The sequence below is a fragment of the Vulpes lagopus genome, chromosome X (genome assembly GCF_018345385.1).
Source record: "Vulpes lagopus strain Blue_001 chromosome X, ASM1834538v1, whole genome shotgun sequence".
Taxonomy (NCBI): Eukaryota; Metazoa; Chordata; class Mammalia; order Carnivora; family Canidae; genus Vulpes; species Vulpes lagopus.
The window spans coordinates 111,800,454-111,872,542 of record NC_054848.1 but is presented as its reverse complement, the minus strand read 5'-3'; positions in this window follow the sequence as shown (position 1 = coordinate 111,872,542).

The window sequence follows — 72,089 nt, the reverse complement described above, 5'->3', positions numbered from 1 at the left end:
CAACAGCTGAGCTACACAGGTGCCCTGCTTGCTTGTTTTAAAGAGAGCTTTTTGGTTCTTTCTTTCTTTCTTTCTTTCTTTCTTTCTTTCTTTCTTTCTTTCTCTTTCTTTCTTTCTTTCTTTTCTTTCTTTCTTTCTTTCTTTCTTTCTTTCCTTCTTTCCTTTCTTTCAACTTTTGAGAATGCCTGTTGCTCCTATATTTATTTGAATGATATCTTTTTTTGATATAATATTCTTGAGTCTCATCATCTTTCCCTTGGAAACTTAGAGGTATGGTTTTATGATCTTTGGACTTTAAAATTGTGTTGGAAAACAGAGTAGGCAATCAGATGTATTCATTTCATAGGCTATTTGCTTTTCTGGCCGGGATACCTACAAAATTATTATTTTTTAATTGTAGAAATTCAGTTAAGTGACCTAGGATACCTCTTCATGCATCTCGTATAAAAATTTTATACAACAGTCTCTGTATTTCAGCCTACAGATAAGAAATTATATTTTTTATATGTTTACTTGTCTGTTGTCTGTTTCCTTTAGGAGAAGGTAAGCTTTATGAGTCCAGGAGCCTTTGACCTGCTAGCTATCACTATGGTTCCCCAGCCTCTAGAAAAGGGCTTGGCATATTGTAGGTACTTGATAGTTATTGAATGAATATTGTTGAATGAATGATTTTTCTTATTTCAGATAACTTCTCTTGAAATATATTTTCCTGGTAATTTTCAGTCCCAGTTTGCTGTTCACTTATAGGAACACAGGCTATGGCTTAAGTATCTGTAGGCTATTGTTTTCTGGTTTCATTTTCTAAAGGTTTTTTTCATCTAGAGTATATTTGGAATAAGGAATGGTGTAGAGACCCACATTTGCATTTTTACAAACAGCTAACCAATCGATCCAGAGCAATCTATTTCATAATCATTCTTTCCCCACTAAGGTTCAAAACCATCCTTAAATACAAGCAAACTTTACATGGATTTGGGTCAGTTTCTGAGCTTTCCATTTTATTCTGTGAAATTGAAGATTTTCTTCCATACAGAACTCTTTGAAATATATTTCTGTGTAATTTGTACATATCGTCTCTGTGCTCCGTATCTATTGGTTCCTTTCTTACCATGCTGATCACTTTTTTTTTGTCATTTGCATTCATTGACATTACCTCAAGTCTTTGATCTATGATAGTGGTGTCATTTCAACTATGCCTATTCTGATCTTCCAATATTGGAGCTGTTCTCTTACTGGATTCAGGTTCTTACGAAATTGATCTAAGTTAATTTTTTTAAGATTTTTATTTTTATTTTATTTATTTATTCATGAGAGACACAGAACGAAATTGATCTAAAATGCAAAATACTTGGGAGAAATTTTCTTCCCTTCCTAGACTGTTTTTGTGTAGACTGAAAGCTTTGGTTTCCACATGCTAGCTCCACCTTTTTATTTAACTGTAGTTTCTTTATTTGGCAAACAGTTTTTAAATGTATGGCTTAAGGTTGTAGACATTCTTTATTTATTGGTAGTGTTTTTCCTTAAGTATTTGTAATTATTACTTTCTTTTCAATTTTATTTATTTATTGGAGAGAGAGAGTGTGAGCAAGAGAAAGCCCTTGCATGTTGGGGGTGGGGGCAGAGTAGGAGGGAGAAAGGGACTCCAGGTTGAGTAAGGAGCCCAAGGTGGGGCTCAGTCCCAGGACCCTGGGATCATGGCCTAAGCCAAAGGCAGATGCTTTAACCAACTGAGCCATGCAGGCACTCCTAATCATCACTTTTTATTAGTTTGTTTCAAAGACTATCTATTCCTGAGAGACAAAGAGAGAGAGGCAAAGATGCAGGAAGAGGGAGGAGTAGGCTCCCTGCAGGGAGCCCGATGTGGGACTCGATCCAAGGACCCTGGGACCACGGCCTGAGCCAAAGGCAGACATACACTCAACCACTGAGCCACCCAGTTGCCCCTATTAGTTTGTTTCTTAATGGAGGATGAAAGTTTCATGATGCAGTATCATTTAACCAGTGTTACCTGGAAGTCCTCTACTACCTTTCCCAGAAACATTTCAAAATGCCATAGATAACTGCACCTTTTGAAAGTAAAACAAAATGCTTGTTTATTTTCTATTTGAATTATTTAATTGAAATGTATTAGTGGACATCATTGGGCTCCGCAATGATTGACAAAAATCTTTCTAAAAATCTTAGCAACTGTGTTGGGAGGCAGGTGGGGGGATGGATGAAATAGGGGGATGATGAGCACTGAGTAATATATAGAAGCGTTAAATCACTATATTGTACACTCAAAACTACTGTAGCCTGTATGTTATCTACACTGGAATTAAAATAAAAAACTGAATAAAAAAATCCTAGCAACTATGTTAAAATTTAATACAGGGAATTTTTGACCTGAGTAGAAATACACTGGCATCATTATTCACAGAGACTTAAAACAATTGATTCAATAGAGAAGAAATGGTTAATTACTATTGGACTGTCATGACTAGTTAAAATATTTTGCGGGAGAGGGGTTAATATTTTATTCTAACCTCCAGCTTTCTCCTAGGCCATATTTACCAAACTGATAAAATAAAATGGTTGGGAAATGAAAAGGAATACACAATTCAGAACAGCCAAAATAGATAAATTTACTTAAAATAGCTCAATAAATAAAAGTATGTTTTATTGCTCTAGTACATTTGTTTAATTTTGTTCCTTTTTATTAATTTCTGATGTGAGACATCACGAGTGACCATTATACTTCTCAATTGTTCGAAACATCAAATAAAAATCCAGAGTCATGTCCAACTTTCACTGCTTTTTGGAAAATGATATTGAACCACTTACACATATATGAAGGGAGTATAGAGGGATGCAAATTCTAACTTAAGTGTGGTCAACGTTAAGACATTTTAACACTCTCTAAATGTTTCTTCCTGAAATACAGGAGCATTGTGTGTGTGTGTGTGTTTATTCTAGCACTGGCTTCTTGACTACTTTCTCTCTTAGGTTGTAGCTACACCAGGAACAATGCACAATCGTGTCTGAGAAATGGCCAATATAAATTCAGGACATTTGAGAGCTAGCGAGGTCTTTAGAAACCAACTAAGCCTATTCACCCTGTTATAAATGATAAAATTGAGGCCAAAGGTGGGAAAAGTGGTAGGTAGCTCAACTACGGCACTGTGCAAGATCCAGAATCAGAATCAAGACCTTCTGATTTCCCAGATTTTGCATTCTTTCCCCTGTGCTTCACCACCTCCTGACTTTGATTAGTATTCTTCTTGTTTGTTTGTGTCTTTATTTGAACTAAATTATAAAATGTTTTCTGAAGTTGAATTAGCCAGACAAGGATTTTGACATCATGAGGACGGAGCCATTATTTAGCAAATACTTAGCATCAATGAGGTTTGTTTATAGCATTTCCTCTCCATCCCCCTTGGTCCTTTTGCTCTGTGTGGTCCTTCCCTACTGATTTTTATTCTTTTGGAGACAACAAAGACTTGCTTTCAGCAAGCTTTTTAATAGCACCAATAAAGTTTTACTGGTGACAGTTCCCAGGGCATTTGCTTTTTAACAGATGCCAGGCGTTTGCTTCACTCTCACAGAGAAGGTTTCTCGGTGGCATCTTAACACTCATTCTCACATCCACCAACCCCTACAACATCCAGGGCAGTATCTGTACTTCCCATCAAAGGCAACAACCGAGTACTCATTAGTCCCTCCACCTGTCGGCGAACATCAATTGTGTGCTTGCCCTGTACCATGCGCAGAGCCAGTTACTAGTGACAGGAGGAGAACTAAGGTCTAATGTCTGTCCTCAACCCATTCACTGTCTAGGTCTCCAACAACAAAAATATTGTTCACAGTAAAAATAAATAAATGGAAACAGCGCTTCATCTGGAAAAGTGTTTCATCTCCTGATTTTGAAACAAACGTAACACTGGGCCCTTTATTTAGTTCTCCAGGATCAAAAGTGTTACTTGACAATATAATTGCTCTGTAGATTGAAGAGCAATATTTTACACCATGACCTCATTAAAACTACAGTGGTTTCTATAAATAAAAGACCTTGGATGATCAGTATGAGAACTGACATTGGCATCATTCATTTTTTAACAAAAAGCAATTGTTGCTACAGTTGTGTCTGCTGAACAGAAATATTGATGTGCTCATTTCCCTTTTGGGGGGAGGTGTGCAGAAAGGGATACACCAACTACACCATCCTAGCTGTTTTTCATAATGGATACCTGTGGTTAGGGAAATAATTTAAGAGGAACTGAAGTGTCAACTAGATGTTCTTCTCTCATCAAGATATTATCCAGTACATTATTTCTCAGTGCCAGGAGGGTAAACATAAAGGATCACATTTTCAAATAGCTTAGCTAATGTTAAGACACATCAATTTTCATGTGTGAAATGAGCACAGTAATTGTTTGGGTGTCTGACAAAAGATGCATGAAAATATAGATACGCGTTTGTGGTATGGATTTAAGATGGATGTTAGAAAACTTAGCACCATCTTCCACATTTCCATTAACCATCTGAAAAATGTGTGGACTTATATCCCCGTTTTATAAGACACCAGCACTAAGACAGAGTTAAGATTTTTATATATTAGCTTGTAAATGTATATAGGATTTTCACGTTGTTACAGAATTCCTTCCCAAATTGATGAAGAACATTAAAGCATAGCCATATTGATGGATATGTAGGTACAAGTAGGTGACTATATGCAGATAGTGAAAAGTTCAGAAATGACGAGCTACGAGCAGCAGTAGGGGGCATGGGGATGGGCACACTAGAGGGGAAAAGTCTTGGAATTGACACACAGTTTGGCTTCTAATATCTGAAGGGGTGATTAAGACAACAAGCAGTATACTGATTCTACATAGATCCTGAGGGCAGAACAGGTCAAAAAGGTAGTTGTTATAGAGATCAGAGCACAGTTTGATAAAAGGAAGGGTCAAAGAAGTTTCTACCAATTAGAGGTGTCTGAAAATGGAATAGGCTGCCTTATAAAGCAATCTCTCTCCCATATCAGAAGTGATCAAGCCAAAAGACAGATTAGCTAATCATCAGGCATGTGGTATAATGCGTTGATTTTTTTTGAAATTTTTAAAATTATTAATCAGTGTTATATGTCCATTACGCTTCATTAAAAGTAAAATAAACTTGGTGAACTAAAAAATATATTAATATATTGTGTGGTTGCTTACTATACCGGCTGTAATTTTTTGTTATGGAAATAAATGTCTTTGCAAGAGTCACTGAGTGAGTATTACAAATTTTCGTTGCAAATAAACAAATTTTAAGCAATTAAATAAGGAAAGGGAAACGTGAGGGGAGCAGTGTAATATTAAGGTGCCTTAGTCATTTACTTTTCTGGATCAGGACCCTCTGGTGTAGCACAGTTCAAATCCTTCACCCTCAGCAGCAAGTCTAGGTATGGTTTATAATCACCTTTCTGATTCTTCAAAAGAGAAAGGCAAATAGGAACAGCTCTAATCTGCTACAGAAGGATCCAGAACAATTTCATGGAAACCAATAGCAAAATGCAAGGGGGGAGGACTTAGAAAGGACTTAGTCTACATGATAGAGACAGCCATTGCATGAGTCACAGCTTGTTTATGTCCTCACTTAATAGACCACACCAAATTCAAATTTCCTCTATACAAATTTGAGTAGCAGTGGATAATCTGATTGGCCCAGCTTGGTGCAATGGCTCTTCCTGGCCTGAACAGCAATGGCTGGAGGTTGGGCTCTTATGATACAGATCCAGTGGAAGAGGGCTGATCCCACTGGATCAAGTGCCTTTCGGAAAGGAGATGATGGGGACACCTGGGTGGCTCAGCAGTTGAGCCTCTGCCTTTGACTCAGGGCTTGATCCCGGGATCCGGGGATCAAGTCCCGTGTTGGGCTCTCTGCATGGAGCCTGCTTCTCCTCCCTCTTCCTGTGTCTCTGCCTCTCTCTGTCTCTCATGAATAAATAAATAAAATCTTAAAAAAAATAAAAGGAGATGATGGTTTGTTGGTTAGGAAGACACGTTGAACCTTGCATACCACGTGTGTTCTCAAGTGAATTCCATATATTAGCAACACACAACACATGGATATTTTTCTTCTTAAGTATCTTAAAATGTGATAAAAATGGCATTTATTTCATATCTATTTTCAAACACTGAAAGTTATTTGAAAATGATCAACAATACTTAAGCGTGGTAATTGATTACCTTAGAAATGTTTTATTTTATTTATTTTATATATATATAAAAGTTCGATATATATATATATATTTTATCAGAGTTTGCCAACATATAGTATAACACTCAGTGCTCATCTCATCAAGTGCCCCCCTCAGTGCCTGTCACCCAGTCACCCCATCCCCCCGCCCACCACCCTTCCACTACCTCTTGTTCGTTTCCCAGAGTTAGGAGTCGCTCATGTTTTGTCATCCTCTCTGATTTTTCCCACTCATTTTCTGTCCTTTCCCTTATAATCCCTTTCACTATTTTTTTTATATTCCCCGTATGAATGAGACCATGTACTGTTTGTCCTTCTCCGATTAACTTACTTCACTCAGCATAATACCCTCCAGTTCCATCCACGTTGAAGCAAATGGTGGGTATTTGTCATTTCTTTCTTTCTTTTTTTATTGGAGTTCAATTTGCCAACATATAGCATAACACCCAGTGCTCATCCCATCAAGTGCCCACCTCAGTGCCCGTCACCCAGTCATCCCCACCCCCCGCCCACATCCCCTTCCACCACCCCTTGTTTGTTTCCCAGAGTTAGGAGTCTCTCATGTTCTGTCTCCCTCTCTGATATTTCCCACTCATTTTTTCTCCTTTCCCCTTCATTCCCTTTCACTATTTTTTATATTCCCCCAATGAATGAGACCATACACGGTTTGTCCTTCTCCGATTGACTTAACTGCACTCAGCATAATACCCTCCAGTTCCATCCACGTTGAAGCAAATGGTGGGTATTTGTCATTTCTAATGGCTGAGGAATATTCCACTGTATACATAGACCACAGCTTCTTTATCCATTCATCTTTCCATGGACACCGAGGCTCCTTCCACAGTGTTGACTATTGTGGACATTGTTGGAAGAATTTGGAAGTGTGTAAAGCAAAGTGACAAGCTTGATTCCTATCAACGGGGACAGGACTGGGCTATTATTGATCTTTCTACATACTGTATTTCCCCCTAATATGGAAGGAAACAAGACTGTACTGTCCTTTATGCTAAGGCCATTTTATAACCATTTTAAAAATACCTTTGGAATTGGTACATTAAGAGCCATGAAGCAATGGATATGAAATCTTAGAGAGTAACAAGATTTGGTTTTCAACATGTATTAGAATTCTGGCATATGTATAGTAATGGAAGCTACGCTTCCCAGTTTAAAATCCATTCCAGAAATCATACCTAATATTTCATAGCCACCATACTTTTCTACTAATGCTAAAGGGACAACAACACTGGATTTTCTTATACATCTTCTTCCCCATATTTGGCACTAAATGGTTGAGTATTTTCCAAAGTAGAACTAATACGCAAAGCACAACAACCTAGAAATTTGGTAGAGATTGCAAAGACCACTTGCAAATGTCAGAAACGTTTGCAATAAAAGCTGTGTCTGGGTCACTGCTGCATGAGAATAAGAAATCACAATGGCTTGCCATTTACCAGACTGAGCTTCGGTTGCAATGTGCCCCATCTTCCGGGGCCCTGGACACTGCTGCAACCTGTCATCCCAGGTTCTGTGCTGCTGTGCTGGGTCTCACCTGTCTTGGGGCATGAGTCCCAAGGGCAATCCCTAGAGACTCAGACTCTGGCTCTGCGGGTGATCTGCACATGCCCATACTTTAGAATTGGGGCCAAAACCACAACAGTGCACCAGTGCCCCAGACCCCAGGCCCCAGGTGCTGAAGTAGTTCCATGTTCTCCTGAGCTCAAGACCTTGGCCCTCCTGTCACTTGGAGTACCTGTGCCCTGAACAGTGGCACCACTGCAACACAGGCACATCAGTGCCAAGGATCCTGGCACCACGGTGGCTGCGTGCATACCAGTGCGCCAATGCAACAAAATGGAAAGGCAGCCAATGGAGTGGGAGGATATTTTTGCAAGTCATCTATCTGATATGGGGTTTATAACCAAGATATACAAGGAACTCATACAACTCAATAGCAAAAAACAAAATTATAAAGTGGACAAGGGAAGAGTATAGACATTTTCTCAAGGAAGATCTACGAACGGCCAATAAGTACATGAAAAGGTGCTCAACATCACTTAGCATCAGGGAAATGTAAACCAATACCATAAGAGGCAACACCTCACATTTGTTAAGATGGCTATCTTTAAGAAGACAAGAGATAATAAATGTTGGCAAGGGTGCACAGAAAAGGAAACCCTTGCATGCTAGTGCTGAGCATGGAAGTTGGTACGGCCGCTATGGAAACCGGTATGGAAGTTCCTCACAGGAAGGGAAACATCTGTCCTGGCTCTGGCATCTTACTGGGGCTACAACAAAGCAGCAAATAGAATTTGTTCCTAGGGAATACCCATGCATCTCAATGAATGTGATTTGTTGTCCCATTAAATCATTAAAGATTCATATATTACTGAAAAAAAAGTTCCTCACAAAATTAAAAGTAGAACTACCATATGATCCAGCAATCCCACTTCTGGGTATATATACCAAGGAAATGAAATCAGGATCTCAAGGACATATCCATATCCTCAAGTTCATTGCAGCATTATTCACAATTGCCAAGATACAGAAACAACCTTAAGTGTCCACGCATGGATAAATGGGTAAAGAAATTGTAAAATATATACATTCATAGTGTGTGTGTGTATATTTATATATAAAACTATATACTGTATACAATGTATATATATTATATATAATGCATATGTGTATATATGTCATTTATAATGCATATATAATATGTATTGTAATACATACACTATATATAATGTATAATGCATATCTAATATATATTTTATATATACAGTAAAATATAATATTTAATAAAATATGTATTATTTATATATGTATATATATGCAAATATATTATTTATATATGTACATATATATGTGTGTGTGTGTGTATATATATATATATATATATATACCAGACACAGAAAGAGAAATATTACATAATATCTCTTATATGTAGAATCTAAGGAAGTCAAACTTAGTGGAATGATGGCTGCCAGTGTCTGTGGAGTGGAGAAAATGGGGAGATGCTAATCATAGGGTACACACTTTTAGTTAGAAGGGGAATAAGTTCTGGATATCTAATATACAACATGGTAACTATAGCTAACAATAATGCATTGTATACTTGAAATTTGCTAAGAGAGTAGATCTTAAGTGTTCTCATCACACACACACAATATGGTAATTATGTAACGTGATGGATATGTTAATTACCTTACTTGTGGTAATCATTACACAGGCATATTTATATTAAAACATCACATTGTAAAAAAATAAATAAAACATCACATTGTCTACTTTAAATGCACATAAGGTTTTTTTAAGATATTGCAGTAAATTTTTTTTTAATATGGAGAATCCAGATGCCCATTGACAGATGAATGGATAAAAAAGATGTGATATATATATAGATATATAGATAGATAGATAGATATAGAAAGATATACATATATATACTAAATTTATATATCACATCTTCTTTATCCATGATATATATGGATATATTATATATATATACATGATATATATAATTATATGTTAACATATATATCATTATATATATATAATGGAATATTACTCAGCCTTCAAAAAGTTGAAATCTTGCCATTTGCAACGATGTGGATGGAACCAGAAGGTATTATGCTAAGTGAAATATATCAGTCAGAGAAGGACAAATACCATATGATCTCACCCATATGTGGAATTTAAGAAACAAAACAGATGAACATAGGGGAAGGGAAAAAAAAGATGAAAATAGACAGGGAGACAAACCATAAGAGATGCTGAACTCCAGGAAACATACTGAGGGTTGCTGGAGGTGAGGAGGTGAGGGGATGGGGTACCTGGGTGATGGGCATTAAGGAGGGCACATGATGTAATGAACAGTGGGTATTATATGCAACTGATGAGTCACTAAATTCTACCCCTGAAACTAATGATAAACTGTGTTAACTAAATTTAATTTAATTAAAAAATTAAAATTTAAAAACAAATTTTAAAGCTGCCTTTGTGGTCAAGTTCCCAAGAAGCAGTCTGAGGTGAGTATTCTTATCTAAGTGATTTATTGAAGGGTGAAATGCTTTCAGAAGAAGGGACGTGAAGGAAGCAAAATAATGGAACTGAGGAACCTTTAGCCAGAACATAGTCTCGGCTGGAGACCGGCCCCATCTGACACCTTGGAGAAGCTCTCCCACAAGGCAGAGATGTTAGATATATCAGAAACAGAAAACTACCCAATTTCAATTTTTAAAAGTATTTTAAATGAATTGAAAAATCTTTTATCAAGATGACACGGTTTCTCCTGACTCCATCACACTCACACCACCCAGTCAACCTATAAACAGCTCGAGGAGAATGTGGACGATGTAAAACATGCTTTGCTATTACTCAGACAACATCTGGAAGAGCCCTCTGGAGGTATTTTTTAAGTTAACCTCTTACCAACTAGAGCTATTTACATATATCTGCAATCTACTCTCAGACATTAAGTGTGAGCAGACACTGCTGGATGAAAACTCGAATACAATTACTTTCACTATACCCTCGAATCAATTAACTGCCTGTAAAGACAAATCCACCTAGTATAGTTTCAGTAGATAAAAGAAGAGAATAAAAAGAGAAAATCATTACGAAAAAGAAAGGAAAATACACTAATATTCACTGAGCACCAACTCCACCTGTCCCAGGTGTTAACTTAAGTCCTTTGCATATCTCATTCCATTCAAACCTTGCAGGAATCCTTTGAGGGAGATACTGCCATCATCTTAATTTTGCAGGTGTATAAACTGACTCTCAGCGAGAATAGATAATTGTAGAAGCTTACAAGCAGCAGAGCCCACAATTGTATCCAGATGTGTCTCATTCCAAAGATTTTGCCCTTTCCACTAAACCCCCAGCTCTTAAAGACAGCTCCCAAACCAACAGCAACAGCATCATTGGAACCTGAAGAATCAGAAACGTGGGATATGGGGACCAGGAATCATTATTAATTATTCATTAAGTAATGACTGAGCGCCTACTCCCTGCCGAACACTCCTTCTCCTCCCCACTCTTGCTCTCTCTTGCTGTCTCTGTCGCTATCTCAAATTAATAGGTAAAATATTTTATTTTTTTCTCCCTTTTAAAAAATTATAAGTAAAATCTTTTAAAGAGAGATTCTACTTATTAATTTGAGGGAGAGAGAGAGAGAGAGAACTAACAGGGGGAGCAGGAGAAGAAGGCTCCCCGCTAAGCTGGGAGTCAGAAGCAGGACTCGATCCCAGGACCCTAGGATCATGACCTGAACTGAAGGCAGATGCATAACCCACTGAGCACCCAGGTACCCCAAATAAATAAAATCTTTATAAAAAAGGGAAAATGGCAAGGTCTCTGTCCTCATGAAGCTTACATTTTGCAGCTGCAATATTTGCAAGGTGTGCATATATACTTATGTGTGTGTAAACCTCTATGCACAAATATGTGTAATTCATCTCCTAAGGAGAGCACTGCACCATTCTCAAGATTCCGAAAGCGTATTCACATCAATCAACTCATTAACTATTCACAATAACTCTGCAAATTAGATTGGATATTGTTATCATCACCTTAATGGCGAGAAAAGGCGCTTAGATCATAATAGTACCTTCTTTTGTGCACTTCCTGTATGCATCAGGCACTGTGCTTAGCACTTGGTAAGTGTTAACTAATTTGTTCCTCACAACAACTTCATGAAATAGCTGCAGTTGTCATCTTCATTTTAAAGTGCCGAATTTCTCCCTGAGATGGAGAGAGGTTAAGTAACTAACCCAAGATCACACAGCTGGGGAGTAGATGGGCCAGGCTCAGGGCCCAGGCCTTTCTAATTGATGAGGCTATGCCACCATGATAAACTCTCCCTGGAGGAGTTAATTGCTTGTTCAGGATTAAAATCTGTGTATGTATTTACCTATACCTAATCTTAAATGAGAAAGAATTTAATCCAGTTTGGAAGGAAACACAAAATACAACAAGAAAGCATATATTAGAAGCATGAAGGAAAGAATCTAGATATCTAGAATAAGAGTATAAAGTGGGTTAAGGATCATAATAAGTGCATGTCATCATGGATTTTATTTTTGCCTTATGTGGGTCATCACTTTTACTCTAAGAACTCTATAAGTCTTTGTAAAAAAAAAAAAAAAAAAAAAAAAAAGAGAAAATCTGGCCAGTGTTAAAATTCACAGTACCCAGATCAATTGTTCAGAGCTACAACTGTAGTTGGCACTGAGATCAGAAAAGAATTTCTCTCAAGAGTCTTCTCATAGATGATACTTTGCAAGGTAATGAACATCCTCACAACAGAGGAAACCAGAGTTTCAAAGAGCTGTTTCTCTGGTGTCCCTCTTAGAAAATGAAATCCCCAAAAGGGAATTTCAGTGAAAACAGTTCTGTGGAGGGCTCTGACAAAATGAGCAGGTCATTAGCTCTTTGGTGGTTTAATTTAATTATGGTAACTGCTTTAGTATATCTTGAACAATATCTAACCCTCAAAAGGATTGTCAAGTAATGCTCTTCTCAGCTCATTTTCTGGTGTGTATTGGGCAGCAATGATTTTAAGATTATATTCCTTGACATGTGTTCTGAATGCAGCGCTTAAAAATTGCTAGTTAATTACCTCATTTGCGGAAACCAATAGCTGAGCACACAATTGATATCCTGGGAGGCTTATCAGTTTCCTAATAAATACTCAATCCTAAATGGATATTTCCCCTGACTCGGGAAAAATAGATATTTATGACAGTGTTTCTTTATACAACTCTTTTGAAAGGTGTTTCCTATATGAGAACACTCTTCCTTAGCACCTCCGGGTAAGGTGTCATCAGATGCTACCACCAAAGGTGGGGTTCAAGTTTCCCCAAACATTTAGCTCCTCCATGAAGTATATGGAATAGGGAACCATTTTGAAAGAATTCAGAACATGTCACCCCCAATGATGCGACTTTGACAATATCAATATGCGATATTGATTATCTTGAGTTAAAGGCACTTGAAAAATAGCAGATGCAAATAGGACACTCTGGCCATTCCTTCTTTTTCTTAAAAGTGGGAGATGAGGGATCCCTGGGTGGCGCAGCGGTTTGGCGCCTGCCTTTGGCCCAGGGCGCGATCCTGGAGACCCGGGATCGAATCCCACGTCGGGCTGCTGGTGCATGGAGCCCGCTTCTCCCTCTGCCTGTGTCTCTGCCTCTCTCTCTCTCTGTGACTATTATAAATAAATAAATAAATAAAAATTGAAAAAAAAAGTGGGAGATGAAACTCCCATGTGAAAGATATCCTCCTGGGACGCCTGGGTGGCTCAGCAGTTGAGCGTCTGCCTTCCGCCCAGGGCGTGATCCCGGAGTGCTGAGATCGAGTCCCGCATCGGGCTCCCTGCATGGAGCCTGCTTCTCCCTCTGCCTGTGTCTCTGTCTCTGTCTCTCTCTCTCTCTCTCTCTCTCTCTGTGTGTGTGTGTGTGTGTGTCTCATGAATGAATAAATAAAATCTTAAAAAAAAGAAAGATGTCCTCCTGATACCAGAAGGAAGGTAACATTTTTATCACCAAGCATCAGAAGTTGAGGTAGAGAGAAATTTGTAAATACACCTTGTTAAACTAATCCCTTTCTTCCTGGTCACTGTTCTACCAAATTAATTACCCTAGCCCGAGCCCCTCTGCCTCATGATGTTTTCACAATTTACTCTCTCTGTCCAACTCAGCACGTAAACATTCAATCCCAACTGGTTCTTTAGGCCTTCATTGTTTTCTGGTGAAGACTCCCATGTACATGTAAAAAAAAAATACTTAAAACTTGTGTGTTTTTTCTCCTGTTTGTCTTTAATTCTTAGGGCCAGCTGGAGATCCTAAGAGAATAATAGAAGTTTTTCCTCTCTACAATTTAAAGACCTTAAAAACGAACCCTTATGTCCAAACATGTCATTTGTACCTTAGCAAGGAACATTTATAAATGTTAAGACAAGCTTGCAATGGTTCAAGATCACAGACTTATTTTTTAAAAAGATTTTTATCTATTTATTCATGAGAGACACACAGAGAGAGAGGCAGAGACACAGACAGAGGGAAAAGCAGGCTCCCCACAGGGAGCCCGATGTGGGACTCCATCCCAGGATTCTGGGATCATGACCTGAGCCAAAGGCAGACACTCAACTGCTGAGCCACCCAGGCATACCAAGATTACAGAGTTATTAACATACAGAGCCAAGACTTGAATCCTGTTCTTCTGGTTCAAGAGTTAATGCACTTTCTATTACATTACTACTGATTTGCTTGTATAACCAAGTCCAAGAGAATGAATGTGAATGCATAGCATATGAAAATTCCAGCCTTCCTGGGGAATTCAATGAGAAAAAGTTGCTGGTACTATTTATTGAATTCTCACTACATAACAAAATATATTTCAAGCAATTTGCATTATTTGCTTCATTTTAATCTTACAACTTTGAAAAGTAGGTGTTATTGTTTTCCCCATTCTACAGATAAGAAACCTGGGCAGCAGGCTGGTGAAGTGACTCGCCCAGGTCAAGTAGTAAGAAACAAAATTCAGAAGCTGATCTCAGGGGCACCTGGGTGGCTCAGTGGTTGAGCGTCTGCCTTCAGCTCAGGGCATGATCCCAGAGTCCTGGGATCGAGTTCTGCCTCGGGCTTCCTGTGGGGTGCCTACTTCTCTCTCTCTGCCTCTCTCTCTCTGTGTCTCTCAGGAATAAATAAATTCTTTAGGAAAAAAAAAAAGCTGATCTCCAAACCTATGTCTTCAAACACAACGCTACAGAATTTTCTTGAGTAAAGATTCCACATAAAGCATTTAGCTAAACAATTCACAGATCAAGCATAATGACTGAAAGTCTAAGATGTGGGAAACTCTAACACCATAAGACATACAGGCATTTAACTGAGGAGCCTTTGCTACACTTTCCTCCTCTGAACTAATTATTCATGCAATGTGTTCATTTTAGCTGGTCGCTAAAAACACAATTCAAACTGCTCTCATAGGCAATGTGTACACAGAACATTCTGAAGGAATTTGAATTTCTTGAGGAAGATATTTTATCCTCTTGAGAGGCAGCCAATTTAACTTGAAAAGAGATTATGGAGCTTTCCCTGCACCTGTCCCCAAGGTTACTCACCCTTCGTAGTTAACAGAAATTCCATAGTTTGCAGAATACATATTCACATGTAAGCATTTTAGGCTAAGACCAGAATGCTTTCTTTATGAATTACCCCTTTAATTTTACATTTTTATTGACACAAAATCAATCAATCAATCAATCTCCAAGTAGAACATAGACGTTAGGGGTATGAGGTGTGGAGTTCTGCTGCTTGAGTTTGAATTCCATTCCCATCACTTCTAAGATCTGAGGTCTTGGACAAGTCATCCTTAACATCTCTGAGCTCCAGTTTCCTTATCTGTGAAATGAGGACACAAATAGCACTTCATGAAGTTCTTAGGCAGATTAAAAGAGAAAGTGTTTGTAAGACAGCACAGGTTCTAGTATGTAGTAAATGCCCATTTATTCATTCAAAAATATTTGCTGATTCCTTACTATGTCCTGGACATTGTTCTGGGCATTTGGAGTACACACCTAAAGCACGCAGTTGAAAAATCCTTGCTCCTACAGAGCTTACATTCTAGTGAGCAGTAAATGTTCATTATCAGCATCGTCCTTGTGGTTGTCATCATCATGATCACCATCATGAAAATCATCAACGGGTATCCAAAAATTGTTTAGGGGTTTTATAGTGTGTAAAGATACAGATGCCCTTGAAGGCAGCATTACTAGGTGGCTCATTAGGCTCAGTGGAACAATTCAGGTCATGACTAATCAACTCTCAATTTCACATCAGGGTCTTACTGTATTAAAGGCTGTTATACTAATTTTTCAAGCTCCAAGGATTATATAGTGGGTAGATCTGTGTGCAATCATAATGCTGGGGAAGAAAAGAGTTAAAAGGTAGCTGCTTCCCAGGATCCTGAGCCACAGCTGCAATTGCTAGGGCAGAGTAACCCTTTGACCCTCCTTTTCTCTGGAGAAAGAAAACCAGGAAATAAAATATGAAAATCTTTGTTTTGAATTTCCAAATGGACCCCTCGGAAGCACAATTTCCATAGAAGACAGAGGTCCCTCCAGAAGGCAGATAAACCACCTCTTCTCTTTCCATTTAGAGGAGAGAGGGCCATTTCTATTTATCAGTAAGAGTCCTGCTGGTGATATACAGACTGTGCAGATGTAAAGACAAGTAACGAGATCAAAGAAACCAGAAAGTAATGCCATTAATGGGATCCGTTATCAGTCATTTGTGTGTTTGGGAAAGGTCCTCCTGTTCTCACATCTGGATGATTCTTTTTTTTTTTTCAAGATTTATTTATTTATTTAAGAGAGAGAGAAAGGGTGGGGGCAGAGGGAGAGGCGGAGAGAAACTCAAGCAGACTCTTTGCTGAGTACGGAGCCCAATGTGGGGCTGAGATCTTGACCTGAGCCAAAACCAAGAGTCGGTTGTTTAACTGACTGCATTTTTTTTTTAAAGCATCTGGATGATTCTAACACACCACGAAAAGAGGAGACCATATAGGATTCTATAAGCTAACCCAGGGCCGAAGCAAAGAGAATGATACCCTTGACAACTTGAGTGGCTATAGGCACAGTAATGACAAAGTGACCCTACCCTAGGCAGGAGAGCCCAAACCAGGTCCTACTGAGAAAGACTGGATATTTGAGCGAGCTCTGTATCTGCATGATACAGATGCAAGGAATCTTTGTCTGTGTAACCCGAGTCTCCCCAAAACATTACATCTAAGCTGGAAACTGAACGATGACTAAAAAGTAGTCACTTCGAGGAGGCGTGGTGACAGGGAAGTCAGAGTATTCCCTGAATAGAGACTGGATATAGGAAAGACACAGGGAGGTGTCCTGGAGGAGCTCATTGTTTGGAGTGTCCAAAAGCGAGGCAGAAGCCAGACAGCAGCGTATTTTATTACTCTGAGATCGAAGGCATCTATATGAGACTGAAATTCATAGCTATCCCATAAGTTCTCACCCCATTTATAACTAAATATCAATCAATTATACTTAATTATTATAACTATAACGCATAACATGATCGACTTTATAATGATATAATCTGTTACTTAATTAGATAATACATAAAATAATATGATAGTTCTACCCTATATTATAGCATAGAACATATATTTATAACATATAATAATTAATTATTATTAATTAATATAATTAATTATATAATTAATTGTAAGTAATTATTTATTAAGCATGTATTCAGTGCCTGTTCCTTGTCAAGCACTGTTCTAAGTGCTGAGTGTACTCTCTTGAACAGGTCAGGCAAGATCCCTGCTCACATTTAGGGAGAAGGAAGCAGACAATAGGCAGGTAAAAAAAAAAAAAGGAATTTTAAATTCCACGTAATAAAACACATTGTAAAATAAAACCTGAACATACTCTAGAGGTGAACTGTGGAGCGAGGGAATGAGAAGGGAGGCACGTCGGATAGGGTGTTTAGGCCTTTCTCTAGCGGTGACATTTGAGATGAGAAGTGAATGACAAGGGCACACACAGAGGAGCGTTTCAAGCGAATAAACTGAGACTTGAAGGCCATGGGGTACCAACGAAGTGAACGTGTTCAAGGAACATTAAGGAGGGCGATGTGAATGGAATGTGATGAGGGAAGAGAAAGGTTGTAGGAGACGACGTCCGAGAGGTAAGTACAGGTTAGATCATGCAGATACTGGGAAGTAAGGAGAAGGCGTGTAATTTTCATTTTAAAATAAATAGAAAGCCAAGGTCACCTTTGCTCTTTCTCAAATTCCTAGTAGAGGGTTCAAGGAAATGTCAAGGGATACGTTTGGCGTGTGCCTGTCAATGAGCTCTCTTGGCTACCATACATCAGCTGCCATTTGCTCTTGTCCTTTCCTGCTCCAGCTGCTATGGTGTCCCCGACACTGACATGGCCACAGTAATACCACCGTGTCACAAACACAAGGCTACCCTGAGGCTACAAAATTGAAGAGAGAGCACTAAAGGCTGATGTCCTATTTGCACTGCAAATGGAGGTTGACCTGGTTCTGACTCCCTCAGCTGTATTTGTTCTGTGCTCCGAAGTCACCCCAAATGAGGAAGGTGCCCTAACTTGTCCTTACAGGTGCTGCACTCTTGGCTTTAGGTATTATTGTCTAGCACATGTGCAGGCTAGGAAACAGCCCAGGTTTATGTTCTTCACACCCTACATAGACCTGAGGAATACATTTTTCATATTACTATTTTTATCTTTATCACATTGTGATGATTTTCACATGGCAGGACTCAGGTTTGAGAGCTAGGCTTGAGGACAATCTGAGTGATAGACATTATGGTGTTCTTAGAATCTTCCCTTCATTTCCTCCTTTCCCCTCCCACACTGACATAGGCGAGCGTTCAGAAAGTCTAGCTCAGCCCAGAAGAGTTCTCTTCTGAGAGGCTACACAGTCTTAAGTAAATAGACTCTTGGTGGACGTGGTCCTATTGGTCCTCTAGACGGGCTAAAGCTGCCAAGGGTGGAACTCTGTGGTCATGGGTGATCCTGATGAGATACATCTCACTAGAATGGTGGATACGGAAGCCTGTTGGAGTGTGCTGAGAGACAATGGGAGGTAAGGAAGTAAAGACAAACTTGAGGCAACTCTTTCTAGAAATTTTGCTGCGAAGAGGAGCAGAGAAATGGTGATGATGCTAGAGTAGGACAAGTAGTAATACTATCCCATATTATATATGTAGAAGTGAGGCGTGGAGGTACCTTACCGATGTCAGAGAGTTAGTAAGCCATAGCCATGGGACTCAAATCTGAGTCCTTCTGGATCTCAAGTCTCCTGTTCTTTCCACAACACCAGGATGCAATATGTGCCTAAAAATTTCAGTCCAAAATACTGGTCTTAAAACATATAAAGCTGTTTTAATTCTGCAAGAACATTACCTTTTCTTTTTTTTTTCTTTTTTTAAAATAAATTTATTTTTACTGGTGTTCAACTTGCCAACATATAGAATAACACCCAGTGCTCATCCCATCAAGTGCCCCCCTCAGTGCCCATCACCCAGTCACCCCCACCCCCCACCCACCTCCCTTTCCACCACCCCTAGTTCATTTCCCAGAGTTAGGAGTCTCTCAGAACATTTCCTTTTCCATAGTTCTCCAGGAAGGTAACTCAGATTGTCAGCTGGTTTCATCATTAATCAAGGCTTGGTTTCTCTAATAAACAGAACTGAGAAAACAGCCCAGATACACAGGAAATAACTCCTCGGGTGTGCTGAATTTGAAAGAGCTGCACTGCATTTGGTTTATCAACAAAATCTCAACGAAATCTTTCTGTTGACTTAAAAACAGTAGGGGAGTGGAACTTACATTTTTATCTCTTGTTTGATTTAATTCATCTATCATACTAGGACTTTTAGATCCATTTGTATAGTCTTGGTGGAAAACCATGCATGATAAATGACCCTTAACAGATTCATTTTCTGAGCGTCAGCCACAACAGCAAACAAAACTTGCCACTTCTCAAACCCTCAGATTATTTTTGTAGTTTCTTGATCTTGTGGTAAGTGCAGTCCACAACAGAAAATCAATACTGTTGGGTAAGCACAGCATAGTCACTGTCCTCGAAGAGGTTAATGTTCCTGGGATAAGTGCCATACAGAAATGTACCGGAAGCATGGATGAGACACAGAGGCATAATGAATGCGCTAACTCTCCATTTCAAGAATTGTTTAGAATGGAGAAAATCTGGGAAAACAACAATGTTGACGCCTATTTCCACTGATCTCCTTTTTGCCTGTAAAATATCTGTAATTTGGCTTCTAATTAAAAGATCATGCCACACATGACCTGGATGCATCTCCAGAGAACCATGATGATGGGAAGAAAGCCAATGCCACGAGGTTACATGCCAAACGATTGCATTTACGCAGCAGTCTTGAAATGCCAAAATTCTAGAAATAGAGAACAGATCAGAGGTTGCCAGAGATTAAGGATGGGGATTGAAAGGAGGTGAATGTGGCTATAAACGGGCACCTGCATGGGATCCTTGCAATGGAATTGTTCTGTATCTCGACTGTATCGGTGTCTGTATCCTGGTTGTGATATTGTGCCACAGTGTTGCAAACCACTGGGGGGAACTGTGTGAAGGGTAGACTGGGTCTCTCTGTATTCTTTCTCATGATTGCACATGAATCTCTAGTTATCTCAAAATAAAAACTTAAATTTAAGAAAAAGGGAAGACTTCCTCTATGTACATAGCACAGATGGGCACAGACTACTGGCCATGCCTAAAATGGGTGATAATTGTCTCTTTCCCCAAGTCCGTACATAAACGGTAGAAAACCATTTAAAATGATAACCCCAGGTTTTGTTTTCCATTTTTTCCTGGAATTAAATGTAACTACAACTGAATTTCCCTTCTTAGTATCATAAAACAAAACAGAAAGTGCCAGGTTTGAAATAGTGCCCCAAAGAGCAGATGGTCTAAGAGTTAAGTGCACTGTGTTTCTGTTGTCATATCGGTAAAGGCATAATTAGATTTCTAATAAAAATAGAGACATCATTAAGAAAGCTTCGTGAGACACGCTGCATGTAGGCAATATAAAATTAATGTGCATTTCGACAGAAGCATGAAAAAGTAGGAATTATCTATTTGGAGTTTCTTTAGTTTGAACCAGAGAAGTCAGTCATTAAAGATTAAATGTCATGCATTTGATTACTTTGGAAGTAGTGTCAAAAGGCACCTCCTACGCTGTGAATCAAAAAAAAAAAAAAATCAACACTCTAACACCTCTACTAATGAATCAGCCTGACTTCAAAGCAAGGAGGCGCTTCTCGAATCTTCTTGGCAGCCTATAGAAGCCTGCCCCTCAGAACCAGTCTCTATCCAAGCAACAGCTCAGCTGAGAAAAGCAGGTAGAGAAAACTGTTCATTTTGCCTCCAGGACCTGGGTCCTCTAGTCCTGGTGGCCACGCTGCTAACAGTCTTCTCGCACACAGTGGAGCTGGCCAGCTTCACTCCGATCACCTAGTCTCTGCACGGATCCTGAGAGTGTGGTAATGAGGAAATCAACTGTAGGCGCCAATTTGAAGTGACTTGGACCCCGAGAGGCTCTGGCAAGCCTGTGCTCCTCACCACCTTCCATCCTGCTCAGCTACCACTAAGCTGCAATCTCTCAGACTGACACTTGGTAAAAGTTGCAAAAAGGTTTTTTTTGAAGGTAAATCAAATCATAAGTAACCAGGTTAAGGAGAAAATGAGTTGCCTGGTCGGTGTCCTCTCTATCACCACTCCTTTTATTATTTTTTTAGAGTTATTTATTTTATTCATGAGAGGCACACACACACACAGAGAGAGAGAGAGAGAGAGAGAGAGAGAGAGAGAGAGAAAGAGAGAGAGAGAGAGGCAGAGACACAGGGAGAGGGAGAAGCAGGCTCCATGTGGGGAGCCTGATGCGGGACTCGATCCCAGTGCCCTGGGATCATGACCTGAGCTGAAGGCAGATGCTCAACTACTGAGGCACCCAGGCGTCCATATCATCATTCCTTTATTCATTCATCAAACCTATGGCAGGTACACAACGCAAGACAGAACAACGTGGTAGGTAAGGGAATGGACTCTGGATTTCAGGAGAATCGAAATAAGATCCAGGTTTCTTAGACACAAAAGCTCAGATCTTGTTTTTTTTTTTTTAAATTGGGGTTCAATTTTTAACATATAGCATATCACCCAGTGCTCATTCCGCCAAGTGCCCCCCTCAGTGCCTATCACCCCGTCCCCCATCCCCCCCGCCCACCTCCCTTCCACTACCCATTCGTTGTTCGTTTAAAGCTCAGATCTTGTATGATCCCATTTATAAGAAACTCCCAGAATAGGGGTATGCATTGAGTCAGAAAGCAGATTAGTGGTCGCCCAGGGTGTAGGGGCGGGGAGGGAATGAGGAGTGGCTGCCGGGTGGGTACAGTTTCCTTTTGCAGTGATGAAAATATTTTGAAACTACCCACAGGTGGTGGTTGCACAGTGCTGCAAATGAACTAAATGTCACTGAGATGTTTGCTTTACACTGGTTAATTTTATGTCAGCGAATTTCCTTTCTTTTTTCTTTTTTTTTTAAGGTGAATTTTATTTCAAAACAATTTTTTATTTTTATTTTTTTTTGGAGTTTGAAAATTCTTTTATTTAGAATTACTCCTGCATTAGGAGTAATTAGTTGGCTCTATTACTTTTATTTTTTTATAATAAATTTATTTTTTATTGGTGTTCAATTTAACAACATACAGAATAACACCCAGTGCTCATCCCGTCAAGTGCCCCCCTCAGTGCCCGTCACCCATTCACCCCCACCCCCCGCCCTCCTCCCCTTCCGTTACCTCTAGTTCGTTTCCCAGAGTTAGGAGTCTTTATGTCAAAATAATTTTTTAAATGTAAAACCCAGACTCACAGGCATTAAGGAGGGCACATGCCGAGATGAACACTGGGTGGTATACTATATGCTGGCAAATTGATTTTAAATTTAAAAAAATTATTAATTAAAAAAATAAAATAAAGAAAGAAAAGAAATGAAAAGAAAAGAAAAAAGAAAGAAAGAAAAGAAAAGAAAAGAAAAAGAAGAAAAGAAAAGAAAAGAGAAAAAAAAGAAAAGAAAAGAAAAAGAAGAAAAGAAAAGAGGAAAAAAAAGAAAAAAGAAAAGAAAAGAAAAGAAAAGAAAAGAAGAGAAAAGGATCCAGACTTCTCCACTACGTAGGTACATGATCTCCGGCAAGTTTTCCGAGCCGCCCTGTACGCTGGGTTTTCTCAGAGTGTAAGTCAGAATAACATGCTTTGCCTCCCAGATCCACCTCTCTCAGGTCTCGAACACCACATCTGGCACTCAGTAAGGTGATGGGAAGGAGAGATGTCCTCGGCACTGTGGGAAGCAGAAAGAAGCCAGAAATGGGTCCTGACCTCAAGTTGCTCATGGTCAAGATGGAGAAAGAGAGAAGTAAACACTGAGTTTTATGGAATCTGGCAGTGTAGACTAAAGGAATGAATACAATGTTATGGAAACACGGAAGAGGAAGAGGATAATTCTTTATTTTGAATTTAAATTTATTTTTTATTGGTGTTCAATTTGCCAACATATAGAATAACACCCAGTGCTCATCCTATCAAGTGTCTACCTCAGTGCCATCACCCAGTCATCCCCACCCCCTGCCCACTTCCCCTTCCACCACCCCTGGTTCGTTTCCCAGAGTTATGAATCTCCCTTTCTGATATTTCCTACCCATTTCTTCTCCCTTCCCCTCTATTCTCTTTCACTATTATTTATATTCCCCAAATGAGTGAGACCATATAATGTTTGTCCTTCTCCGATTGACTTACTTCACTCAGCATAATACCCTCCAGTTCCATCCACGTCGAAGCAAATGGTGGCTATTTGTCATTTCTAATGGCTGAGGAATATTCCATGGTATACATAGACCACATCTTCTTTATCCATTCATCTTTTGATGGACGCCGAGGCTCCTTCCACAGTTGGGCTATTGTGGACATTGCTGCTAGAAACATCGGGGTGCAGGTGTCCCGGCGTTTCATTGCATCTGAATCTTTGGGGTAAATCCCCAGCAGTGCAATTGCTGGGTCTTAGGGCAGGTCTATTTTTAACTCTTTGAGGAACCTCCACACAGTTTTCCAGAGGGGCTGCACCAGTTCACATTCCCACCAACAGGGCAAGAGGGTTCCCCTTTTGAGGAAGAGGATAATTCTGTTGGCAGGACTCAGGGAGCTTCACTGAGGAAGAGAATTCTAGAACAGGTCATGAGGATGATTTAGACATTACTAGATGAAAGGGAAGGACATTCCTGGCAGAAAGAAGAGCAAGTACAAGAAGGATAGGATCATGGAAAGCTTGTTTTGCCTTCATCCGTGAGCTTTAGGAAACTAACATACCTCAGAGGGGGCCATCAGCATTGGGATTTTTTAGGCTCAAAAAAAAAAAAAAACTGTCTTCTGACAGGGGACCCTAAACCATCCACAACGAGGGATTTACTAGGAAACTTCTCTTTCACAAGCCTATACAAATGAGAACTAGCAAAAAAATAAATAAATAAATAAGTAAATACGTAATAAATAATAAAAAGGTAATAGAGTTGGACTATTGGAAAGTTTTTGTTTCTCCACAGTTAAAGGGAATCCATAAGGTACTGTCTTCTAGAATCTTAGAGAAACCCTTCCAATCTAAAAGCCAGTAGGAAACATGACTAATTAAAGTAGAATTCCTCGTTGCCTTCTACCGGGTGACCCGGTGGTTTCAGTTCTCCTTCAAAGGCCAAATAAACATACCCCTTCCTTGCTGGAACCAAAGACTGTTGAATGATGATGCTTGACTGCGGTTATTTTCAAATAACAAAGAAGGGTGCTCCATTAGGTTGTCAAATCTAATTTTGTCTGTGCTTTATCTTCACTGTGTTGTTTTAAAGTGGGAGAGTTATACAGCTGTGGGCGAAAGGTGATTTTCAGGAGAAGAGAATTTTCCTTTCGAGCCTGGTGCGTAATAGGCAGAGATACGTGGATTAGAGTGGTAGCCTCGTTTGGCGGAAAGGTCATGGAGTCTCCGAATGACCTTGGGCCAGTCACTGACATATCTCACTGTGCCCTTAGAAGAACTGACTGAGATAAAGCAGGTGAAAGTGTTTGCTCCACTTCACGTGTGAAGTCGTTTAGTGTGAGTCTGCATTTTTGGTGGTGACTGAGGACTATCTGCTTCTGAATTAATGAGATTTCAGCAAGCAGCCATCTTCACCATCTAGCACATATCACGTCCGTGAACAATCCTTGGAGATGAAAGTGACCCACACCACTCCCAGTGGCAGAGCTGAAAATCCAAGTGTTTCTTGTCCAACTGAAACTGTTGTTTGACTCCCAGGATGTAGAAGCCCTTAGGTCATAATGGATACAGAGAAAATTGACAATGACAACTGCTGACTCATTCTTTCTAGAAGGCATGGATGTTGTGTGCCACACCCCAGGGTTTTGCCAACTGTGTTACTCCTGTGGATTTATGGGGCATCAATGTGCTTAGAACTACTGGTAAGTGGGGGGATCCCTGGGTGGCTCAATGGTTTGGCGCCTGCTTTCAGGCCAGGTTGTGATCCTGTGGTCCCGGGATCAAGTCCCGCATGCCACGTCGGGCTCCCTGCATGGAGCCTGCTTTTCCCTCTGCCTGTGTCTCTGCCTCTCTCTCTTTCTCTGTGTCTCTCATGAATAAATAAATAAAATGTTTTTTTTTAGAAAAAGAACTACTGGTAAGTGCTATGGCGGTTACAAATTCAGAATCACATGGTTTTCACTTCACAAATAGGGAGACTATCGTTGAGAAACCGAGACCATTCTTTGCACATGTTCAACAGTGATTTTTAAGTGCCTGCTCTGTTCATGTCACTGTAGTTGGAGCACATACGCCCAGAAGAGCCATTCATTCTCTTTGTATAAAATAGTGCTAAAGTGAACATAGCCAAGTGACAAGATGGCTGCTGGAGCCCAAAACAGTACTCTCTACTATCCGGAAGAGAAGAGAAGAGTTCTGCATTGAGCTACTGAAGAAGACTTCGTAGAGGAAGAGAGATTGGAGCTGGCCTTGCTGGAAGGCATGATTTAGATAGAAGGGTTGAGGAAGAAAGAACTACATAGGCATTTGTTCTGGGGATATTCATTTAGAGTCACAGATCTGCATCTACTTTGGCCAACGAGTTTTCTGGCTGCTGTGGTTATTAATTATCTATATAGACTAAAACCTAAATGACAGTCAAATGAAGAGTGATTAAGTGAGCATATGGGATCAACAAACAACTAACTCAGATGAGGATGCAGATGGTGAAAAAGATCTGGGTTGTCATCTGGGGATGGTTTCTCTGTCCTAATATTCCTCTACTCCCCTCCATGAAGAGAATAGGGAAGAAGGCCCCTCATGACATATGGTGAAGATAGGTGGGATGCAAGGACAGAAGTTAAATCAGAGGCCTTGGGTTATAAAGATTTTGTTTTTCTCCCTGTGTCCCAGTATGAAGATGGATAAAAGCAATAGAACTTGTAAGCTAGAAAAAAAAATGCAAACTGGTGCCCAGACATTCTTGCATCCAGTTATACAGGAATCAGGATCCCTTAAGGCTCTGGTATGTAGCCCCTAGGGGTCCACAGACCCTACTTACAAATATCTTAAAACGAGCCAAAATGAATCCTGGCTAAAATCATGAAGTTGCTTTGTGTATTAGTCATCGGGTTCCCCATGTTTGGAGTTAGTTCCACTTCTGCCAAATGAATTGGCAGTAATTCCAGCATATAGAGTGTCTTTTCCCACTTACAAAGATGGTTAATTATTTTCTCAGGCCTCAAGCACCATTGTAATTAATAATAGTTCGGATGAAAAATAAATTAGGAAAAACATCCCAGATGTTCTCTTACAGCATAGAATTATATTAAAAACAATATTTAGCATTTCAGGAGTTACTTCTATGTTCCCAAAGTTGTTAGAAGTGTGTTGATCGTTAACAGAAGCTGGTTGATGGAATTACCTCTGGAGCACGTGTACAATTATTTTTAGTCTCTCTCAATCCCACCACTTCTGAAATCATAGCTCATCCTGGCCCCTCCTGGAAGTGGACTTTTCTTGTGATCTGGGGTCACAGAGCCACCTTGAGGACAGGCACTGGGTCTTCCACACCTTAGGATCACCCGCAGCACCATGTACTGCGTATTAGGTACTCAGAAACTCTCCTCTGAACGAAAGGAAAATGCTTGCAAGGAAAGGCTAGTTCCATGTACTGTCATGTTCTTTGTACCTTGCAGGAAGTACAGATTATACAGTGCCCTCTTGGATCCTGTTTGGTTTTAAGAGGAAGAGGAAAAAAGAAGCCATGATAACTCTAGCTCAGTTTCTCCCCAGATATGGTGTCTGGACCAGAGGCATCAGCATTACCTAGGAATTTGTTACAAATGTAGAAATGTAAAATCCTAAGACCCACCTAGACCTACTACATCAGAAACTCTAGGGAGTGGGGCATTATATTCTGGGCTTTGCCAAACCTACAATTTCCAATCCGTTGAAGTCACCATGTCAAGAAAAAAAGACCACTGGGTAATGCAAATGGTACTGGCATGGGGATCAGCCATACCTGAGTCTAATTGCTTATTAGCAATTATCCGCCACTTATTAGCTATGTAATATTGAGCAACATCTGCAACATCTCCAAGCCCCCGATATTTTCCTATCGTAAAATAAAGTTATTGTACAAGTTGATTTTAAAATTCCCTAAAAGCCCTATAATTTTGTGTGTTTCGTGGTAGGCAAGTACTCAGTAGATATTTATTGCGTGTCTATCACAATTGCAACAAATCTGGAGGACATGAAAGAAGCGAAGATAGCTCCTCTTTCAAGAGGCTCAAAATCCAACCAGAAAATCATGTCACTCACACATAAAGAGAAAAGAGCAACATAAAAATATGAGCCTAATCATGGCAGGATCAACTGAGAATTAAGGAAGCCTGCTGCTCTTTCTATAGAGCTGATTTGAAGGACATCCAGAGGATAAGTCTGAGGAGAACCTTCTTCCCACCAGGCTATGTCACTGTGTCCAGAGAAATCTCTCCGGCCGTATCTGGGTAATAGGTTGGGCAGAAGTTTAACAGTTCTTGAGCACTTTCTAGATACCAGATATTGTATGTGATGCTTTACGTACAGATTTTATTTTAGAGGGACATGAGAACCCAAGAGTTGGATCCTAATATCATGCCTATTTTACAAATGAGGAAGCCAAGATTGAGGATTTAAATAACTTACCTAAATGTGCACATACCAGAGATGGATTTGGGATTTAGCCCCAGGTCTATGGACTTTCCAAATTCCTTCTTTTCTACTACAGAAGTGTTTCACTAGAGACATGAGGTTAGGTAGGTGTGGTGAGGCTAGTTATTAAATGAGTGGATGCTTCATAGAGACAAAAAAGCTATTAATATGTGCGAAAACAATAGAATAGGAATAAAACAGTGTCAGTAAAGCCCTCCGAATTCTAACAGAACTCAAATTGAGAATAGATCTTATTCACACCTTTTTCACATGAAAACTGAGTAGGCTAGCTACACAGTTAGTTATGGGAATTATTTCATGTGAATTTAAGGAAAGGGGAGAAAAATACTTTCATTTTGTATTTATGATGTTTTCACAAAAAGATTCTATTTGATAGAAGTTAAATTGATGGGATTAAGCATTCACGCTCTGAGATCTTTCAGACCTTCTGTAAAACAAACAATTATCAAATATGGCCCACTAGGGTCCAAGATCCTGTAAAGAGGGAGGATAAGTTTAGATCAATTTAAGATGCCTTGGGGACTGTTAGTAGTTCTCATAGGAATTAAAAATGTTATGTTCTAAAAGGAATATAGACCTTGTTTGCTTCCCAAAGACTTAAGACTTTGGTTATTTGGTTGCTGAGTAATCTCACCAGCAACCAGTTCTTCAAGTAAGTTAATTACTAATGAAGGAAACTCTGGGAACCCTGAAAAACAGCTTAGCTTTTACTCAAATAAGGTCCTTGGACCAAAACCCATGGGCCATTTTTTTTTTTAATAAAAGGAGGGTGGATCTTATTAAAATCATTATTTAATCAGCCCTTATCACTCAGGATTTTCCTGACACGTTGGGTCATCTTGGACCTTCTATAATGATTTTAAAGCATTTATCTTTTTACCCTGCTTTGATAAATTTAGGTACTTCCTCAAATGCCCGTTCTGCTTCATGACTAGATAATTGTCATGGCATCAATGGCTGTCTTTTATTTAATTTGGCTAGTGGCATCTATTGTTAGGGAAGCAAATTCCTCTCCGCACAAGTGTTTCCTGGCACTTTAGAAGACATTCAGTTCTGTTCCAGTTGCAGACCTGAAGCAGGGAGTTCTCAGCCCAGCTGCACAGGGCGGTTGTCTGGTAACTTCTAAAATATACTCCAATTCAACTGGTCGCGGTGTGTTCTAGGCAATGGTACTTTTAGAAAGCTGCTCTGGTGATTGAAACACGCATGGTCATAGTTGAGAGTGACTGTCTGAGACTGTGTTGTCGTCTAAGAAGAAAACTCAGCTCATTATTAATTCTACAAGGTTTCCCTTAACTGGGAAGATGCTGGGCACAGACTTGACCTATGGGCCTTCGTGTAATCTTGACGTCTCTTTGTGAAAGGACATTGCCTATAAGAGCAAAGTGTTGGAACCAGCTGAGTGAAACGCCGGCCCAAAAGTGAGCAATTCAAGAACTCTGTATATGTATAAATGAATAATGTAAAGGGAACAAAATGTTTTATGATATAAAACAAGAGTTATGTTATGCCCCAACAAAATTAATACATATTCTTTTTAAAGACATTTTTGGGGGCAACATGCAAAAGCACACAGAAGAAAATGAAAGTCACACATAACACGAACCTAGCAACAGCAGGGGTCAATCTGGGGACCATCCATCTTAATGTCCCCATGTCTTCCCCTCTTCTTTATTGTGTTGAGGATGGTGATGATGGGTACACACGTATAGACGTGCCGCACCACCTTACCTTTGTGATCCCAGTTCCCATCACTCACCTAAGCTGTACCAACACCACCTCTGCTTTGTGTCCCTGCCACCCTGGGGCTGGTAGCAGCTTCCTGCTGTTGCCAATCCACACCTGTCTCACTTTCACAGCTATCCGACACCTCTGGAACGAATCCCCTGGCTCAGTTTTCTGAAATGTAACTTGACCGACACAAATACATTATGAGAAGGGTATTTCCGGGGCCAAAAGGGATGCATGTTTTCAAATAAAGTTTCTGTTACACAATGAGGAAGTGTTTTGCAGCCCGAATGTAAAAATTCAGGAGGGATCGTGTTTTCCTGGACCCTCCCTTCCTGGGATTTATCATTCTCTGTAATCTCTGTCACTTTTGAAGTGTTTCTGTCTTTAATTTGCATTTTTTCCCTGTGTTAATCTTTTCTCGATTTGTGAGGCTGAACACACCAGGAGGGTAGGGCCCCTGCCCTTTCTGTTCCCAGTGGCATTCTCAGCACTTGTCTCTGTGGCTTTCAAATGATAAACATTCATTATTATTAATTGAACAAAGGAAGAAAGGCATATGAATTTTCTATTCGGTTCTATTGTCAATTAGAACAAGGCTGCTCTATAATGTATTCTATTATTTAATAGGGAAATTCCCTCTTCATTTGTGTTTATTTTTTTCCCTCGTAATATTTTCTCCAATAGTCACATTCCATAGTAATAGACTTTAGAAACATTTTTGTTAAGTTCTTGCCTTCACCCTCCCCGCACCAACATTATTTCCATTGGTACTTCGATTAGGTTAGTGTTAAAATTCTAAATTAAATTGGCAGAGATTGATATCTTTATTTTTTTTAAGATTTTATTTATTTATCTGACAGAGAGAGCATGAGCAGGGGTGAGGGTGGTGGTAAGAAGGCCAGAGGGAGAGGGAGAAGCAGAAGCAGACTCCCCTCTGAGCAGGGAGCCCGATGAGGGGCTCGATTCCAGGACCCACCCAGCCATCATGACCTGAGCCAAAGGCAGACGCTTAACTGACCGAGCCACCCGGGCACTCTGAGAATTGACATCTTTAAAATAATTGATCTGTAAACCTCTCCTGCTTAGTCCTTGTTTGTGCTACCCTCCTGCCCCATACTCTACCCATTTCTACACCACTTTCTGTGAGGTGACTGTATGATTCAGGCAGCCTTATCCTCTGGCTTCTGGTTGGGTTTGGCCAAGGGGAAGAACTGACAAAAAAAAATGCAGGACAGTGCAGTATTTTCCCTTCCAACTCTCACTTGATTCAGTGTCAAGGCTTTAGTGGTTGGGTGTGGCCAGGGAAGTAGAAGTTTCAATTTAACCATTTTCCATATATAGGTCACTGTCTGCCCTGCATATTTTCCAACAATTTGAGTTACATCTGTCTTTAATGGTCAGTTTTAAAATAGTGGATATTTCTATTTTAAAATTACCCAGGATCTAACTTTTAAAAGCTACTTTTTAAAATGCTGATGGTTTGGGGATCCAGGGGTGGCGCAGTGGTTTGGCGCCTGCCTTTGGCCCAGGGCGCGATCCTGGAGACCCGGGATCGAATCCCACATTGGGCTCCCGGTGCATGGAGCCTGCTTCTCCCTCTGCCTATGTCTCTGCCTCTATCTCTTTCCCTCTCTGTGACTATCATAAATAAATAAAAAAATAAAATAAGATAAAATAAAATAAAATAAAATAAAATAAAATAAAATGCTGGTGGTTTTTTCCCCTTGGGATTGTATTTTATGTTGCTTATGTTTACATAGTTTGATTCTCTTTTTATTCTGGCCTTGTATTATACTGTGGACATTCTCAGTGTCATCACATCAATTCAAGACGATATACCAAATATAATCAGTTAGAAAATACAATAGAAGAATATTCGATTAATTAAAACAAAATTATAAAACACATAGAATTTAATCTAAGATAAAGGATGCAATCTTTTATTTTAAAAACAGACCTTTACCAAAAAAAAACAAAAAACAAAAAACAAAAAACAAAAAAACAAAACAAAAAAACCAGACCTTTACCATGGGATGTAAAAGAAGCTTAAATAAGTGGACTAGAATCCCGTTAGTCCGGGTACCAGTAAGAAACATAAAGCAGAGCCCAAGATAATCTAATCAAAGGACTAGTCAGAGTTGTGCACAGGGTTAAGGGAAGCAACAACAGACATTGAAGGACCCAGAGACTAGTGAAACTGAGAAGCCATTACCCTTTCTAGACCCAAAAGGCAAAGAGACAAGAATTGCTTTATCAGAGCCTGGTAAGAGATGGAGCTAAGGAAGACAGAGGTGGTCATGGAGGAGGGGAATTTCAGCCACTTCCAGAAACATGAATTGAACGGAGTTGGTAAAATTATCCAGGATGGCAGTTGACTTTTTGGAGGCTGAGATCACAACTCACAGCTGGGTATTGTCCCCATTGCCAATGGTCAGAATCCTGACTACTCACTATGGCTATCCGTGAGGTAGGATGACATGTTTCATTAATCAATGCCGTGGGATGGGTCAATAAGAGTGTAGCTCAAATGTTAGGCAACTTCGATTGCTTTCCATGTCAATGCATGTATAATCGGGCAAAATTTTAGGATCCTGAATATTTGTGATCTTGCGTTTTCAATCACAACCTATGACACAGATTGCAGGACTCGGACTTCATGTGCCCCTTTCACAGTGGGTATGATAATATCCACCATTCATCGCTCAGAGAGGGATTGGGAGAGGACAATAGGCAGCATGTGTGCCACTGCTTTCTACAGTGCTATGCAAATGTTTTCTAAAGTGCTGTGCAAATGTGGGCAGTAATGACCACAGATGAATATTCAAACTACGATCCACTTGTATGTTGTCAATTGCTTTATGAATTGCTGGTGTGAATGCATTCCAGGAGATGATGTTTAGTATATCCATGCTTGAGTCACAAATTCTTTTGATGCCATAAAGGAATGCCATGCCTGACCATACCACCGGTAGAAGTATATGCGGTGGCATAATCAAAATTTTTTACTTTGCAACATGTTGCTAATAATTAGTTTTTCAAACTAAATTGATATGTAAAAAATGCAGCTAGATAGCCTCATATCTGATGACGGTGTTAATAACTCACCTCCAAAGTATCTAGGGACGCCTGGGTGGCTAAGCCAGTTAAGCATTCGACTCTTGATTTTGGCTCAGGTCATGATTTCAGGGTCGTGAGATTGAGCCCCAGATCGGGCTCTGAGCTGGGTGTAGAGCCTGCTCAAGATTCTCTCTCTTTCTCTCTCCCTCTGCCCCTCCCCCTGCGCTCTCTCTCAAAAAAATATAAAATAAAATAAAATAAAATAAAATAAAACAAAACAAAGCAATTACTTTATAAAATAAATAAATGTGCCTAGATAGTAAGACTAATAACAAATGTCATGTCTTCCTTGTCTGCATTAGCAAAATAAAGACCGCATTCAAGCACAATGGGCATAGATGCTGCAGAGACCCTGGATAAACACAGATAAACACAGATATAAACTACATCTTAAATTGCCTAAATCAGCCACCATTCAACATAATGGCGATTGGCAAGGGGAACTGATGACAGAGTGTTTTCCCTTTCCAGTGCCACATTTTTTAAACTCACCTACAGTTAAAAAAGAAAAAAGTCCTAGGACTCAGGCTGGCGTCAACTACCTTTTCTTCATTTCACATTGAGGATTTCCACTTTAGATTACACAGGGCTTGACAAATTGGACTAATTGCGCTCCTCTCAAATGGACAATCAATAGTTGTCAACCATTCACCAAGCCTACACTAGCACCATCTATTTTGGCGAGGCTCAGATCAAAATGCCCAGCTTAAGAGCCTTCAATTCCACCTCAAGACTATTTGCTGTACTTAAGCTTTTCAAAATGTACAACATCCATCATGTGACAGGTTGACTGAGGTGGGTAATAAAAACATCCCAGAGGATGGGGAAGCTTTTCTCTGTTTTGAGCACAGTCACGAGCTCAGGAAAAGCTTTTAAGTCTCACCATGTCATTTTCATGACTTACAATTTGGGGTTTTCAACAGTCAAACACAGGCAAACATATGTCTGGGGATGGAGCACATATAAGTCTGGCCAAAAGCATCTTTTGATTTGTCATAGCATCGCAATCATTCTTTTGTGCAGCTGACAAACTCTTCTCAAATAGAAACGCTGCATCTTTTAATTGAGTTGGCAGTGGAGACACTCAAATTCCTTTTGTCATCTAAATCACTCTGTTTAGCTAGAACCTTTATTGCTACTTCAGAACATCTGGTCCAATTAAAGGATAGCTGTGTCTCCCCTCATTTGAATGGCAGAGGAAGGTTAATTTTAACAGGCCCCATAGGCAAAAATCTGTTCTTTGCTGGATTTGAGATAGCTTCATGTTCTAAAGACAGCCTTAAGAACGGATGGAAAACTATAGGGGTTTGGATGATCCTTGCAGCTTATATACGCATGCAACTGCAAGGAGACTTACACCAAGACACGTGGTCAACATCCAGCAAAACCATCGTGAGCTGTTAGACAAGTTGGGCTGTGAGTCAACCGAGGTTATGTGGGGTTGGAATACTCATTGGGAACATACATCCCCAAAGAAGGCCAGAGCATCCATCAGACCATAGAATGAAGAGGAGAAAAATGAAGGGGAGGAGGAGATTGCAGGGACGGTGAGATGTGACCAGCGCAGCTCATGGTAAGCCAGAGCACCAAGCACACAGTTGAAGATAGACCCTCAGAAACAGGGGCAGACCCGGTGGCGTAGCGGTTTAGTGCCACCTGCAGCTCGGGGTGTGATCCTGGAGACCCAGGATCGAGTCCCACATTGGGCTCCCTGCATAGAGCCTGCTTCTCTCTCTGCCTGTGTCTCTCCCTCTGTCTCTATCGCTCATGAATTAAAAAAAAAAAAAAAAAGACCCTCAGAAACAGACTCTTCCCTGTGAATCCTGCCGGATTTGGAGGAAGTCTGGCAACTGGGGGACTTGGAGAAATGCCCTCAGGCACAGACCCGTGTAGCTGCAGTATTAACTGCACATTGACCGCCGTTGACTGGAATTTGGGGGTCCTGGGGCAGGTATGTCACATTTCATGTGAATGCTGAGATTTGTCACACGCTATTTCCTGTCAAATAAGCATCAGTTCTGATAAGCCTGTGCAAAGGAAGTCAACAAAAAAGCTGGCAACAATTCCTGAGCCACATTTTGGGTACTGGGAAGGCATATGTGATAGAGAAGACAATGTTCCATGAAAACCAGTTGCAGGGGTACATACGAAACAGTACAATGACCTCGATGCTGTGTGTGTATATGTTGACAACTCCTAACCAGGTCACGGTAACCATACCCCCAAGATAAGTGTCCTCAGGGATCCCTGGGTGGCACAGTGGTTTGGCGCTTGCCTTTGGCCCAGGGCGCGATCCTAGAGACCTGGGATCGAATCCCACATCAGGCTCCCGGTGCATGGAGCCTGCTTCTCCCTCTGCCTATGTCTCTGCCTCTCTTTCTCTCTCTCTCTGTGACTACCATAAATAAATAAAAATTAAAAAAAAAAAAAAAAAAAAAAGATAAGTGTCCTCAGTACCAACACTGTTCTTTTTTTTTTTTTTAAAGTTTTTTTTTTTTTTTAAGATTTTATTTATTTATTCATGATAGTCACACAGAGAGAGACAGAGAGGCAGAGACACAGGCAGAAGCAGGCTCCATGCAGGGAGCCCGACGTGGGATTCAATCCCGGGTCTCCAGGATCGTGCCCCAGGCCAAAGGCAGGTGCCAAACCGCTGCGCCACCCAGGGATCCCACCAACACTGTTCTAATTGCTCTGTGGTCAAGAGCTGAGAGCGTCGCGTAAGAAACGCCTCTTAAACCACGTAGCAACTTAAAGCTTTGAAAGTACCTCCCAGTTATGATCTCATGCAGGCCTCTCAAAAACTGCTGATATGTGCTCTGGAGAAATCATTATTCCCATTTCACAGCGAAAGCAACTGAGCCTCAGAGAATTTAAACATGTTACCAAAGTTTACCCAGATAGTTAATGGGGGAGTGAGGCATTGACACCACCGTAATTGCAGAGAACACAGCATTGCAAGCCAACACTTGAGCACCACTGGGGCCTCAGGAAATGCCACCATGGGTGCCAGCACCCCTAATTTCACATTCTTCAAGTCCTACCTCTTGCCCACCCGTTGCCATTCTCAGAGCACATCAGCTATGTTGTTTTCTCCTAAATTGCTTTGATTCAGCATCGTGGTTCAGGATTAGATTTACGTCTCTCAAAAAGGTGACCTGGATTTGAACTAGTTACCCTGGCTCTGACAATGGCCTTGGCATTTGCTTGTCAGCCACACATAAAACTATCATGGGTAAGAGGCAACTGCTCCCGTTCCACAAAACTTCTCCCATTAATTGGCAGGGCAAGATGATTGGGCAGGAAGCTTCGTGTTTATTATAAACCATTCCGCATTCAATTCTTTTTCTTTTGGGTTATATTGATTTGATAAAACATCTCTTTTGGAAAAAAAAGTGTGGGGTGTTATTTTTGGCTGTTCACTCATAAATGGAGGCAAACAATGGCAGGATGACTTTGGAATATGATTTCTTATGGGTAGCACACGATCTTTACTGCCAAAAACCCAAAACGAGCCCTTTCAATTTTGTATGTGCTGCCAGCCTCCAAAATTCCTCTGATATTAGAAATACTAATCTCAGTTATATGTTTCTATCGATGACTTTGGGACTCCTTTCATACATCTGAAATATAAAGCTCTTGACTTCAACTGCAAAATTTGTCTTTAGTTTCACTCTTTGGATCCCATGAGATAGGGTTCTGAGCAAGGTTATTTAAAAACAAAATAAACTTTAGACGGAACCAGCTGACTCCTAGGTAGGTATGTTTTGGAGGAGAGATTGTAGGGAATATTGGAATTTTTTTTTAAGATTTTATTTATTTATTCATGAGAGACACAGAGAGAGGCAGAAGGAGAAGCAGGCTCCATGCAGGGAACCCAATGTGGGACTTGATCCCGGGTCTCCAGGATCACACCCTGGGCTGAAGGCGGCGCTAACCCACTGAGCCACCCGGGCTGCCCGGGAATATTGGAATTATGGAGAAGAGTCCGTCATCCACTTCGCTGTAAGAGGGGAGTTATCTTTCAGCTCGACGGTGAAGTTAAAAGTAACTCATCAAAAGTGTCTTGAGGACATTGTATGAACAAAGGACTAGCAGACCCAACATGGATCTCATCCTCACACAACTGAGAGCCTCAGAGCTCATATGATCACATAGGAAAGGTCTACGTTTTCAAAATAATAAATAATTATTTCAAAATAATAAATAAGGGATCCCTGGGTGGCGCAGCGGTTTGGCGCCTGCCTTTGGCCCAGGGCGCGATCCTGGAGACTCGGGATCGAATCCCACATCGGGCTCCCGGTGCATGGAGCCTGCTTCTCCCTCTGCCTGTGTCTCTGCCTCTCTCTCTCTCTCTCTGTGTGACTATCATAAATAAATAAAAATTAAAAAAAAAAAAAAAAAAAAACAAAATAATAAATAATATTTATTTCATTAAATAATCGATTTATTGTTATTTTAAGCAGCGGGTCAGTAACTCCTTCAAACCTGAGGGATGTAGGCGCTGCCTAAGATGGCGCCTGGTAGCCAGTGTGAGGCCTAAAAGTAACATTGGAAAACCAAAAGAAGAGACAGAGAAGGGGAGAGGAAACCAGCGGGGATGAGGGAAGAAGAGGAAAAGGAGAGAAAAGGACACTCAAGGGTGCAGATTAGAAGCAAAAGGGAGCATTCTGGAACATGTTCTCAAATGCCTGCAGGAGTCACTTCCTCAAAGTCCTTCAAGCCTTTGCAGGAATGTCGCCTTGTCATTGAAGCCTGCCAGCCTGCCAGCTCCCCCCCTCCCCCACCACTGTTCAAGCCAGGATACCTGGGCTCTCTCCAACCTTGGCATCCCTGTCACTCTCACCCCCTTGTTCCTTGTTTGTTGTCCACAACGCTTATGGCTTTCTCACAGACGGCATGTTCTCCTCATTCTTTACATCCCCCCCCTTTCTTTCTTTTTAAAGATTTTATTTGTTTATTCATGAGAGACACACAGAGAGAGGCAGAGCCAGAGCCAGAGGGAGAAGCAGGCCCCATGCAGGGAGACCAAATGAGGGACTCGATCCCAGGACCCCAGGGTAATGACCTGAGCTGAAGGCAGACACTCAACCACTGAGCCACCCAGGCGCCCCTTTACGTTTACTTTCTGTGACACGGGTCTCCCCACTAGAATGAGGGTGAGGATTTCTGTTTTTTTTTTTACTGTATATATTCCAGGTGCGTAGAACAAGGTCAGGCCGGAAGTGGCTACTCCATGAATTACCTGTTGCACATGTGAATGATTTCAAGAACATCAATATAAGGCTCTAAGTGTAAATTGAAGAAAAAGAAAGCATTTGCCAACACACACGTGGGCTTTCCCCTGTACATGCTCACACAGAACCACCGGAGAGGAAATAAGGTAGTGACAAGCTTGCTCTGACATCTGGAATCACTGACAAAGGGATACCTTAAGATGCAGACTCCCCGGCTTGCATCGCACCCTGGAATTCAATACCAGGAACACTCATTTTCTTAGAGTAGCACACAAAACTCTTAGCAAAGTAAGACCTTGCCTTGATTTACACAGCAGTTGCGTTCCTGGAAGTTGCAGCATTTATTACATCCACGCAAAAGTGCTCAGTGTCCACGTGCAAAATGGAATTAGCTTGTAGATTCAGACGAGGAGATAATACAGGTGCAGTGGGATATTTGAAGTCAATAGTTTCTGGGGCATCTGGGTGGCTCAGTGGTTGAGCATCTGCCTTTGGCTCAGGGCGTGATCCCAGGGTCCTGGGATCGAGTTCCGCATGGGGCTCCCCATGAGGGGCCTGCTTCTCCTGCCTGTGTCTCTCTGTCTCTCATGAATAAATAAATAAAATCCTTAAAAAGAAAAAAAGAAAAGTCAATATTTTCTTGTGGCTCCTGTCCACTAAAAGGCGAGTAGCACACCCTACCAGCAGTGAGGAAACCAGAAAGACAACAACCGAGTTGTCAAATTTTTTTAAAAAATATTTTATTTATTTATTGACGAGAGACACACAGAGAGAGAGGCAGAGACACAGGCTGAGGGAGAAGCAGGCTCCATGCAGAAGCCTGATGTGGGACTCGATCCTGGGACTCCAGGATCACACCCTGGGCTGAAGGCAGGTGCTAAACTGCTGAGCCACCCAGGGATCCCCACCAAGTTGTCAAATGTGCCAAAGCCCACCCTATGGGACATTACTCTTCCTTCATTGAGAGCCACTGACCTAAACCCTCCCCAGCAGAGTTCACTCCCAGAAACACAGTAAACAGTCCTTGACACTTCAGCAGAAGATACACAGAGTTGAGCACTTTGCCAGTCTGACCTGCCTTCAAAACAGCATAATGACAGCTGTGATTGCAAAACCAGTGCCTGCTTAAAAACATGTAATAAGCAACATTTTCATGAATTTAATCAATGTAGATAAGCAATCATAGGAATTTTGTTCCCAGTTTTACTTTTTTTTTTTGCTTCCAAACACTATTTCTCCTGATCTGAATTAACCAGAAGAGTATCCTAAGCGACAACCTCACTTTATAAATAATTTGATTATTTAAAATTAGAGCCATCATTATAAATGCCCAGAAAAGGGTGATTTTTCTGAAGTAACGATTATATAGCAAGCCTGATATATTACACTCCCTATCTAAGAAAACAAAGAAAGAAAAATGTATACATATACACATCTCATCATGGGTAGAAATTCACTAAATGCCTTTTTTTTTTTTGCATACAGTGAAAAAATTATGAGCTCTGAGCATTAGCATTGCAAATACATGTACATTGTTTCCAATTTAGTTCTGAGGAGAACTACTTTGTCTGATGGACGCACTCCTCCCCACCCTCTCCTCCTGCCCCTGAAGAAAATTTCAAATTTGTTCTGCATTATCATTACCTAATGATGATCCGCTTCCCTCCTATTCTTGAGTTTTAAACTGCAGATTTCAGTGACACACAACATTGAGACATGAGCAATAAATCTGCAGTTATGAACAGCTTGCTTTTATGGAAATATGTCAAACTGAATATATTACAATGATAACTTTCACATCAGCTTGTCACAGCTTACTTTTTTTCATTTTCAGTGCTGACAAATACGCATTTAAATAAAATATCCCATGTGATTTTTAATGTATTTTTATAAATATCGTAACTTCTACCGACAAGTTAAACTAAGCATTGCAGTGACCTCACAGACAAGAGTTATGCATTTTCCCTGTCTCTCTCTATTTTTTTCTAATAGTGTTGAGCCCTGGGCACTGAACGAAGGATCAGATGACTGGTCCCAGTGTCTCCAAGGGACTCAGTTCCCTCATCTATAAAACAGGTATCACTGGATGATCTCCAACATGTTCTACCTATTAGACTTCGAAACATCTATTAGTGAACTGTTCCAGAAGTCAGGGCATTTCAGAAAGTCAGTCTTTAGCTTAGAGTCCTCTTATTTGCAAGGACAAAAAAAAAAAAAAAAAAAAAAAGCCCAATTCTAAATATTAGTGGAATATTCCTTAGGGCTGAAAAATGTGTGGAATTACAATGCGTTTGATTGTTAGGTCAGAATAGATTTGGATTCTGTATGTCCATCTCCTTTATTCACCACCTCCTTGCCAGTTTCTCTGCCTCACTCTTCAGCAGCTGTTCTGCTTCAATACTGAGCTCTGCCCCTCGCAGGTCACAACGGATTGACCTTGCTTCGATTTCAGCATTTTTTTTTTTTCTTGGCAATTTCCAACATCCTTTTTTTTTTTTTTTTTTTTTTTTTTTTTAACCCAGCTGTAGGACAGAAGACTTGCAGAGTCATGGTGTTTGCAGATTTCTAATCCTCTGCTTTTGTACTTAGCCAGGGCCTAAGTCACACTTTAGGGATGACTTCTTTAGGGATTAGTTGATAGCGACGTTTAATGTTTTCTCAAAATGGATAGGTAATGATCACAGGTTGCAAAGACGACTTAAAAGACAAAGGGCAGTGAACTGGGGTATACAAATGCCTTTATTCTCCTCCCCCCATTAATCCATCCTCCTAATTGAGCAGGGGATAAGGTTCTATCTCCACCCTTATTTCTCCAAGTATGGTCTTTGGGCGAACCATGCTGGTATGGCCTGGAAGATTATGAAAAATGCAGGATTGCAGGTTCCATCTCAGTTCTACTGAATCAAAATCTGCATTTTAGCCAGCTCTCAGGTGATTGGTATGTACATTAAAGTTTAAGAACCTGAGGCCTATGGGGCGCCTGGGTTGCTCAGTTGGTTAAGCATCTGCCTTTGGCTTAGGTCATAATCTCAGGGTCCTGAGATGGAGCCCCACGTCAGGCTCCCTGCTCACCGGGGGGCCTGCTTCCCCCTTTCCCTCTGTGGCTCCCTCCTGCTTGTGCTCTCTCTTTCAAATAAATTAATAAAATATTTTTAAAAAGAAGCTGAGGTCTAAAACAGGAATCTGACTAAAGCCCTTTAAAGACCAGTTGCTTTGAATGACATCCCAAACCTCTCCAATCCCCCTCTTTCTACCACAAGGCCACCCATGACCCCAGAGCAGGAACTTTCTCCTCCGATTTTCATTTCTTCACCCCATCCCTTCATTTATCATAGGCTAAGCACATGCCTGGGCACATGAAGAATGCTCAGCAGCATCTTGTTTGACTGAACTGAGAACCCAATATGGAAGCTGTAAGGTAAATGCATCTCCAAGTCTATTTGGATGGCATCTCTGACATGATAAACTTCCTACTGCTTCTTCAATTGGCACCCAGTAGGATAGGCACATGTTTCTTTTCACTTCTTTCCTTCCTGTGAAAATCAATAAATGGTGTGTGATATCTTTCCTAGAGAATAAATTAATGGAATATTGTTGCAGACTTTATTATGAAGTTAATACTTCAGTATTCCTCCCCCAAAGTAACATTAGAATGAACTAGGGTATCTATGGGAGACATCAAATTTTACTCAAAGAAAAGAGAAATCTAGGCTATTCTTGCTTGATCAAATAAGACAATATATACTCAATATATTCTCAGCTTTGTGGATTGAGCAATTGATTTTTTTAAAGATTTTATTTATTTACTTGAGAGAGAGGGAGAGAATGACCAAGGGGAGGGGCAGAGGGAGAGGGAGAAGCAGACTCCCCACTGAGCAGAGCACCTGACTTGGGGCTCGATCTCAGGACCCCAGGATCATAACCTGAGCCGAAGGTAGACTCTAAACCTACTGAGCCACCCAGGTGCCCCTCAAGCAATTGATTTTATATTTTGCAATATTTTTTTGCCTAATACTTCATTGTATTATTGGCAAGTTATGATTCCAATCTTAGTCATTCAGTGATAAACCTCATTAAATGGTGGTAGATAGTATTTAATGTTTCCAATGATGCATCCTTACCTTTTGCCACATGACTTGCGGTGTCCACATGCGGTAGGAGTATGCTTTCCTGTCCCACTGTCACCAGACTTGGTCATAAGACTTGCTCGCTTTGACCAGTGAAATGTGAGCCAAGGTGCTACATGCTACTTCAGAGCAGAAGCTCTAACAGGCATCTGGAACTTTTGCCAGGTCTCTTGTTTTTTCCTTAGACAAGAGAATCGCATGTCTCAGATGGAGCTTGCTCCTTGCAGCCTGATCCTGGAATGGAGAAACATGTGAAACAGTTAGCTTGATCCATACCCAACAGGCAAAGAGAGGGAGAAAGAACTCCCTTTTTTTTTTTTAAGTCTGTAAGATTTGAAGTTATTGATTCTCTAAGCAGGAAAGTAGAGAAATCTAACACAACTTATTTTATAATCGCCATCCAATTTTATTCAATATGATGAATTTCTGATTGTGGCAGATAGTATGAAACGGCCACCTAGAATCACTTGGTCTTTACACCTTGGCGTAATTCCTTCCCCGCGAGTGTGCCCAGGACTTTTTATTTGCATCTAAGCAACCGAATATGGAAAACGTGATGAAGCGTCCCTCCCACGATTATGTTATACTGTATAAGATTTGCCATAGAGATTCCCTTTGCTGGTTGGCTGTAGTAGGTGACCAATCTGAGGAAACCCATGTATCCAAGAATGGTGGGTGACTTCTAGAAATGGCAAGCAGCCTCTAGTAGCTGAAGGTGGTCTCTAACTGTTAAGGAGCCTCCAGCCAACAGTCCATAACAAGCCAGGGCACTCAGTACTACAAATGGAAGGAAATCAGTTCTTCACCCAATGTAGGCATAGAATCTGCCTACAGATTCTTGCCCGTTTGAACCTTCCGATAAGAATGCTGCTGATCAGGGACACCTGGTGGCTCAGCGGTTGAGCATCTGCCTTTGGTTCAGGGCGTGATTTCCTCTAAAGAGACCCTCATGAGGGATCCCTGGGTGGCTCAGCAGTTTGGTGCCTGCCTTTGGCCCAGAGGGTGATCCTGGAGTCCTGGGATCAAGTCCCACATTGGGCTCCCTGCATGGAGCCTGCTTCTCCCTCTGCCTGTGTCTCTGCCTCTCTCTCTCTCTCTCTCTCTCATGAATAAATAAATAATCTTAAAAAAAAAAAAGAATGCTGCTGATCTGACACCTTGATTGCAACCTTGTGAGATGCCCAAGCAGAAGAGCTCGGTAGCTAAAGCGTACCTGGACTCCTTGACCCTTAAAAATGGTGATATCATTAATCATTTATTTAAGCCACTGATTTGGTGGCAATTTGTTATACAGCCATAGGAAATTAATGAACTAAATACAGAAGCAGTATTTGTTGAAAATTGGGAAAGGTTTAAGTAAGAAAATAACAATTCTGCTATTCTTTTTTTAAAATTTTTTTTCAATTCTGCTTTTCTAAAAATACTTATTATTTTTATCATTTTAGTACAACTTCTCTAAGTCTTTCTTACACATGCTCTATATCTATTCTAGTCTATCTTACAAAGCGCATTTGCAAGTTCGCATCCTATTTTTCTCACTGACTATCATAGAATAAGCTTTCTAACCCTAGGAGGTGAGTTCCTTGAGAGTGGGCACTGGAGTAGTGCCTGACACATCATAGCACCTAAATGCAAAGTTGTTGGGGCGCCTGGGTGGCTCAGTTGGTTAAGCACCTGCCTTCGGCTCATGTCATGATCCCCGGACCCTGGGATGGAAGTCCGGCTTCCTGCTCAGCCAGAAGCCTGCTTCTCCCTCTCTCTCTGCCTACCACTCCCCCTGCTTGTGCTCTCTCTCCCTCTCTCTCTGCGTCGAATAAATAAACACAATCTTTTTTAAAAAATGAATGCATATTTGTTGAATAAATGGATAAATGAATTGATGTTTGACATCTGTAATAGTTCTTCATAAACTTTCTTCCAGAGGTCGCATAAAATCCCATAAATAGAGTGATTATAATCTACCCAAATGTTCCTCTGTTTTAGATTTGTAGTTGACACTGACATACATGTATTTTAAAATTAGTCCATTACGCATACCTTCTTCTAAGCCAAACATGCCTTTGTCCTTTCTCCCTGCATTCCACCCAAAACAGGAGCATGCCACGCATAACCGGAAAGAGGAAAATGCAATGCTGAGACAGCATCCCCCACTGCTAATATATAAAAATAATAGACTGTCCCAGCTGGGGACACCTGAAAGTGAAGGTCACACAGCCAGTGAGCAGAGGAGTTCAGGTCCTTATTATTTTCCATCTAGACTATTTCAAAAGGTTCATAATGTGAGTCTTGTTTCTTTTATACAATCTTGGCCTTATTGTTAGATTAATCTTCCTATTATACGGATGGAATCATGCCTATCTCTTTCCTGTAAAATCCGATGATGGATTCCCAGGGCCTATAACATAATGGCCAAACTCCTAAGAAGTCATATAGGGCCCTCCCCAGTATCACCTCATCTATACTTTCAGCATTGTTTTCCTAAGTTTGTTTTCCATTGTTTTTCCTTCCATATTTATTTACAATTTGCCAGTCTACCACTCTTGAATGTACAATATGTTAATGAATTCTTGTACTCTATATCCCTGTTATTGTTTCTTTGACCTGAGCTGTCTTTGCCATCATTCTCTATCAAAATGATCAATAGCCTTCAAAACCAAGAATATAATGCTACCTCATGACATTTTCCCTGAAAATTCTAAGTCAGAATGAAGAATTCCCACTTCTGTAATTCCACCCTGCCTCTGTTTACAAGACAGATGATGAGGTCTTCCATTAGATGGATTTCTCTGTGAAAGCAAACACTCGATTAAACAAAGCAGAAAAAAACCCTATTTTCATGAAGCTTCCACTCCAGGAAGGGAAGAAAGACACAAACAACTAAACAAATAGTTCTGTGAAACATTCTGAGAAGATAAACAAAAGCTAGGTAAAGGGATAACGAGTACCTGGCGTATGTGTGTGCATGTGTACATCTGTATCCATGTGCTATTTTATAGAGTGATCAAGGCAGGCATTTCTAATAATATGAGTCTTGAGCAGAAACAAAAAGAAGTAAGGGGGTGAGCCATGTGAATATCTAGAAGAATTTTCTTGATTTTTGAGTCTAGAGGTGAAATGATCTGACTGGTGTTATTACAGGATTATTTGGGCTATTTTGTTGAGAATAGATGATGGTAGAAGGTCAAGGGCAGAAGCAGGGGGACCATTTAGAGACCCATTACAGAAATCTGGGTAAGAGGTCGTGGTTATTCACAGTAGGGAGGTAGTGGCATAAGTGTTAGGAAGTGGTTTCTGAATACCTTTTGAAGGTAGACACACTCAACTATAGGCTACCTGCTGGGATGTTAACTCCGTGAGAGCTGAGAAATTCATCCTTTTTCATAGGACCCTATCTCCAGTCAGTAAAACAATGCCCGGCACTTAGGCACTTAGTAAATACTCAATAAATATATGTTCATTGGATGAAGAGTCTAAATGATATCCTCATAGATTAAATATGAATTGTGTGTGAATGTGAAGAGTAGAATAGAACTCCTGTTATTAACGAGAGCAAGTGGAATAAAGCTGCCATTTACCGAGATGGGAAACTGAAGTTATTGTACGCCTTGGTGGGAAGGTGTTGGAAATTAGGATTTCTGCCTTATACATGCTCAGTCTGAAGTGCCTGTTAGAAATTAAAATGGAGTATCAAGTAGACAGATATGTTTTAGGGGATAGGTCTGTACTGAAGGTGCGTATCAAAGACTTGTCCACAGCATACAGATGACATTTAAGTCAGGGAATTGGATTAGTTCATGTAGGGATTGAATACAAATTAAAAAAAAAAAGGAAAGAAATTTGAGGACTGAGCCCTGGCTTCCCAGTATTAAGAGGTTGTGGAGAAGAGAATCCAGAAATGGTGACAGAAGGTGCAGGCAGTGAGGTAGAAGGTGCAGGCATGAGAGGGGTCCTGAGAACCAAAGAAAGAAATTATAAGAATGAAGAGAAAGTGGGATGAAGCAGAGAAATGGGGATAAACATACTAAGATTTATTTTTTATTTAATTTTTATTATTATTATTTTATTTGAGAGAGAGTAAGGGGCAGAAGGAAAGGGAGAGAGAGAGAGAGAGAGAGAGAGAGACTCTTAAGCAAACTCTGCTTAGCGCAGAGCCCAATGTGGGATAATAGCCCTGAGATCATGACCTTAGCCAAGAGTTGGATGCTTAATCAACTGAGCCACTCAGACACCCCTAAGATTTATTTTATAGGTTTACTGTAAGGCTCCAATTTGAAAATGCTTGGTTAAATCTCAAGTATTAATTAGTAATATCTTCTTTTATTTGTAATTATATGGAGCAATTCTCAAAATCAATCTACGTGGATATCAAACGTTTTACTGATAATTAGACATCATGCTGTTATTTCCAAATTAGCTCAGAATAAAGTTTGCTTGGTCCTTTACTTTTCAAACTAGTGTGGTTTTCTGTGTAAATATTTGCCTCCTCAACCAGACTGTGTCTCCTTCCAAGGAGGAACTATTTGATTCATGTACATTCCTACAGCCTTGTACAAGACTAGGGAGAGAATAAATCTGCAAAAATGACGTATTGGATAAATAACTGAATGATGAAATGAATATTAATATGAATATAAAAGAACTGTAAGAGAATAAAGGTTTGGTAGGCACTTTAATATTTTTTTCTGAGTTATAAAGTAAGCTGCTTTCCTGTGTTGGTTGGACATGCCAGTTGGCATCTTAGACAGCCTGCCAATACAACCAAGTTAGGCTTGCGAGGTTTCTATTTGTAATAATCTCAGATGCACATGCAATCAATAGTGCCACCCCAAATCAATGAATCCTGCCACAACAAAAATTACTCTGCCCTTTCCTTGTATAACACAAGGCAAGTTCAAATAACCTTTGAGGAAATATGCTATTACATCAAGAAATAATGTCAAACTTCTCCCTGAAACAAACATAATACAGTTGCCACCGCCATCACCACCTGCCTCTCTTCAAGGGCGTAAACACTAGGAAACATGGAGCAGAATATTGCCTGTGATTAGGATCCTATTGCTACAGTGACTTCTGCTGTTCCCCACATCTCTTACATATGGAATCTATTCACTGGCGCTAAAAGAAATAGAACCCAATAAGCCACCGAAGCATACATTTCACGAGAAAGAGAGAACTCGGTGGACAGTGATTATCAGGAATAATTTGAGACACTTTTATTGCTTTTATATTAAATGACGGATACCAACTGAAGCATCCTTAACCTCTCTCTTGGCTCACCGCTCAATGGTAAATAGCTGCTTCATCTGCCGTAAATGCCTATAAATTAATTTAGCCCTTATCCTACTGGGCAAATTCCATATTCTTTGTCTGCGAGTGCAAGGAAAGCAGCTAGTTCCTTTCCATCTGAGAGAGAAAAACTGATCATTGTACTGTATGTGTCATTTTCAGAAAGACTCGAAACCCTAACCACTTGTCCCTCGTTGGCGGATCGAGCCTCAGTGATCTACCCTAGGGGGGAGAAACAGCAGCAGAAAATCCATATTTTCTCTTAAGCTTTGGAAATGCTCTCTGTGATCGTGGCAGCAGATATCACTTCACAATTCTGTTTTGTTTATGCTCCTTTTCAAATGTCTTTGTGTCTCCTGAGTGTGCCAGCTGGGAAGGCCAATGGACTCAGTTGCAGAAAGGATTGAAAAGGAGCCCAATTTGCCTCCAGAAAGAGGGGACGGAGGGGGAGAGTTTAGGAGGAAACACGAAGAAAAATGGCCTGGGAGTCTATAATTGGTGAACTGGGGGGATGGCAACGCCGATGTGCCAGGGCAGATTATTATATTATCTCATTGAACACACTCTGACTCTGTTACCCAATAACAGAGGCTCGGAAAAGTTCACTGACTTGAATGATGCCACATGACTTGAAAGTGACTGAGCATAGATTCCAGCCTAGGTCTGATCAATTCCCAAACACCAGGATATATGCTGAATCCACAATTACTGCATCACTAGAAGAAATATTTGTCAAGGAAGCGGGTCTTTGTGTAACAAAAGGGCCCTCCTGGTTCTTCTGGTCCAAAGTCACAAAAAGTAACATTGGTGACCAACCGAGAAAGCATCCTAATTCTCTAATAGCCTTGCAGACATTATAGAAGCCAATGATCTCTAACTCAGCAAACAATTTATCTGTGTCCTGTGCCTCAAGCAAGTAAATCAGGCTTGTGCATCTGAAATAAAAAAAAAAGATGAAATTCATTAATAATACCATTATCAATCATAATATTTTTCTGATGCTTTTATTTTTATTAAGACTGAAACATCCTGGCCCGTTTCAAGCTATAGTTATTTTCTGAAAGTATCTCATTGATGGACAGCAGTTCTCCTTGTTTCAAAGTCTGTTTGATTTTGAACTTGAAGAGAACAGTAAGAGACAATTCACTTCCAGAGAATGTTCTGTTCCAACTAATTCCAAGCATAATTTTAGCAAAGCAATAAAATCATATGAGTTTTTTCCAGCCTCAAGTACAATTAGAGGCACTATTTTAAAAAGGCTTTAATTCTTCTTTGGAAAATACTGGCTCCAATTTTTTTTTTTTTCTAAATCAACAAACAAAGCTTTGCAATTGTTACTTGTTCAAAGTGTAGTAATATAAATAGCAACACTGCTTTGGTTAAATGTTTCCTAATCATCTTGCTTTGTGCAATTAAAAAAAAAGAACACACATACTTACACCCTCACCCATTACAATAATTTAATCTGTTGCCAAAAAGGTGTATCAGTTTAGAGACAAAACACCTATTTCTTTAAAAAAAAATAAATGAGAATAAAGATAACTGAAGGAGGACGAAGAAAGGGCTTTAGCGAAGGCCCTGATCAACCTGGAAGAGTTAGAAAATCTGGTAGGTATGCAGCTATGGATATAGAGGAGAAAGAGGTAATTTAAAACTAGTCTCAGACTTCTTTTACTTGAAGAAAGCACAATCCTGGTTTGAAAACAAACGTGATATTTGGCCCAAAAGAAACTATGTAAGAACCGAAAGGCAGAGATATCATTTGTCCATCGGAGGTGGAAAGAATTGAGGACATTGAAACTTCGGAGTCGGTAAACAGTCACAATCCATTCAATATTCGAAATTCAATTATTAGAATCGAGCAATTCAGTAAACAGCTTACAACTTTATGCGATCCAGTGGAGTGCCGAAAAACACAAATCTCTCACAAAAAAAGCCTCAATATGTAGCATTTACTGATTTCCATGGTGAGAATACTCCCACCCACGGCCTACTTCAAGCTACTGACATGATACCATTGAAAACAGAGTTGGAGAAAGATGCACACACAGTTGTCTCCCCTTATTCACGGGGAGATTGGTTCCAAGACTCCCCTCACCCCCATGGATGCCTGAGACGGCGCATAGGGCTGAGCCCTATATAGACTATGGTTTTTCCTATACATATACACCTATGATAAAGTTTACTTTATAAGTTAGGCACAGGGAGAGATGAACAACAATAACTAATAATAAAATAGAATGATTAAAACAGTTTACTGTAATAAAAGTTACAAATATCTTATTGTTCTGTACTCATACCTTCTCGTGATGATGTGAGATGATGAAATGCCAATGGGATGAGATACAGTGATGTGAACGATGTAGGCGTTGGGACGCAGCGTCAGGCCACTGTTGGCCTTCTGATGGATCAGAAGGATCATCTGCTTCCCTAGCGTCACTGACCGTGAGGAAACAGAGAAGGAGGAAAGCAAAACTGTGGATAAAGGGGAAACACTGTAGTCAACTTTCCATAACTCCTAAGAGCCAACACCAGCACACCCTTATATACACCCGTGTAACACTCACTTTCTCCCTATCTGGAATAAATAAATAAAATCTTTTTTTTTAAAAGAGAGATTTACCCAGCCATTGTACGAACCAGTAGTCAACACTTTCTATATTGTTGAGTTTTCTATATTGTGGGGTATCATTTCATTATTTGAATACACAACAATTTGTTCATCCCTTTTCCTGTTGATAGACATTTGTGGGTTTTTTCTAAACTTTTTTTTTCAATTTTGGAATATTATGAATAAAGCTTTGATAAATCATACTTATAAAAGTCTCCTTGTGGACAGATATCTTCATGAGGAATCCCAGGATCATGTATAAAAGCGCACGTTTAACTTTATAAGAAAATACCAGTTTCCCAAGTGACATTCTGCATTCCCACCAGCAATGTATGAAACATGTGGATGCTTCACATCCTTGCCAACATTCAGAGTTGTCAGTCTTTTTTAATTTTAGCCATTCTAGTGGGTGTGAAGTGGTATCTCATTACATTTTGAATTTGCATTCCCTGATGACTAATGATGTTGAGCAACTTTTCATGAACTTATTGCCAATTTATATATCATTTTTAGTGAAGTGTGTCTTCAAATATTCTTTTTTCAATATGGAGTTGTGTGGCTTTTCTTATTTACTTGAAGAATACTTTATATATTATAGTTGTGCATACTTTATTAGTTATATATGTTAAAAACATCTCCTCCCACTCTGCAGGTTAACTTTTCTTTTTCTTAATTATGACTTTTGATAAACAGAAGTCTCTTAATTTAATGGAGTTCATTTTATTATTACTTTTTTTTTTATGGAAAGTGTTCATGTATTCTAGAAATCTTTGCCTAACTCAGGAAGATGTTTCCCTACATACTTTGCCACAAACCGTAGTTTTAGTTTTTATAATTAAGTCCATGATTAACCTCTAATTAATTTTTGTCTAAGGTGAAATGTAAAGTTTCAAGGTCCCCCCACCCACACACATGAATATCTAGTTTCTCTGGCACCATCTGCTGAAAAACTTTACTTTTCTAACCAAGGTGCCTACGAAATTTTGACAAAATGAACTCACCCTATGTATAAGACTATCTTTTTATGCCCTATTCTGTCCTTTAGTCTTGTTTTATATCCTTAGGACAATGCCATCCTGTCTTAATTACTGTGGCTTTATGGTAAGTATGGAAATCAGGACTGTGAATTTTTTCTTTTTTTTTTTTTTTTTTTTTTTTTTTTTTTTTTTTAGGACTGTGAATTTTCAAACTTTCTTCTGAAAATTGTTCTCATTACTCTAGGTCCACTGCATTTCTACATATTTAAAAATCATTTTTCTAATTTGAACCAAAATCTTGCCGGGCTTCTGATTAAGATGGTGAGAGATATACAGATCAATGTGAAAATACCTGGAATCTTAACAATATTGAAACTTCTAAATCTTGAACAGTGTTTGAATCTCCCTTTATTTGATTCTTCTCTTTCTCAACAATGGTTCGTAGTTTTCAAGCTAGGGTCTTTGATGCATTCTACTAGGTGAGTCCTAAATACATTATCTTTTCTCATGTGGTACTATTGTAGTTGCTAGTTGTTTTTCAACTGTTTTCTGCAAAAATAAAAAATATGAACGTTTCTGCATTGAACTCATATCCTGCAAATGTAATATATTCCACTATCAGTTTTAATTTTTTGTAGATTTCATAAGATTTTAATGCAATCAATAATTTAATCTATGAACAGAGGCGATTTTATTTCTTTCTTTTCAATCTGAACTCCTGAACATTCTGTTTCTTGGTATATTGCACTGAATGGAATATCCAGGAAAATGTTGAATAATGGTGAGTGTAGACATGTTTGTCGTGTCCTTGATATCAAGAGGAAAGCATTAAACATTAGCCATTAAGTATGAAGTTAGCACTAGAATTTCTGTAAGTGCCTTTTATCAGGAAAAAGAAGTCCCCTTATGTTCATAATTTGTTGAGTTTTTATTGCAGATTGTTGTTGAATTTTTTCAAATATTTTTTTCTCTATCTTTTGAGATAATATTATTTTTCTCCTTTGTTCTGTTAATGTGGGCAATTACAATGATTGCTCTTCCAATATTGAACCAAAATTGCATTCATGAGACAAATCCCACTTAGACATGAAAAATTATCATTTTAAGTTTGTTAGTATTTTATTAAGGATTTTTGCATCCATGTTCATGAAAGATAGTGGTCTGTAATATTTTTTTCCTGACATGTCTATCAGTTTTGGGTACTAGGATAATATTGTCTTCATAAAACAAGTTGAGACATATTAACTATTCTGTCTTCAGAAATATTTTATGTAAAACTTAAAATATTTCTATTTTCTGTGTCTCATAATGTTCACCATTAAAACCGTCTTGACCTGGAGTTATTTTTTTCTGAGAAGAGTTTTAATCATGAATTCAATCTCTCTATTAGATACAGAATTATCGGAATTTCTCTTTCATCTTGAGCCAGTTCTGGCAAATTATGTTTTCCAAGGACTTTTGTTCATTTCACATAATTGCTAAATTTATTGCTGTAAGGTTGTGCATAAAATCCCCTTACCATCATTTTGAAGTATATAGAATTGATAGTGATGCTCCCTCCTTCATTCTTGATATTTGTAATTAGTGTTTTCTCTCTACCATCGTTGGCCAATATTGCTAGGGGGTTAAATATTTTGTTGATTTTTTCAAAAAGCCAAGTGTGCATTTACTTTATCTACTTTTGGTTTTCTATTTCATTGATTTATGCTTAATAATTTACTTCTTTCTATATACTTTGGTTAGGACTTGCTGTTCTTTCTCTACTTTCTTAACATGAAAGTTTAAATCAATGATTTTGGTCTTTCCCTATTCTAGTATAAGCATTTATAGCAGTGGTTTTCAACTGGATGATGACTTTGCCCCTGAGGGACATTTGGCAATGTCGAGAGACATTGCTCTGTTGCTACACCTGGAGGCTTCTCTATCAAGTTAGCAGAGAGAAGCTCTTGCTCCAGGCTGCTAAGATGGACTCTTCTGTAATATAATCATGAGATTGGTATTCTTTCACCTTTACCAGATTATATTGATTAGAATATCAATAGAATTCGTTAGTCCTACCCACAAGCAAGTGGAGGACATTATAAATGGCATGGCCACCAGTAGGTGAGAATCATGAGGAGCTACCCTATGGTCTATCTGGTACAGTTGGCATTCAATCTACCAATTTACTATTTGTTTTCCATTTCCCGTGTGTGTGTGTGTGTGTGTGTGTGTGTGTGTGTGTCTGTATTCCTGTGTCCCTATGTTTATATGCATCTATATGTTTAACCAGGCCCAACGTTATTCCCATCTGATGCCATATGCCTTCTTTCTGAAGAAGATTCTTCAATATTTCTTGTTGTACAGGTCTTCTGGTGATGAATTTGTTCAACTTTTAGTATTCGTGACCCTCATTTTCCAAAGCTATTTTCACTGGATATAGAATTGTGGGTTGGATTTTGTTTTCTCTCAGCTCTTTAAACACTTGCAATTTTCTTAAGGTCCCTATTATTTCTGATAAGAATGCAGCTGATATTCACACCATTGTTCCCCTGTACGTAATTTGCCACTTTTTTCTGGCTGCTTTGAAAATCTACTTATCATTCATGTTACACAGTTTAACAAAGATGTGCCTAAGTGTAGCTTTCTTTGTATTTATCCAGCTTGTGTTCACTGAATTTCTTATATATGTAGTTTGATGTTTACCAACCAATATAGGAAAGTTTCATCCATTAATTTTTTTCACACATTTTCCCCCCAACCTAGTCTCTCTCCTCTCTCTTTCCCTATGCATATGTTAGATGATTATCTCACAAATCACTGAAGTTCTCTTTGTTTTTCATTTCTTCTCTGTTATTCAGATTCTTATATTTTTATTGATTTCTCTCCTTTCCACAGACCCTTTCTTCTGCTGTCTTCATTCCACTGTTAAGCCTATGCAGTGCTTCATTTTTATTTCAAGTGTTCAACTTTTTAGTTCTTGAATTTCCCTTTATTCTTTTTTTATAGTTCTCATTTCCCTGCTGAGATTCTCCATGCATTTTCTCATTACACCCATCTTTTCCTTTAAGCACTTGAGCATATTTATAATAGGTGTTTTATTTTCCTTGAAGTTTTTTTTTTTTTTTTTTACATTCCAGTTAGGTAACATACTGTGTTATATTAGTTTCAGGCGTACACTATAGTGATTCAACACTTCCATACAACACCCAGTGTTCATCACAAGTGTACTCTTTCATCCTTATCACCTATTTTAACCCATCCCTGCACCCACCTTCCCTCCGATAACCATTAGCTTGTTCTCTATAGTTAAGAGTCTGTTTCTTGCTATGCCTCTCTCTCTTTTTTTCCCTGTGCTCATTTGTTTTGTTTCTTCAATTCCACGTGAGTGAAATCATATGGTATTTCTCTTTCTCTGACTGACTTATTTCACTTAGCATAATACTCTCTAGCTTCATCCACATTGTTGCAAATGGTAAGATTTCATTCTTTTTTATGGCTGAGTAATATTCCCCCCCCCTCTACACACACACACACACACACACACACACACATACCACATCTTCTTTATCCATTCATCAGTTAATGGTCAAAGGACACTTGGGCTGTTTCCATAATTTGGTTATTGTAGATAATGCTGTCATAAATATTCAGGTGCATGTATTCCTTTGAATTAGTCTTCGGTTTGTCTCTTTTTTCCCCTTTACTCATTTGTTTTGATTCTTAAATTTTACATGAGTGAAGTCATATGGTATTTGCCTTTCTCTGGCTTATTTCACTTAGCGTTATACTCTAGCTCTATCCATGTCATTGCAAATGGCAAGGTTTCATTCTTTTTGATGGTTGAGTAATATATATATATATATATATATATATCATGTCTTCTTTATTCATTCATCTATTGATGGGACACCTGGGCTGCTTCCACATCTTGGCTATTGTAAATGACGCTGCCATAAACATAAGGGTGCATGTATTCCTTTGAATTGATGTTTTTGTATTCTTTTGGTAAAAACCCAAAAGTATGATTACTGGATCAGAGTAGTAGTTCTATTTTTAACTTTTGAGGACCCTCCATATGTTTTCCACAGTGGCTGCACCAGTTTGCATTCCTACCAACAGTGCAAGAGGGTTCCTTTTTCTGCACATCCTCACCAACACCTGTTTTTTTTTTGTGTTATTGATTATAGCCATTCTGACAGGTAGGAGGTGATAGGTCATTGTGGTTTTGATTTGCATTTCCCTGATGATCAGTGATGTTGACCATACTTTCATGTGTCTGTTGGCCATCTGAATGTCATGTCTTCTTTGAAAAATGTCTAGTTATGTCCTCTGCCCATTCCTTAATTGGATTATTTGTTTTTTGAGTGTTGGGTTTTATAGGTTCTCTATATATTTTGGACACTAACCCTTTATCAGATATGTCATTTGCAAATATCTTCTCCAATTCTGTAGGTTGCCTTTTAGTTTTATTGGTTGTTTCCTTTGCTGTGCAGAAGCTTTTTATTTTGATGTAGTCCCAATAGTTTATTTTTACTGTTTCCCTTGCTTCAGGAGACCTATCTACTAAGAAGTTGCTATAGCTGATGCCAGAGAGGTTATTGCCTATGTTCTCCTCTAGGATTGTTATGGTTTCAGGTCTCACATTTAGGTCTTTCATCCATTTTGAATTTATTTTTGTGTTTGGTGTAAGAAAGAGCACCAGTTTCATTCTTTTGCATGTGGCTGTCCAATTTTCCCACCATTTTTGAAGAGATTGTCTTTCCCCATTGGATATTCTTTCTTGTATTGTAGATTAATTGACCATCTAGTTATAGTTTTTTTTTCTGGGCTTTCTATTCTGTTCCATTGATCTATGTGTCTGCTTTTGTGCAATACAACACTGTTTTGATCACCACAGATTTATAGTATAACTTGAAGTCCAGAATTGTGATGCCTCTAGCTTCGCTTTTCTTTTTCAAGGTTACTTTGGCTATTTGGGGTCTTTTGTTGTTCCATACAGGTTTGAGGATTGTTTGTTCTAGTTCTGTGAAAAATGTTCTTAATCTTTTTCTATCTGGTCTGGCTGACTCTAAAGCACATGCCTGAAATTAGTGTCTTGTTTCCCAACATTTAGGTGCTGATATGTCAGGATCCAATTCTAGGTAATTGTATGGTAGCCTTTTATAGAGGATGAAATGTGCAAATATCACCAAAGTTAAGATTTATTAAGCAAAAAATTACTATGAAAATCTAAGCAACTCAATGCTGCATTTTGCCAATTTTTAAGTGTACTTGGTTGTATTAACTTGAATAACATTTCAATTGATTTAGCATAGTAATAAAGCCTTAGGATTAATATAATTTTTCATCAAAAGTAGTTTCTTAATGCAACTATAGTAGAAAGTAGACAAAGAGGGGATGAGAGTTTTTGGGAGGAGGGCAGAGAGAATTCTCACCTTGTGGTTCTGAGCAGTAAGAATAACCTAGGGCGCGAATGCTCAGCACAACTGACCACTTTCTGTTGAAGTCTACATGTAGGTGAATGCGATGATGACTTAAATCAGGATGTATAGAGTTTAAATTTATATTTGCAAAATAAAAAATAAAAAAAATAAATTTATATTTGCAAATGATTTCATTTTTCAAAATGTGGGTTAATTAGCATATAAAGCAAGCTGTTTTTATAATCAGCCTGCTCAATTTATATTTATAGTAACCAAGAATACTAAAAGAAAATAGAGGAAGCCTAAATGACTTATCCAGGGGATAAAATCAAATCGCCCATGAAGATTACAACTGAGCAATTCTAAAAGGAACAGTTCCTTTAAGAAAAAGCAGGCATTATTTGGAAAAATATCAGGAGCAGAAAAAAATGAATGTACCCGGACTTCCAGTTTCAGTTCTGACATGTAAAGTGTTTGAAAGTTGTCACTCCTGTTATTAGAGTGAGAAAAAGCTGGATAAACATAAAATCAATGACTTTCAGAGAAAAACCAGAGAATTGTGGTCTCAAGACAAGATGTCACTGTGAAGTTTAGAAAGACAGGGATATCCAGAGAGAGACAGGACCCAAGATTTCCTTGCCTGGAGAAAAAGCCACTGAAATCCATAAGCTGTAAACACCATTAGAATGGTAATTTTGAAAAATTGCTGGAAGCTGAGTGTGGACTGGAATGAGTGAGAAATTTCCAGGGGCCACCATGTTAGTTAGGGGGTACTCTTATGCTTCATGGGCTTTTGCTACAGGAGCTCCACCAATTTCTCATAATAAGGATCTGAGAAAGAGTCCCCCTTTTGGCTCTGGCTTGAAGAGAAGAAGAGTAATTACTGTGGCATATGTCCATAGTCTTTTCCATAACAAAAGACACCTCTCCAGGTAAAATCACTTCGCCAGAGCTTCATCCTAGAAGATAATTCCTCTCACCCCAGCATCTTCCAATCTTCCTGCCCCACCTAAGGGAGCGAAGAAACACTGTAAGATGGGTCAAAATTTTAAGGAAATAACTGAGGAGAAAGAAGCTATTCATCCGGATAAATACTTGTAAATGTCACAGCCCAGAGACACAGGCCACTCATCACTGGGGGCTCCAGTGTAACAGCAAGAGATGGCAGCTGAAAGAGCTGCAAGATACAGACTCTCTCTGAGAAGGAGTAGTTAGGGAAGCCTGAAGTCAAGAGGAGATATCAAAACGAGTACACTGGAGGACACTAAAGTCTCTGCCAGTCATCACTCTAGCAGACATTAAACGTAGGCTAATTCCTAGCTTGACAAATCTAAAACTTCACACTGAAGGCCCATTTCAGTCCCTATTGCACAATGTATCACATTCAACATTTAACTGAAGCTTGCAATGCATGCCTAAAAGAAAATAATAATAATAAAAACACAGTCTGAAAGGAACAAAACAAGCATCAGAGCCAGATGTGGCACAAATTTTGTTATTATCAGATGGTGAATTTTCAATGACTATGATTAATATATGAAGGCCTCTAATGAAAAAGGAGGACAGCGTGCAAGAACAGATGGTTAATGCAAGCAGAGAAATGGAAACTCTAAGATAGAATCAAAAAGAAATACTAGAAACCAAAAACAAAACAAACAAACAAAAAACCTGTAATAAGAACAGGAAATGCCTCTGGTGGGCTCAGCAGTAGACCTGACATGGCAAAGGAAAGAAGTAGAGAGTGCAAAGCAGAAAAAAAGAACAACAAAACAGAACAGAACATCTAAGAACTGTGGATCATTCCAAAAGGCGTAAGATATATATAAATGGAATACCAGACAGGGAATAAAGAGAATAAGACAGAAAAAAATTTTTGAAGTAAAACTGGACGAAAATTTTATAAAATTAATTACAGGCACTAATCCACAGATCTAGGAAGCTCAGATCAGTCAGGAAAAATGCAAAACAAATAAGCAAATAATTTTTTAAAAACTACAGCTAGCCAAAAAGCAAATAGTGTTTAAAAAACTACAGCTAGCCATATCACATTTGAATTAGAAAAAACCAAAAGACAAAGAAAAAATACTGAGAGAAAATATTGGCAGAAATAATCCAGTACCATTTTGGAAGAGTAATACTATTACGAACCATGCATGTTACCTCCAAACATCCATCTATATGGGAAGCTTCAATGTTAGGAAATTTATATACACAATTTACTATACTAATTTGGAAAATTTATATACATAATTTACTATACTAATAAGTCAAAGAAGGGAAAACAAATAGCAACATCAGGCACTTAATAAAATTTGGAAAACATTTTTATACAAGCTCATAATAAAATTGGAATCAATGGATACTTTGCTAGAGGAATGATAGTTTTTTAAAAAACTATATAATGCAAATCAGAACACTACTCCCATTTGTGGTGGAAGAGAAATACCAGAATAATGGCTCTTAAAACTTAATGTTTATAAGAGTCAGCTGAAAAGCTTAATGAAAGAAAGATTTTAGGTCACATTCCTGGTATTTGAGGGTGTATGTATGGAGGAGACATCCAGGAATCTCCATTTTTTTGAACTCCAGATATACTGATATAGATGGTCTATGGATTGCACTTGGAGGCTTTATGTTAGACGCATTGATTTAATCACTAAGAGAAGGAATATTGTTTGTGATAAAAAGGATGATCTCTGAAATCAAATTGTCTTATTAAAATTCTTAGAAGATTGTTCTGAGGACTGACTAAACTAACCCAGTAAAGCACTTAGAATAATTTCTTGGAGGGGCACCTGGGTGGTGCAGTTGGTTAAGCATCTGACTTTTGGTTTCAGCTCAGGTTGTGATCTCAGGGTCACGATCTCAGGATGGTAAGATGAAGCCCCACGTCAGGCTCCATGCTCAGCATGGATTCTGCTTAAGTTTCTCTATTTCCCTCTGCTCCTCCCCCTCCACTTCTCTCTCCCTTAAATAACTAAATAAATCTTTTTTTTTTTTTTTTTTTTAAAGAGGGGCACCTGGGTGGCTCAGTCGGTTACGTGTCTGCCTTCAGCTGAGGTTATGATCTCAGGTCCTGGGATGGAGCCCTTGAGATGGTCTCCTGTTTAACGGGAGTTTGCTTTTCCCTCTCCCTCTGGCCCTCTGCTCCTCTGGTCATGCACATGCACACGCAGTTTCTCTCTCAAATAAAATAAATAAAATCTTTTTTTAAAAAAACAATAGTGCCTTGCAAAAAAAAGTTGTTGTCTGTGATGTCTCTAGCACCACTGTCATTTAACATTGCCCTGAAAGAACCAGAAAATGTAGTTATGTAAGTCAATGAAATAAAAAGAATAAATGTTGGAAAGGATGACACAGTGTCAGCATAAGCATTATTTGAATATCATACGATGTTGCAGCTGAAAAACTCAAAATAATCAACAGGAAAGTCATTAGAAGTAATTTTAGTGTGTGACTAATTATAAAGCTAATATACATAAATAGATGCTTTACCTACAAACAATAGTCAGAAAGTAAAAGGACACAATACACCATTTACAATAGCAGTAAGAGGACAAAACAACTAGACATCAACTTTACAAGAAATGTGCAAGATTATTTCAGAGAAAACTTTAAAACTCTAATGAGAGACATAAGCCATACTTAAAGAAATGGAAAGATAAATCTTGTCCATGGTTAGGAAGACTCCATACATTATATGGTCCCATTCATTTGGGGAATATAAATAATAGTGAAAGGGAATAGAAGGGAAGGGAGAAGAAATGGGTAGGAAATATCAGAAAGGGAGACAGAAAATGAAGACTCCTAACTCTGGGAAACGAACTAGGGGTGGTGGAAGGGGAGGAGGGCGGGGTGTGGGGGTGAATGGGCGACGGGCACTGAGCGGGGCACTTGACGGGATGAGCACTGGGTGTTATTCTGTATGTTGGCAAATTGAACACCAATAAAAAATAAATTTATTATTAAAAGAAAAAGGAAGACTCCATATTGTAAGGCTGTCAATATTTTAATGCAATTTCATCCTAATCAAAATGACAATGTGACTTTTCTTTTTTTGATTTCGCAAACTGATTGTAAGACGTGGGCATACAGATGGGGTGGGGATGGGGAAAAAACTGAAATGGGTAGGGAAGCAAAAGAGTTAGTCATAGTAGAAGTTACATTTAATAAGTTAGAGTGGATGGAGCAATACCCTAATCATGTCCAGTAGATCAAGTTTAGGATAATAGAGAACCAAAAATAGAATCCCAAATGTGTATGAACTTATCATAAAAGTGGAGTGTGCACTGCACACACATACATCGTGCATTCAGAGTCTATTTGGACTCATCAAGATATAGATGTTGGTCAGAGCTATGCTTATCTCCTGATCCTTATAAGCTCTAATAACTAGCAAACTAGAATTGTGTTCTAGGTACCCAAAAACTAGAATCAGCTGCAGGCCAGCTGCAACATTATATGATGTTCCAAGCATGTCCGTTCGTGCTTGAAATTTCTGGTTGCCACCTTTTCCCAGTGCACTGTTACCCCAATAAATAGCTCTAAGCATTCTTTGGGGGAAGGCTCTCAGGAGAAAGCTCACAATACATTTGTGTGTTTCCTTAGAGATGCCAGGTTATTCCTTCATTCATGGGACTCTGGATCTACAAAATAACTCCGATTTGGGAACACAGTTCCCACCCCTCCCGTGTCTGCTCAAGTTTGGCCTCTGTTGACAAGATCCAGTTGTACAAATCAGTTAGCTTTTAAGTAAGGCATGTGTTGATTTTGTTCTCTGGAACCCCATGACTAATGAACCACAGCCAGAAAGCTCCGTAAGTCAGGCCACATCTGGTGATGGTTCCCACAGGGGTCCTGCTGCTTATTATCATATCCATCCTGCTCTGCCTCTGACAGTTTACTGATATCATCTGGGCCCGGCACCTTGGCTCCTTCCATCCCCGTTGCAATCACGGCACTCCTTTCAGACATACTCCCTCTTCCTAGCAGTCCTAGGGAGCTTGCCTAGTGCTAAAGAACAAAATCTCAGCTGAGTAAAATTTGAAGATCTAATTGGCTTGATGCAACACATCATGAATCGAGTGGCATCCCTTCTAGTAAATACACAGGTGCTCTGAGGAGTTGTACAAAATGGAAGATTTTTATAGGCAGAAGGAGAATGGAGCAAAAAAAGTGATTAGCAAAAGAAAGATTGTTTTAAGCCAGAACATGTTCTTTTAGTGGGGAAGGAAGGGGCAGGGGTCTTGTTATGCAGCTGACCTCACTAGTGCTGACCAGGAAAATTCAGACTGACTGTCTAAAGGTCACATTTCTGGGAGAGGGTGAAACTGCATTCAAGTCTTGGTTTGCTGTCCTGGGGGGCCAATGACTCCACTTGGGCCATTTTGTTTCTCTTCTACCAGTATGAAGCTTTATGGAAGATTTTTGGTGCCTCTCTCACCAATTTATTCCACATGAGAAGGGTAAAGGGAAATTCTGGGCTCTCCTCATGAAGATAATGACATAAATCAGGCAAGAGGTATAGGGCAGCATTCCAATCTCTAAGGTGATTGATTTCTTTTCTTTACAAAATCCTGAAAGGTTCTGGGCCTTTCCATGACATTTAGCATGAGTCGACATTTGACCCAGTTGTGTATTAGATGACTTAGGTAGACAAGGAGATGTACCACCCAATTCCCCCTTCAAGGAAGGACTTGCTGCCCAACTGGGAGGGGGGATATGGTTGGCCGATGGCCTCCACCAGTATTTTCAGTCTACCTCAGCTGTGGAGATCGACCTAGACCATGGAAACACACTTACTGGGTCGGCCCTCTTCTGTTGACTGAGGCAGAAGTATAAACGCTAGGCCATTTTAGTCCTTCACAGGTCACTCTGATGGATGCCATTTGTTTTAGAGCTGGCCAGGTAGAAGAAAACAGCTGAAAGTTTGGGAGCAAGGCGATCTCAGGTAGATGGAGAAATGGAGTGAGAAAGAAGTATAAAGATTTTCGTTGTATGGGTTAGTGCCCATCAGAGAGCATGAACCATGGGAGTGGTACTGTGATGGTCAATTTTACGTGTCAACTTCTCTGGGCCCAGAGTGAAACACTCTGCATGTGTCTGGGAGGGTATTTGCGGAAGGGATCAGCATTCGAATTTGTACTTAGAGTAAAGCAGAGGACCCACTGCAATGTGGGTGGACATCATCCAATCCCTTAAGTCTAACAAATCCATCCTCTTAATACAACAAAAAGAAGGTTGAATTGGCTCTCTGACTGACTGATTGAGCTCTGACATCAATCTTCTGCTCTCAGCACACCCTGATCCCAAGTCTTTATGCCTAGACTCTCAGGCCTTTGAACTTGGTCTTTAGGGTTTGGCTCAAGTGCAGAAACCTGACTCCCACAAGGTCACACATTTCCCAGGGAAGACTATATATAGTGACCAATCAAGGTGAAGCAATAAAGTTCCAGTCATCCTGACCCAATGGAATGTACCCCAGAGGGCCAACATTTAATCCAGAGCTTCCAGAAGGGTTGGCCAAGGCTTTTTCAATTCTGGATCAGTTTAACTTTTAACTCTGCCAAATCTTGCTACCCCTCCTACTTCATTACATAGGTGTTGATCCCCAAATAGATGTCTTATATCTCAAACTGTCTTGGCATCTGCTTCCAGAGAACTGAACCAGTGAATCCAGTAAACTTTTATTTTTTTTAAAGATTTTACTTATTTGATAGAGAGAGAGAGAGAGAGAGAGAGAGAGAGCAAGCAGAGGGAGTGGCAGAGGGAGAGGGAGAAGGAGGTTCCCTACGAAGCAAGGAGCCTGATGTGGGGCTCGATCCCAAGATCTTGAGATCATAATCTGAGCTGAAGGAAGATGCTTAATGGACTGGCCCCCCCAGGTGCCTCTCCAGTAAACTTTCAAAACCATAGTGGGATGCTCAAGCTAGCACACAGATACAGAAATCTCTGGTGGTGATGAAAGACATCAGAAGAGTTTCTTTTCAGAAGAGAAAAGTTTAATAAATTTGGCCCTCCCTAAGGAATCTCAAAGAGAGAGTTCTTGGTTCTTAGGCTTTTCCATAGGTAAGTATGTATGGCAACTGTGATATACAAAATGTCAATATTTGGTCTTTGTCTCCAGTTCCTGGCACACCCTTAGAATCTTCACAGCGATGACAGTGTCTTTGGCAAGCTAATAAAATAATTGGTGGCTGGGGTCCCCTAGATGGCTTCAGGATTGGGGCTGGTCACCTGAAAGATCAAGGCATGATTAGAGGGTTAGAACTTTCAGCCCCATCCCCAGCCTCAGGGGAGGGGGGAAAGGGAGAGGGGTTAGAGATTGAGTTAATTCACAATGGCCAACGGTTTAATCAATCACACCTATATAATAAGACTTTCATAAATACTACTAATAGAAAGGTTTGGAGAGCTTCCAAGTTGGTGACCACATTGAAGTGCTGGGAGGGTAGCGTGTCTGGAGAAGGGCAGGGAAGCTCCACACCCCTTCACCCATTCTTTGCCCTATGTTTCTCTTCCATATGGATGTATCATTTATAATAAACTGTGAATAGTGAGTACATGATCATGATCAGCTGAGTGGGATCATCTAACACCATAGGATCCCATCTTCAGCCAGAAAGCTGCTGCATCCCAGGTCCTCTCTTGGTTGGCTTCACACTTGGACACCTTCTGGTGTCCTGGACACCTTCTTCTTGAATACCACAAAACCTGGAAATATTTGACATCCTCTTAAACTTGTTATGATAGGCTGGGCTTTTCTTTTTATGCTGGATGTTCAGTAAAGAACTAAGAGGAAGAGGAGGTCATGAATATGAATTCAGATTGCAGTCTTCTGAAGCCTAGATAAAGGTTCCAATTATGGAATAAATACCAGAACCACTGAGGGTACCTAGGAGCTCAGAGATGAGCCCATGAAAACACATTTTATTCTATTTTTAAAGAAAAGTTAAAGTATCATCTCTAAATAGATCAAAGTCTCCCTAAAACTCTCATGGCCTCCAAAAGTACCTATTCATTAAGAGAATAACAACTGAATTTACAAGTAATATTTTCACAATAGTTAATGACCAAGTCATATCATGCTGAAAATCAAATAATAGGCTGGTAGTGAAATGTCTGGTTAGTACGAGCTCATCAGAACTATACATTTTGAAAGAGTAAGAACACAGAGAGCTGCGACCTTAAATTATACTTGAGGATGATGATGTTGGTGATGATGTCAAGGGTAAGAATAGTAACAACAGTAAGGATTACCATTTTTAAAGAAATTCCTCACTTTTTCTTGCTTTCAGGCCACATACCCAGTGAACTGGAAGTTTTTTGTTTTTCTGTTTTTTACCAAAGTAGATGATATGCTGGTAAGCCTGTAAAAAGTGATTTCATAGACCTGGTTTTGTCACTTAATAGTTGTATGACGCTTACTGACCTAGGATTATCCCAGGCTTAAGTCAGGTGCTTTCAGAAGGTACCTGGAATCGGCTTGTGAAAAGATTATTGTAAATATAGGCAGGCCATGGTATATGGTCCCCAACCACCTTTCCTCCTTCTGACATTATATGGGATCAATAGTTCCTCATCTGATTTGTACTTCCATTTACGTTTTATGGAAAGAGGAAAACTAAAAATTGCTTTATTCCAAGCTTTGAGGGTATTTATGATCTGCCGATAGGTTTTCCAGAGTGGAAATATTTCAAGGCGCATGCTCTGGGTTTAGAGACTTGGTAATGTTTAGACAAGTTAGAAGTTAAAAGACCAAATGGAAAGAAGAAGAGACTTCCTGATATTTTTTTCTTGAAAATTATAAGACCTAATCAACTTGTAAGAAAAAAAAAATCCTTTGTAAAATTTTAATGCATTCGCATAAATGAATAAACCCAAATGGTAAATAAACCTGCCACTGCATCTCATTAAGTCATAATAACGAAAATTATAGGAAATAAACAGGGCTGGAAGTAATTCAGAGGGTTACTAATATTCTTTCTGCAATGCAATTCTTCAAGATTTAGAGAGTCCCTTGACATTTACTAACATCAACACATGTAGAAAGATGAAAATACAAAGTGGATGAGGACACGGAGTAGAAAATATTCATTTAATTAATGGGGAATACAGCCAAATCAGTGGATTTTCCTAAAAATTTCATATTTTATGGAGTATGTCACACAAATGGTGACATAGAAGACATCAGCCTCCACTTCCTCATAAAGATCAAGAATTAGACAACTATCCATGAACAAAAACAGCTCTGGAAGAGCTCTGGATGTACTTAAGAACTTTTAGCAACACAGCAGAACAAAAAACCTGGGAATAACTGCACGAGAAGCATCTGGATAATCTAGGATTATTTCCCCATCTCAAAATCCTTAGTTTAACAATGTCTGCAAAATTCGTTTTAGCCATGTCAAGTAACATATTCACCAGTTTCAGGGATTAGAAGTGGTTATTTTAGTAAGGCGATGTGTGTGTGCTTTGGGAGCAGAGAGGAGGGGGAGAAGGAGACTTTTAAATGTGAATGTTTCAAATTTTGCATCCGGTGCATATATTACCCAATCAAAAATAAGCACAATTTCACCACGTGATCTAAGTCAACATCAACAGCGATAAGTCCGATCGACAGTATGTAACCTTGATATGATGAGCCTTTGAATGGCACTTGACCTCTGCTGTCTTCCTCCCCCAAACACGTTACTCCACGTCTAATCAAGAGGAAAACATCAGACACATCCTGATCAAGGAGCATACAGCAAAATTCCTGACCGGAGCTCCTCACAGCTACCTAATGACTGTCAAGGTCATCAAGAAAATGGCAAGTCTGAGGCTTGTCACACCCAAGCCTAAGGAAATATTACTTTGAACGTAATATGGTGTCCTGGATCAGAACATAAAAATATTAGGAAAAAATTGAAAAAAATCTCAACAAAGTATGGATTTTAATAATGACGTATCAATATTGGCTCCATAACCCTGATAAATGTACCACACTGATGTAAGATGTTAATAATAGAGCAATCTGGGTGTGGGGTGCACTGTCTTTGCAATAATTCCATAAATTCTATAAATCTAGAACTATTCCATATATATTTTAAATTTTATTTTATTTAAATTCAATTAATTAACATATGATGTATCATTAGTTTCAGAGGTAAAGTTCAGTTATTCATCTGTTGCATGTAACACCCAGTGCTCATTACATCACGTGCCCTCCTTAATGCCCATCACCCAGTTACCCCAGCACCCCCCGTCCCCTCCAGCAACCTTCAGTTGTTTCCTATATTTAAGAGTGTCTTATGGTGTGTTTCCCTCTCTGATTTCATCTTATTTTATTCCCTCCCTTCTCCTATGATCCTCAGTTTGGTTTCTTAATTTCCACATATGAGTGAGATAATATGATAATTGTCTTTGACTAATTTATTTCACTTAGCATAATACCCTCTAGTTCTATCCATGTCTTTGCAAATGGTAAGTAAGATTTCATCCTTTCTGATGGCTGAGGAATATTCCATTGCATACATGGACCACATCTTCTTTATCCATTCATCTATTGATGGACATCTGGGCTTTTTCCATAGTTTGGCCATTGTGGACATTGCTGCTATAAACATCGGGGTGCAGGTGCCCCTTTGGATCACTACTCTAAAATTTAACTTCATAGTTTATATATTAACAAAACACATACATTTAAAAATGAAAACTATCAGCAATCTCACAAAATGTTATTGAAATCACTATTATCCATGCAGTATGTTTCTCCAAACAATAGTATCAATATTATTTATAAAAATCAAGACAGAACCAACAACCCCAAACCAGAAATCAGTTACTTTTTCCTGATGACGAGACAACTAATTTATTTGAGAAACAAATCCACCATTAAAGAGAATTCAGGTGATATTGAGATTAGTGATCTTTAAATAAAGAGACTGTAGAGTGTGCTGAAGCCCAAGCTGCTACAGGAAATACTGTGCTGTTTCTCAACCTTTTGATTGCATAGCCTCGTCATGGATCTTCCTTCCTCTAACAAGTGCTATAAATAGTGGGTTTTCTTGCTTTTTAAAACAAGTTCCTGGGATGCCTGAGTGGCTCAGAGGTTGAGCTCCTGCCTTCGGCCCAGGGCGTGATCCTGGAGTCCCGGGATCGAGTCCCACACCGGGCCCCTTGCATGGAGCCTCCTGCTCCCTCTGCCTGCCTCTCTGCCTCTCTCTCTCTCCGTGTCTCTCATGAATAAGTAAATTAAATCTTTTAAAAAAATAAAACAAGTTCCTGTAAACTTTTTTTTTGCTTTGCTAAGAAGAGTCTATTTAGGAAGGTGATACCTTCTGCTGGAAGATGGAACAAGAAACACTTGACCAGTTGAGGGACTACTGATTGGGGGAATCTTGGTGTAGAAGCCTGGGCAGTGGTTAGGAGACCAAACAACTCACCATCCTTCTCCTAAACTCAATCCTCCCTCCAGTGTTTTCTATTTTGCTTCAGTTTTGACTGTCGCCATGTCCCAGAGTGACCTGGATTCCTGGGTTGTACCTGTTGTTGTTAAGTGTAATTATTATTTTTAAAAATATATAAAGATTTTTATTCCTGAGAGATCCACACAGAGAGGCAGAGACATAGGCAGAGGGAGAAGCAGGCTCCCTGTGGGGACCTGATGCGGGGCTCAATCCCAGGACCCCGGGATCAAGGCCCGAGCCAAAGGCATCCACGCTCAACTAATGAGCCACCCAGGCGACCCGGTTAAATGTAATTATTAATGGTTCCTCTGTTCACTCTGAAAACTGTCCAGCTTTGGGTAATGAATTACATGATCACCCTATATTTAACTGTATCATCGCCTCTTAGTTGCACAGAAACCTGAGCATCATACTGATCTAGGGCAATGTTTTGCTTTATCATCCCCATTGTCTATTCAGTCATGGTCCCATTGGTTCTACTTTATCAGTCCCTCATGTGTCTGCTTCCTCAACCTCCCTGTCCGCCATTGCACTAAATCAAGCACCATCTTTGTTTTTATATTACTGGATTTACTGCCCTAGCCTCCTAACTGGTTTCCTGCATCCAATTCCCATATCCTTCCCCCACTTTAATCCATTCACCTCACAGTAATCCACACTCTGATTTTAAAAAAAAATCTGACATTTGTACTTAAAAGCTTTCTAAGGTTCCGCATTGCTTTTGTAATATCAGGTAATACCAGGGCGTGGTATACAGAGCCTTTGTTGTTTGGTTTCCACTTGGCTCAGTAACCCCCAGTTTCTTCCTTTCCCACATTCATTGGCCTACATCCTCTCCACTCTATTCTCAAGTCTGCATTGTGTCCTCCAGCCATACCAGACTCCTCGCAGGTCACTCTTGGCACCATTTTTCTCTTGCTACTGAGCCTTCACACACGTTCCTCTGCCCAGTACGCGCGTTCTGACACCACCTCTCCACTCATTCCACTCACAGAGCAGTAGAGTCTTAACTTAGGTTTCATTTCCTTCAGGAAACCTCTGTTTGTCCCCCAAGTGTAGGTTAGATGACCTACTTCCGGACTCCCCTAGCACCCTTACCTCTCCCATTACAGTTTTTATACCATACTATCTGTATTTTCCTCATGAGGAATTAGAGATGTGAATATGTTTGAATAATTGTCCAAGCTCAGCAAACTGCTAAGGGAATTTAGACCAAAATTGGCTTTGCTCCAAAACACCATACCGAACTGCCTTTCTTTCACCCATCAAAATACACTCCATGGGTGTCCCAAAGCTTTTCAACATAATTTGAATAATTTTATAAATGTACTTTTAGTGCCAACAGACCAAGAAAATGATATATGGGGCTCAGGGCAATTCATTACTTTTTTTTCCCCAAATACTTGAGGATCATCAAGAACAGAGGTCTTTTATCAGTCCTTGGTAGCCCTGGCCTATAAGACTAGAGGAATAAAGGGTAGAAGACACTTAGAACAGGTCTCAGATGTATCAGACCTGAGGGTGCGGACACACTGCAAAGTGGAGGTAGCTAAATCCTCTTTTACTATGAATAGCCATTGTCATTTCTTATTTTGCTTTAAATGAGATTGTTAGCTGTTACATGAGGAAATATGTCTCTCACGGAACGATATTAGAAGTAGAATCTTCAGCCTCCTTTTTTCCTCTCTTGATTCCTGGTTCATCTCATCACAAACCAATAGATTCAAACCCCTCTTGGGGGCCATGTGAAAGGACCAGAACCCTGTACACAACTGGGCTGTGGCTAGACATATACAAGGGCCATGGACTAGGGGAGATCTGTGAAGAAGACAAGATTGCAGCATAGGACAATATGATCCCTGAGATTAGGCACATTTCAACATAATTTGGAAGGAGCCTGAAAAGTGGTCTACACTCAGCAGAAAGATATGGATGTGAGATGTTGACTCCTCTACCCTCTCCCTCTATACTAAGTATGCTTTGTGGCAACAGGGAGAGACAGGAAAAATAATTCCAGTAGCAGTCTGCCACAATTGCTTGCAACCTATGCCAACTCACAAGGAAACCAAAATAATGAGTTCTGTTAGCTCCCAGTCTAAATTTTCTTCCATTCAGTGATGGCAACAAGCAGGAAGGACAGGTAGGGCCACTTGAATTCACTTATACTCAATTTACAGTAGGAAAAAAAAACCCAGATGCCCCCAGTGCTCTAGTGTCATGTGTCATATGAATGATGCTGGGTTCTTTTTAACATGCAGCTTCTGAGTCAGTATACCTGGAGTGGGGCCCGAGACACATTTTTTTTTAAAGATTAAAAAAAGTTTTTTAGATTTTATTTAAATTCAATTTGCTAGGATATAGTAAAGAGACTCTTTTCTTCTTTGAGATTTTATTTATTTATTCATGAGAGACACAGAGAGAGAGGCAGAGACACAGGCAGACAGAGAAGTGGGATCCCTGCAAGGAGACTGATGCGGGACTCAAAACCAGGACCTTGGGATCACGACCTGAGCTGAAGACAAACTCTGAACCACTGAGTCACTCAGGTGCCCCAAGACTCTGTATTTCTAACAAACTCCCAGATGATGCTGGTCCAGGGACCACACTTTGACTGATGAGGACCTAGGGCACCCTGGCGCAGTGTGTCCTTTTATTTATCACCCAAGACTTTCCATATATGATTGCATGTTCTCTTTTGATACTCTCATGAGCCATCTTAATTTTCTCTAAAAGCTAGTGTTTACAAAAGCATGTGAACTTCTGCACAGGATTACAAATGACCTCATTTACATGTTTCTCACTTTCTGATAACAATATTGTTATCACAAGGACAGGTTCTCAAAATAGGGGAATGTGGGAGAAAGATTATCATCTATTTGGGTCCTCTGCTCCATTCAGGAAATTTTAGTTCTTAGCTTGCCTCATTGTTTGGATCACAAAAAAAAAAAAAAATCACAATTCTTTATCCTCCTCCATCCTTTATCTTACCTGTTTACATTTGTCTAACTGTTCAAGGAAAATTCTCACAAATCCATAATTTAAGACATTCTATTTGAGCTAGTGGAACACACAAAATGTTTCTGAGTGTGTATAATTATGTAATGATATCTTGCCATCACCTTTAATCAAATACATTCCAAGTACTTATTATGTAAACTAATACAGTCTACTCCTCCTATATAATGTTTTTTTTGCTTTCATAGGAAGGGGAAAATAGTCCCTGAAAGAGTATAAGATATACTTGAATCATTCCTAAAGCAGTACCTTAGGGGTAATTACATGTCCTGGAAAGAAGAGATGGCTTGCATTTGTCTATCGCTGCATACAAACTACCCTATAAATCAGTGGCATAAAACAAAATTAATCCTATCTCCTATAGTTCTGTGGTTTAATGGGCTCAGCTGAGTGGTTCTCACTGGGATGTCTTAGAAAGTTGCTTCTTCAGTCTTAAGTTTGGTGCCTGAGCTGGAAGATTTGGAATAGCTGGAGGCTGGCTGGAAATCTCTTTCCGCATGGTGCCAATCCACATGGCTAGCATGGGCTTCCTTGTAGCATGGTTATCTCAGGGAAATTGGGCTTCTCAGGGGCTGCTGGCTTCCCTCACAAAGGGAAGCTTTTCCCTTTTCCCTTCCAAAAAACCCAAGCAGAAGCTAAATGTTTGCTTATGACTTCGCCTCAGGAGTTACATAGCAACACTTCTGCATATTCTATTAGTCAAAGCAGTCACAGGCTAATCCAAATTCCAGATGAAGGTGATGCTGACATACTCGTGACCTCTGATGTTCCTAGGACTTCATCCCTCTCTATGAACCCCAAGAGCACTATGGCAGAAATGAATGAAGGATGTCATGATTGTTCCAGCAGACTTCTCTAGGGGCAACTTTGCAACATATTAAGGCTTAGGGGTGAGGAAAGAATTACTAGAAGGCTTTGCAAAGGAATGGGGCATGAGGAAAGAAATACCTTGCTCTAATAGCCAGAAAGAGGTGGACATGTGAGATCGTTCATAGACAGGGATGAAGTTCTAGGAACATCAGAGGTCACAAGCATATCAGCATCACCGTAAT